Below are 66,774 nucleotides of genomic sequence, written 5' to 3' on the forward strand. Positions count from 1 at the left end.
ACAAAATATCCCTCATTGTCCGTAGCATTTGGGAAATTCCGCTGAACAAAGCAGAGAAAAACACAATGAAGCAAAGTCATATACAAGTTTGTCCTAAATTTCAGTTCATCACTCAAACTGAAATTTTCAATAGATCTACATTTGCTGGCAGATTTATCAAATTGAGGAGAAAACTCCTGAACCCATTAAAAATTAACGCAACTCCATTCAGTTTTAAGAAAGTTGACTCACCTAAAATGACGAACAATCTCAGGTTGCCGGTTCAGCTTCTTCCGTCCAAGCAAGGCAAACAATGGTTGTAATTCGAACTGATAAAGGATGGGAGTGGAGAGAGATGAGGGAAAGAGTTGGGTAAATCGATAAGGAAGACAAAGAGAGAAGAGAGTGGGTTTTGAGAGAATGGAGTCGAATCTATGTTGAAAGATAAAGAGAAGAGGGGGGAAAACAAAAAGTAAATTGTGAAAAGGGGGGGAATTCCCGTTCTCTAAAAAAATTTCCTCTTAATTTAAATAAAATAAATTTTATTTTTTTTATTAATTTTACCACAAACGAAATTCTATCGGTGCATAAAATAGTCCGCTGGTATTATCACGGGCAGATTTCATTACCAATGATTCTGCTGGTGAGTTAATAAGTCACGGACTACATTTACCACCAACGAAATTCCGTCCGTGTATAAAATAATCTGTTGATATTATCACCGGCAATGATTCTGCTGGTGAGTTAAAGAAGTTTGTGAGACACTTTGTAAAGTTCAGAAAGCCAATCTACTATTATGAACAAATTCAGGTAGCTGTTGATATATTAAGCCTAGATAAAATAATTTTGGTTTGAAGCTTTGAGCCACTTGACTATATCTGTATATGGGCTGTGTGTCATTTAATTTTTCCATAAAAATATTTGGGTTTTGTTACGTATGAAAGTATGAAAATTGTATTTAGTTATACATATTACCAAATTTAATTTTTTAACAATGATAAGATGCAAAAAATACCCCAAACATTTACCGCTAGGAACGATTTTTATTATTAACATTTAAAGTATAATCATACGTTTGTGATCTATTATTAATGAGTGATAAAATTACACAGATATGAAGTGTAAATAACATGATTCATGAACGAAAAGACAGTTTAATAAATTATTTTTCAAATTAACCCAGTTTGTCAATATTATAGGCAAAATTGCTCTTAGTTGCTAACGTTAGAGGGTAAAATTACATCATTTTAAACGTTAGAGATAAAATTGCTCTTGGCTATAAACGTTAGCGATATTTTTGCACATTATCCCTTTTTAATATATTTTTCACAAATAAAAGATAATTTTACATATTAATTTAAAAAATTAGATCCCAATAAATAAATCCTAAACTATAAGGGAAAATTACATAGAAATTAATCTTTTAAAAACCATTTACAACTATGTCAAGTTATAATTTTGGATTATGTCAAACTAGTAAAATTGGTACTTTTAATGTATTTTAAGAATTAGAATTTATAAATTAAAAATCTAGAATAAATTTTCTAAGGTTTATAATTTATAAATTGGAGTCTAGAATTTTTAAATCATGGTATAAAATCATAATATATAGAAAATAATGACATATTAAGAATTATGTTTGGTCTATAAATTTATAAACCCTAAACCTTAAGTATACGAATATCATTCACACTAGTTGCACTAACAACTAATATCTATGCACAACTATACAGGAAACAATGTCATCTGTAATCTATGAGTTTGTCTTCTCCAACCACAAGAAATAGGTACTATTCTTAAAGCTTGACTGTGGCATTTTTCTTTAATCTTTTAAACTCATGTGGAGTATTATACGAATTTTATTTTTTGTCTTCCATATTCTTTATTCCATGTGGGTAAAGCTTGGCCAAAGTTCGGCTCAAAGGACTCGGCTCAAAACATTAACGAGCCAATACCAAGCTTGTCTAGGTTCGATAATAGTTCGGCTCGTTAATACCAAAATGTGAACCTACTGAAATACAGACACCACAATTGTAATTTACCCAATATTCTAATATCACAACATGTTTGAAAATGTTTACAAATAGAATTTCCAAAAAAATATTATTTCATATCTTCAATTTAAAAATAATAATCTCCATTAAGGAATTGAATTCTAAAATAAAATAGAAAGAAATATATTTTACTCTCATATATATCTCCATTAACTGAACTAACGTACACCTATGTATCTGACTCTCAAGAAGGCTGATAGATAATAAGGACCTTTATGTAATTTTTCAAGGATTCCCAAATCACTTGCAAAACTCTAAAATTTATCTAGTTATTGTTTGAAGCAGCCTTTTCGGTACAACTACAATGACGTTAGTAGAAAATTTTAGGATACTCCAGGATTACCAAATCACTTGCAAAACTTTAAAATCTATCTAGTGGTATACAACACGATTTTCATTTGTCGGATGTATTACTCCTGGAATATTGTAAAATTTCTCGAGAGTACTACATTATGATTAATTATTATAAGCGGGAACTTCATACATGTGTCTTGTTTCACTAACAACTAATTATCATACAGAGAAATGAAAAAGTCTTGGCAAAAAGCGGGATCATGATGATGGTACAGCAGCTAATAATTCTTGAGATGCAACGCTAACTCCAACTCCAATCCGGTGCTGTCGAACACACTGTCGTATCTCTTCAAATGCACCCAGAGTTTCTGAATCAAGACCTCCCCCGAACAGCACACAGAAATGTTACATTACATTTCATTCGATTCGAGGCTTATTATAACATGCACATGTAATTTGTATGTGTATATAATATACATAATCTCACCTGGTGAGCCCTATATGCAAATTGCACACCTTGAAGAACCAATGCTTCTTGATTGCATTCCCTATCTGAATTCCGTCCCACTTCAAGCTCGTTTACGTACATCTTTACCAACTTCATTGAACCCTCCTTTATCTTCACCGTTACTTACGGTCATCACGTGCATTTTATTTCACTTATCCACCTTATTATAGAGAAAAACATACCTTGCTCACAATTCTGGAATCAAGCATCCAATTGGTTGGAATTTTCCAATCCTGATAAGTACGTAAAACCGAGCTTCGAAGTTTAATCAACCTTCCAATTCCTCTCTCCGACCTTGTATAATCAGAAGACAGACCAGCTGGTGAACAATATGGAAATACACATCGGATGCACAAAATGCAAAAACCTCGTAATGCTTACTTGTCAAGTAAGAGAGCCATCTTTTTCAGGGCCGCTCCACACGGAATGCTAGTATCGTCCTCGAAGGAATTTATCTCCCTTTCTAATTGTTCAAGGCCACGATACTCAATAGCACCTTCTCTAAGGGCATCAGCTTTCTTCTCTGGCTAATTAAAATGCTTCAACACAGCTCGCTCGTCTGCCTGTCAAACACAACTTATAAACTAATTACAACATTTACAGCACAAATTTAGGACTCTGAGCTTCCATTAAAATGTTAAGAGAAACCTTAATTTATTTTTCCCAATCATACCTTAATCATATGAACCAAGTTCAAAACCTAAGCAAAGAAGATAGTACGAAAGAGGAACAAGAATTTAGTTTTACGCGTATAACTCTTAACGGTCCAAGGTCATTGAATCCTTTTGCAAGCTATGAAGTTATCTCTCAATAGCTCTAAAGTCTAATCTAGTCATAAAAAGGGTCATGGTGTCTAAACTTTTAGCATATGAATAGTTCGGATGGTAATGAAGCTTCGCTTTCAGTAACAAGAGGATATCAAATTCATATATACTAGGCATGCAATGATTTGTCATTAAGGTGTGTGTTGGACTGACCTAAACCTATCTATCATATAATATGTTAACTATGTATCAGAAGATTCCTAGCAGAATGAATAAATGACTTGAGAAGTAAAGATGTTTGTTGAACTAAAAAATCTTCAAAAGACGGAGTTAAGTGATTTTACGATCCTAGACAGAGTTGAGTTTGACTTTCGCAAAACAGAGTTTTAATGTGCGCTATCAGATCACACTGCAAGAATTTGATAAACAACAATGTCTATGCCCAAGTGTCGGAAAAATGTATGCATCAATAATAAATACAAGGATGAACAAATGTTTCATGTTCCAAAAGACTCTAGCTTGAAAGGATTAATAAACTGGTTGCAACTTTAACTTCAAATAATAACAGCAAACCAGCCAACTATATATACATGTGATATCAGTAAGACAGTTACAAAAATCAATCTTATAAAGCTAATATCTATTCTTTTTAGATGAAAAATATCAATTCATCAACTCAAAATCATAGTAAATAATTAACCAGCAAGAACTGTCCAGAAAAAAGATCTTTACAAAGAAGCCATGGATGTCCGAGGGAGAAAGGACATTCAACCACCAAAGATGCCGATTGAGCTGCCATCAGAGGGCAAGGTGGAGCTCAAGCCAACGAAGATTTGCAAGGTGTTGCCGTCAGAGGGCAAGGCGGAACACCAACCTATCAAGCATTCACCCAAGGGAGGGGTGAAGAAGATGAAGTCCAAGGCCAAGAGGATAACCAAGGACGCTATCAACAAGGTGTTGCCGTCAGAGGGCAAGGCGGAGCACCAACCAGCGAAGACTTCACCCAAGGGAGCAGTGGAGCAGAAGAAATCCAAGGCCAAATGGGTGGCCAAGGATGCGTGCAACAAGGGTGAGCAAGGTGCCTTCACCCAACCGAAGATTACTACGGCAGCGAGCACCAATGGGGAAAAGGTTCGGGGTCCGAGAGCCGACGGGAGAAGGTTGGCCAAGCAAGGGAAGACTTGCCAATCAAGGCTTATGGAAGGACAGTTGCCTATGGGAGATAAGCATGACCAGAAGCCAAGGAGGCGGAGGTCGAAGAAGATTATGGCTATGGAGGGCCAAATCTCCAAAGTTGTAGGCCAAGGGGTTGGCCAACGTGTGGACAAGTCGTCGAAGGAACGACATGTTGCGAGGGAGCAACAACCAATGAAGGAAGCTGCTCATACCGATGGGGCAGCGACCAAACCGAAGGGCCGAGCAAGGAGGAGACGTCCAAGCAAGGCCGCGAAGCGACATGGTGGGTAAGGAGGCGTGGCACACCCAAGGAAGGCAACGAGGACGTTGCCAAATGGAGTGGGGGAGGATGTCACAGCCCGCCTAAATTCATCCAAGGGAAGGCCCGAGCCAAATGCCCAAAGGGCTAAGAGAAAGGAACCAGGGGCAAAACGGTCATTTTCCTGTTCATCGGGACGTTGCAGGACATGCCGGTGGACACCAAGGACATCGGGCCAATTGTATGTGCAGGAGTGCACAAGGCAGCCGGACAGCAGGCCCGTGCCTGCCTGGGGAGGATTTGGCCAAAAGATGGTTCCCCCCTATAGTGTGTCTTATACAACTTGTGACACACTGTCGGAGAACATTGCCAAGCCCCACACACCACAAGTTTTCCTAAGGTATGTCTACACGATTCCAAATGCGTCCATATTTGGTATGTGGTTCCTTGGGATCTATATGGATCTATGTGCTCAAGGATGTGCGGGGGAAATATTAAGTATGGCAAAAATTGCCATGGTGGAAAGTTGCGGGCCCGAGCTGAAGCCGTCGGGTCCGTGTGCGTGCCAGCAGGCACAATTAGCCTCTGTTCGTGCGGGGCAAGCAGGCAGCAGGCCTAGGGACGGGCCCAGAAAATTCCAGACGGGCCCGGAGCGTGCCAGAACGGGCCAGAAACTTCCGGAACGTGCCAGATTGGTCCAGGGCGTGCCGAAATATGCCGGAACGTGTCGGAATAGTTCGGAAGGTACAGGAAATATTCCGAAAAGTGCGGGAATGGCCCAAGAAGCTTCTAGGGACAATGTAGAAATGTCCCAACCTTTCTTTATGTTTCTTATTTGTTCTTTATCTAGATTATTCTAGGATTTTTAAGTGTAATTATTCTAGAATCTTCTTAGGGAGGCTATAAATAGGAGTGATGCCTCATTTGTAACATATACAGAGATAGAAGAGTTGACACAAGACATAAAAGTGTGAGCAAGTGTGATTGCTACTTTGTGTTCTATCCTTTGTAAAGCATTCTTTCTTAATAGAAGAGTGTTTTCCTCACTCAGCATTTGTGCAAGATCCTGATTTTCCGCTGCATTACGTTGTCTAGCGTGCAAGCTAGCAAACGAGATTAAGGCTGAACTAGTAACAGGGGTGAAATTACTAGTGTCGCACGGTCGACAGATAGTCAAGAGGCTGTGTCCGTGACACATGGCATTGAATCTGAGGAAGCAACAACCATTGACAACCCTCTCCTTGAGAACCCAAAAGCTTTTCTTTTCCATCCATTTGGGGAATTTCTGGATCATTATCGAACGTAGTTCTTCATTCTGATTTCTTCAACAACGATAAGAAAAGGTATCTTTCAATATCTGCTTCGATCAATTCAATGTTAGGTTTTGTTTTTTTATTTATGCATACAACTATAAATAACTGATATAGACTGTTCTTTTTCACATGGTTTCAGATTATCGGATCACAACATATGCTACTGTTGCTAATCTATCCGTTGTGTAATGTTTCTGGATATGAGGCACTTAGGTCCGTTGGTAGATGGGCCTTTGAAAGCCATTGAACCATTTATGTTTCGGCATGTAATGCATTGGGTTCGAAACATAAGTTAATCTATTGCCTGCTTTGCGTTTCTGGAGACTTTTGAAGGAATGCAAACCAACTCCTGAACGCTTGCTCATGTGAGTTTTCAGTACTTTTTATGCTTTCAGTACCTGAAGTGTTATTGCCAATGATATTCAAGTTCTAATTTATATGTTTCCGATTATACTGACACATGGTGGATTTAATTAAAGAAGCTAATTACTCGATACTGCAACCAGATCCCTCATATTAGAGTAGGTTTTTCGAATTACTCTTAATTGCTTGCTTATATACTAATCAATAATAATTCTTCAAAATTATATTTTATGTTCTCATCGTTTAGATTTAAGAATTAGAAATTTAGATCAAGTGATGCTGTTGTTTATAGCAATTATAGCTTTTAACTTGATAGTGTGTTGTTCCACAGAAACTTATCGGCGAGATTCTTCCGAGATGAAACTCGTTGTCTGCATCTGTAAGACCTCATTTTCATTGTCATATTAAACAAAATACAGTAAGAATGTTTTTAAATTGCTCCTAGTCTACTGCATGCAAAGCATCATTCAAATTTCATCCCTCTTAGTGCGAAAGGGAAATGTTTGTAATCATTGTAGATTTTGATTAACTAAAGGGCTTCAACTTTATGTGTGACATTTTGTTCCATTAATGTAGGAGAAAGCTGTCTATAAGGAGAAGGCCTCAAAGATGGAAGCAGAGCGTGCAGAAGCTGGATATGTATGGTGAATGGAATTAACTAATTTGTGAATTTAAAAATTCCAATTCAATTAATTTTCGATATAACCAATACAATTAAAAAAAACAGCCAATTCAAAAATCCCCAATTTTCGAAAACCCTAATCCTTTTATTGTAATGAAATTAGCTAACCTCTCAACCAATAATGAAGTATCAATGATGAATAGAATTCCTAGCTGTGAATCAAAATTAGGAGTGACAACGACTGCGTGCTGGAAGGAGGGCTTCGACAGAGTTTGGTGGCTGCCCTTGCTGGCTGCTGGAAGGGGGACTAGAGGAGAAAGGCCGATACCGATACAAGGTGCTGTGGTCAAGTCTGGTGTGAGCTGAGGAAAATATAGAATCAGTCGAACCCTGTACAACCTCGAGGATTTTCTACGTATCCCAGCACGCAGTCGTTGTCACTCCCAATTTCGATTCACAGCTGGATATCAAATATAGAATCAATCTCAATCTCATTGTGAGACAAATAGATGGTATCAAATTGGACCTACTGACAAGCCAATATACAATGTTAGAAAATTACCATCACTGCCATTGAAATTGAAATTATACACACACCATTGCAGAGAGAGAGAAGCACCGTCGAGCACCTATGTTTTCTATTACAGGGTTTTTTTGACCTGCCACCAAAAGCGAAAAGAGTGAAACCGTAGAAATCAATTATTTTAAGGATATAGAAAGTTGAAATTGAAATCTTATATCTGTATTTGTTTGTAACGAAAATTTAAAAGACAAAAATAGAGAAAAATAAGACAAAAAAGTAGAGAAGAATAAATACTTATTATCATAATTAGGAAGTGGGGGTGTATCTCATGCTAATTAGAAATAAATCTAATCACAATGGATCCTCCTACACCACCACGATCTGCTACTCTAAATGCACCAGTCTCTCCTCCAACTCGTCCACCACCTCCTCCTCATCCACCTCTACAAGCTACAAACAATGCGTGACGATGCGGTTAAAAGCACCGGACAATTAACCGAGCATCAAATTCAAGAGCTCTTCCAAATTCTCAGTAAAGTAGAATCTGGTGATATGCTACCTTTCATCGCTGCCAAACGAATATCAGAACTTAATGGTTGGAAGAATGATACGTGAGCTCTTATATCTGATTTTATCCACTCCGAAGACCGGGATAGGTGTGTCTTTCTACTCTTTGGTATCTCAGATTTGGAATTGGAGGATGACGAAGACGGTGACAGTGATCTTTCTATTTTTTTACAAGAGCAATTTAAATCCAACTGATCTACAGATAGTGATGCTGAGATCGACAGACGATTGTTAATTATTGAGACGGTCCTCAATTTTTTCAGCATTGAGCGTCTACTACGCAACAGACTCGATTCTTTGTATGTCATAGGAGAAGACTGGAAGAAGTCCTCTGTGTCTAGATGATTGCGGTATGATTTCTTGTGTGGCAAATCTGCTCTGGTACAACTGATTGAGTAGGAAGCCAAGAATCTTCGAGCCTTGGAAATATCAGATTTCGTTAAACCTCATTCGTATCAGTCGGAATAGATGTATAGTAAAACCCCAAATTAGTTAATTTCATTCATTCGCATCATAATTTTTCCAACCATTAAGTTCTGCTATTTGTTTGACAGCAATGAAAGGTAGCATATCACAATATTCTACTTTGCTGAAAATTTGGTAGAGCTCCTGAATTTGATGTTCGGTTAATTGTCCGGTGCTTTTAACCGCATCGTCACGCATTGTCTGTAGCTTGTGATTTGCTATTGGAGGAGGAGGTGGTGGTGGTGGTGATGGTGGAGGTGTTGGAGGAGAGACCGGTGCATTGAGAGGAGTAGATCGTGGTGGTGTAGGAGGATCTAATGTGATTAGATGTATTTCTAATTAGTATGAGATACATCCCACTTTCCAATTCTGATAATAGGTATTTATTCTTCTCGACTTTTGTCTTATTCTTCTCTATTTTTGTTTTTTAAATTTTCGCTACAAACAAATACAAATATAAGATTTCAACTTTCTATATCCTTAAAATAATTGATTTCTCCGGTTTCACTCTTTTCCTCTTTGCTGGCAGGTCAAAAAACCCCTAAAAATTCAAACATAGAAAATTCAAAAGGAAACTAATAGGTAGAAAACTGAAAACTGAAACTAATAGCAGCGCCGCCGTCCATGGCTGGTGGAAAACTAAACATCTAAAATTGAAAGGAGACGAATAGGTAGCCAGTGTCATCGCTGAGTGAGTGGAATACTTCGTTTATTTACTATATATCTATTCTGGCTGATATGAAGGAGGTTTAACGAAATCCGATATTTCCAAGGCTTGGAGATTCTTGGCTTCCTTCTCAATCAGTTGTACCAGAGCAGATTTCCCAAACAAGAAATCATACAGCACTCCTCTAGCCACAGAGGACTTCTTCTAGTCTTCTCCTATGACATACAAGGAATCGAGTCTGTTGCGTAGTAGACGCTCAATGCTTAAAAAATTGAGGACCGTCTCAACAATTAACAATTGCATGTCGATCTCAGCATCACTATCTGTAGATCGGTTGGATTTAAATTGCTCTTGTAAAAAAATAGAAAGGTCACCGTCACCGTCTTCGTCATCCTCCAATTCGAAATCTCAGATATCAGAGAGTAGAAAGACACACCTATCCAGATCTTCGGAGTGGATAAAATCAGATATAGGAGCTCTCGCATCATTCTTCCAACCATTAAGTTCTGCTATTCGTTTGGCATCGATGAAAGGTAGTATATCACCAGATTCCACTTTGCTGAGAATTTGGAAGAGCTCCTGAATTTGATGCTCGGTTAATTTTCCGGTGCTTTTAACCGCATCGTCATGCATTGTCTGTAGCTTGTGACTTGCTATTGTAGTAGGAGGAGGAGGAGGTGGAGGAGGTGGTGGTGGTGGTGGTGGAGGAGTTGGAGGTGTTTGAGGAGAGACCAGTGCATTTAGAGGAGCAGATCGTGGTGGTGTAGGAGGATCCATTGTGATTAGATTTATTTCTAATTAGTATGAGATACACCCCACTTTCTAATTCTGATAATAGGTATTTATTCTTCTCTACTTTTGTGTTATTCTTCTCTATTTTTATCTTTTAAATTTCCGCTACAAACAAATACAAATATAAGATTTCATTTTCAACTTTCTATATCCTTAAAATAATTGATTTCTCTGGTTTCACTCTTTTCCTCTTTGGTGGCAGGTCAAAAAACCCCGTAATAGAAAACATAGGTGCTCGACGGTGCTTCTCTCTCTTTGCAATGGTGTGTGTATAATTTCAATTTTCAATGGCAGTGATGGTAATTTTCTAACATTGTATATTGGCTTGTCAGTAGGTCCAATTTGATACCAATCTATTTGTCTCACAATGAGATTGAGATTGATCCTCTAGCTTCTCTTCTAAAGCTGCAGTTCATTAGTCTTTTGGATAATAACATATCCAACTGTGAGTCGAAATTGGGAGTGACAATGACTGCGTGCTGGGATAAGTAGAAAATCCTCCAAGTTGTACAGGGTTCGACTGATTCCGTATTTTCCTCATCTCACACCAGACTTGACCACACCACCTCGTATCGGTATCGGCCTTCCTCCTCCAGTCCCCCTTCCAACAGTCAGCAGCCAGCAAGGGCAGCCACCAAACTCTGCCGAAGCTCTCCTCCCAGCACGCAGTCGTTGTCACTCCCAATTTTGATTCACAGCTGGGAAATCTGTTCATCATTGATACTTCATTTTTGGTTGAGAGGTTAGTTAATTTCATTACAATAAAATGATTAGGGTTTTCGCAAATTGAGAATTTTTGAATTGGCTGTTTTTTTTAATTGGATTGGTTGTATCGAAAATTAATTGAATTGGAATTTTTAAATTCACAAATTAGTTAATTTCATTCATATCGAAATTGCTGCAACCTTCATTTTTAAATTCACAAATTAGTTAGTTTCACTTTTTATTTAATTTATAATTCTCATTTGCTATATCTGGTATCCAGCTTCTGACTTCTGAGAAATTTCAAACTTTTGTTGAGGAATCTCAGAAGTCCTTCCTAGGTCCCTAAGGCCTAAAAACATCAAAACCACATATTTCAGCTTGTGCCTCTCTCCTTCCCCCTCTAATCTGTTTTCTCGATCCTCTCTCTATTCTCCAAATGCTAAAAGACTAAAACCATGTGAAACCCTAAATTGTAATCTCTCAAAACCAGATAAGATGGAACTTTGATGGGCCGAAAGTTTTTTCATCGATGGCTGATAATTTGTTTTGTTGGGTCTTCAACTTAGTTTTCTGTTCTTCTCCTTTGTCCTACAAATCTTATTTTTGCCTTTTGTTTTTTGTAAGAAAAAATGCATGCACGTTGTAAATGTAGGAAATTAGATGATTTATTTATTAGATTTTTATGCTAATTCGGTTAACTTGGTGCGGTTCAGGTTTATACCAAAGCACAGACCTACGAGCAAAACTGCACTTTAAGCACTGCACATTCTCATGTGATTTCCAAACACATTTGTTATAAGAAATCTGTCATGGAAGGACGCGGAAAGGCTGTGATCGCTGGCAAAAAGCGCAAATCTCTCACTGTTTCTTCTTAGACACATTCTATTATTATGCTTTAATTTGATTTCATGTCGTTCTTTTTTCTTTTTCTTTTATTGTATTTTGTTCTGCTTCGTGATTATGTGCTTCTACATCTACTTCATTTGTTCCTGGCATTTGGATTCTGATTCTGTCCAGTGCTTCGTTTTCTCCAACTATTTTTGTATTGAAATTATTTTGTTATTTGGAAATAATGCTCGGTTTTCTCTTTTTAAAATTACCATAAATCTGCTTCGAGGATCAGGATTTTACTTTCTAACTTCACTGACACTGTGATTTTGGATTTCCTTGATATACTCTGCTCCCCTTCTGCTTTTTGCATTTGATTTTTTAGTTATGTTTTTCGTATAAAATGATGATTCGGTTTTTCAAAAGTTTATATTATGGATCAAGTCAGTCAAGTGTAAACGTTATTAGCGATTTTCCAGATTAAGGATATCTTTCTCTTCATTAGTTAACATTGCCTTTACATCTTATTTAGCTTCTTTTGCATTTTTTAGAAACCCGAAGAAGTGCAAACATATTATTTTGTTGAATCAAAATCCTTTTAAGATTGTTCCATGCTTGGCATTTTTCAAAAACTCACTAAAACTGTCAAAGAAAAAGGCAAGCAAGAAGAAACGTGATGCTTTCACTGTCAAAATATTGCATAGATGAATCTGAGGATGTGAAGCTTTTGTTTAGGAGAAGAAGTAAATATTGCACAGATAAACCTGGTGACTTGTGCATATTATGTCTAGTTTTTTTGCTCTTTACAGAATGCAAGCGTCTGATGGTTTTTTGGGTTTAAAGTTTAATGTCTGTTGTCTGCATGAATTTATTTATTTATTTTTAATATTGCAGGAATTGTTACTGTTTATAATTACAGAAGAAGAATTGTTTTATATTCTTTTTATTTCTTAGTGGTTTCAAGCACAAGTGAATGAATTGGCACTTCTCTCAGTTCATAGTACTAAATTGTGTTGGTGACAAGTCTTATACAGTGCCACAAAGTTATACAGAAGTCTAGCAGATTTGAATGTGAATCTGCTGCCACAGAAGTTTAGATGTTTTTACCAGAAGCAAGTCGGGAGATTACCGATGCTTAAATTGTTTACGGCTTGGGTTAAAGTTTAGGGGAAGTAAGATAAATAGCTTAGTTGATAGAGGTATTTTATTTAAGGATAAGTACAAAAAAAAATGCATGTGGTTTTACTGATTTGCAAACGTGAACTTATGGTTTTTTTTACAAACAGATGTATGTGTTAAACGCCGTTAAAAAACGGATTTTTTGCTTACACCGTTACTTTGGGATGATGTGGCACTTTGACTATGTTTTTGACCAGGGGCAAAATGGTATTAAAAATAAAATCTGCATTACATTCCGATTAACATCTGCGCATACATATACAAAGACAAATGCATTTTCACATGCACAGATTTATATACACCTTGAGGATCCAGTTAATGGAGTCCTAGCGAGCGGTGGCGTTGACGAACCGGTCATGGCAGCGGTGGAAATAATCAGACAGAGGCAAGAAGAAAAGTTCAGAATCGATAGTCGATTCAGTGTATTATCATCGAACGACGAAGATTGAGACCCGTGATCGGAGATCCGAGATTCAGAAATGAATTGAACGATCTCTCCGACTTCTTCTTCGCAGTACAAGGTTGTAGCAGCGGAGGCGGAATCATCGGGCGACGACTGAGAATGACTAGAGTGAGACGATGACATAGTTGAAATGAGAGTAATAGTCGGAGTTCAAGGGCACGGGCGACCTCGGGGATATTGATTCGGCATCGATGTCGTATCTTTTTGAATCGGTTGATAAAATTTTCAACTAGTTGCCCATGCCGCTGCGTCATTAGGGACAGCTCCACAACACAAACCTCGGGCTCCGTTCGATAGAATTGGTTATGGAAAAGCCTTTCCATTTGTTCCCATCCATGAATGGACCCTGATGGCAAAGTGGTATACCAAGAGAACACTAGTCCTGTTAGTGATCCTGGGAATAAGCGTAAGCGCAACATGTCGAAGTTCATGTCCATGGTCAAACCACTGCATTGAAAGGTGAAGCGTGCCACATGCTCTATGGTGGATTGCCCTTCTTCTCCTGAAAACAAAGTGAAATCAGGGACTCTAAAATTATGAGGTAAAGGATATAGTTGATCATATACTGTCGTGGGTACGCCTTTTGGAACTCGGGTCAGTACACGTCCCTCACGGCTGGCCCATAAATTTCTTGGACGATGTTTTTTATGCGTTGGGCCTCTCCTAAGTTGTTGGTGGGCTCCACACGCGTGTGCATAGTCCGTTATGGGTGAAAGCTGGTTCCTCTCTCATTGCCCCCCATATTACGAGTATAGCTCTCCTCGTAGTATTCGACATAGTTACTAGGCCCGATATGAGACCTAAAATGTTGTTGAGGTGGTGGGACCTGAATGGGTTCTGGGCTGATCTTATCACCGCGCTCATTGAACCTGAGGTTCCCTTTCCATTGTCTGTCGGTCCTTGGGATGTTGACTTTTGTGAGAAAAGCTCGGAATATTTTTCTGGGATTTTGCCGATTTCTCCTGTTAGATCGACAATTCTTTCCTCGAGGGCTGAGACTTTGATGGAATTGGCTACCGCGTCATTGTTAGCTTTAAGCATGGCTTCGTTGCTAGCTTTGATCGAATTGCACATAGCCTCATGACTATTCTTCATGGTTTGTAGGAACCCATTTAGGAATTGGTTCATCTGTTTCTCCATGCTTGCAAGGATCACAGCCATATCGGGTAGGGGTGATGCTTGAGGTGATTGTTGGTTCACACCTTCGAAACTGCTCACCGTCTTGGCTACGAAGCCTTCGGGTACTCCGGATTCATTGTTATGCTCTCGGTTCTGATTTTGACTCTCTTCAGAGTCCGATTGAGTTGGATCTTTTTCGGTGTTCTTCTTAGGAGGCATCCTCCGCGAGTATTGATAGGTGAAAATGATGAAATTAAGTTAGTAATCGAGTTTGAACAAGAAAAAAAACAAGAATAAATGAATACTTATTAATGGAATAAAAAGCAAAGCATGAACAACAAGTTAACTGAATGTGAAGAATATATACGTTGTATGAAAAAAACGGGTCTTGAAATTTTTGGCTAAGCTAAGAGAAAAATAAAAGATAAAAGGTCCCACTGAGCGTGCCAAAAATTGTTAGCGATATTTTCGGAATATGCTAATTTCAACCTTGTCACGTGTGGTTAGGGTGCGGGCGTGCCAGAGAAATTATTTCTCAATTATGAAAGACGGTTAAGTTTGTGAAATTGTGCGCCAAAAACATGAATTCTAATTGAAGCGATTGGCGAGAGACGCAAGGATTGAAAAAGTCCCTCTTGGGTCTCTAGCGCCGTTATAAAAACTTTGCTAGATTAATTATTTTTATTTAAGCTAAGCGTATAAATTGAAGACGGATAAAATAAAGAAATTAAAAGTGCGAAGTTGACACGAGATTTGGTGAAAAAATTGGTATTTTATTGGTTTGATCAAGGTTTGAATACATATGTTAAAAAAATATGAAATTGAAAATGGATTACAATTGAAAATTTTCTATACTGAACATGTAACGCCCGAAAAAAAAGGGTCAATATTATATTCATATATTTAAATCTTTGAAATTTAGAATTTTAAATTAATTAATTAAAGTTAATTATTCTAATAACACAAATATTAATATTATATAATTATATTTGAAAATGATATTCTTATATATTAAATAATTGTATATACCTTTATGTAGAATTTTAGTTCAACTAGTGCTTAACAAAATATATATATATATATATATATATATATATATATATATATATAAAATGAGGTTTTATTTTTTGTGGGGGAGAGAGAGAGCCGCAAACCATACAATCCTGACAAGAAAAGATATGTTCTCTCAAGATATGAAACCAACGAGAAAATAGGTTGATCAAGATTGATTTTGAATTAATTTCGTATTCACGTATAAGGTAAGTGGTTAATTACATACATAGTTATGTTTATTTGTATGTTCTTTGTATTTGATCGTTAAATGGATAGTTGGTGTGGTTCGTTGATTGATGTGTTAAGTTTGTGAATATGTAATGATTGATGACGTCTATGCCTTTTTATTATCGGTGATAATATTGATGATAGCTGAAACCATGTGACTGTTGTGACTTGCTTAATGAATATGGTTATTGTCATACATATTAGTGGGATATTAAATATTATGAAATAATTGAGAAAAATGAATATTGGATGTGTTTGGTAAAGAAAGAAATCGAGAATAATTAATATCTTGTCTTGATGAAATTATATTCAATAGTTCATTCGCGTACGTAATGATGGTAAATATGATTGAGTTGATATATGATTTGCTAGGCACTTATCCATGAGGCTAGTGTCGGAGTATCTCAGGATGCAGGAGATACACTGTGCTGTTTTTTTTTGCTACGCACCGGAGTGGTGCGGGGATACCTGGCAGGGAATGATATCCTGTGTTGTTGATATATAGTATGATGAGATTGAGATTGAGATTGAGATTGTGATAATTTAAGTCGACCGGTGAACCATTGAGTATACTTTTATTTGGTAAGTGGGGCCCTTAAAATAGATATTAATATATAAATAGTAAAAGTCGTGTTTTGATGCTTGGTAACCTAATCATTATTAAATGCTTGTAAACTGAACTATATGCGTGTGTAGTTATGTTATATATAATTAGCTATTTTACTGAGCTCCCAAGCTCACCCCCTCTCCACCAGTTTTCGTTTCAGGTTAAAGGTACTAATTGAATAGCGGTTCAACTGTCAGGATGGTCAGTATGTTAAACTATACGTTGCGGTCTATAGTTAAAATATAGACTTATTGTTAAGTTTCGAGATGTAAAACTTGGTCGATTTTACATCGGTCAATTACTAAATCGGTGTGTTTATAACAACTGATTGTTTAATGACATTTTAACTATCTATCATAGTTAAGTATTAATTAAATAAAACAGAATTTGATACGGGTGTTACAAAACATATAGACAATCAATTGAATTGGAAAAAACAAATCAATACAAGGAATTGAAATGCAATTAAAATAAAATTGAAATTCAACGACAAACTCGGAGCCACAATAGCTATCTCGGCTAGACGTTGAACTTTGATGACGGCTTGAAATCCTTTAATGCACCACGTTTGGTTGGGCCTGTATGGAATATGATCTTGGCAATATCAAAACGTGTGGTAGGCAAATGGGGCAGATTTAACCTTTGACTTCGGTGGGATTGATTGAGTGCTTAAGAACCCGCAATTGGACGAGTAAATAGGCTAAATTTAACTTTGGAAGGTCAGAAACAAACTTCTATAAGGGATCAAAGGCTAAAACGGACTCTAAATGGACGAAATTGAGTTTTGAAAACAACTGGACGAATCTGGGAAATTCTAGGAACAGACTAGCTAAAAGAATTTGGACTGTAAAGATTGGCTTGTAACTCTAGTTTCTGAGCATAGAATTGGGAAAATAAATATACTAGCTTGAAATTCAAGACGTCAGGAACAACTTTGTTGAAGGGATTGAAAGCAAAAAATGACGTTAAATGGACGAAATCAGGCTTTGAAAATACTTGGACGAATCTGAAAAAATTAACTTGCAAAATAATTATAACTAAGGAATTGAGTAAACTAAAGGCGTATGAATGCTAAATTGAATTGAAAAACTTGAAAAGAGGCTTGAATTAAAGCTAAAGCACACTAAAAGAGCTAGAAAAAGAGATAGAAAAAGGAAAGAAGAACTACGAACTTGAAGAACAAAGAACAAAAACTAGGAATTAAGCATTGGAGCTTTGAGAGGGGGTTTGTGTATTGAATAAGTGTGATTTTTATGAGAGTGAAAGGTTCTATTTATAGTTTTTTAGAATGGAAATTAGTGTCATTTTTCACCCCACTTTCCTTATATTTCTCTCAGCATTTCACCACAAAATGACACCTCATCAACCAACCAAACTTCCATCAACCAATTCCTAACTTCCCTCAACCTCTTCCAACTTCCACCAACTAACATGCCACATCATTTAGCTAAGTCAAGGTTAGGGAGAGATTTAAGGGTGGTCATAGGTGTGAGGAAGGGTTAATTTTCGTGGGTCAGCTTTTGGGTGCGGTTCGGTGTGCGTCGGGGAAACCGGAAACGGGCTTCGGGCGAGGACTAGCCTCAGCTCGCCGAGCTGACTTCTAGCTCGCCGAGCTGGAGGTTAGTGTATATATATATATATATATATATATATATATATATATCCATTTTATTTCGTTTCGTATAATTTAAAAACTTACATTGAAATTAACTATATAGTCTATTTACAATTTACATTAATAAATAAATAAAATTTATTTGTTGGGCCAACAAATATCCCCTTTTATTAATTGACTAGAACTGAAAATTTGTACACGAAATGGAAACTATACATTAAAATTAAACACAAGTTTTCTATACATATAAAAATAAAATTAATTTTGTTTTGGGCCAACAAATAGTAATAGTTTTTAGTGCAAGTTTGACACTGCTTTCTCATATATCTTAAGATTAGTTTTTCCAATTTTTATAAAGCAATATTCGGCAATTCTAGAACTACTTTCCTCAAAAATCGAGAAAGTTGAGAAACCTGCTTCAAATAAAACCCGCAATTTGTAGTTTTTGGATGAAAATAACTCTCACTTTATATATTGTGATATATATAAAATATATTCTTATTCTATTTCTTGACTTTTAGAACTTTTATCATATAATTATCAGACAAAGATAAAAACAACTCAAATCAACTTAAGTCTGATGTCCGGATCATATAAAATTTCAAAATAGCAATGCATTTAAATATCAAATAACACTATTAGTTTACTTTATTAAACACATTCCTTACATATTCAAATAAGAAATGGCTTTCAAATTTTTAAAATGGGTTAAGGTGCAAAAATACCCCTAACGTTTTGGGTCAGGAGCAATTTTACCCCTAACGTCTAAAATGGTGCAATTTTACCCCTAACGTTTGTAGTCAAGAGCAATTTTACCCGTAACGTTGATGAATTGGGTCAATTTCAGAAATAATTCGTCAAACTGTCTTTTCGGTCATGAATCTTATCACCTATACTTCACGTGTGCATCGTTTTATTAGTAAAAAATCATAAACATATGGTGGGAAGTGAAAAAAAATAAAAAAAAATATACTGTCTTTTGTACGAATTAGACAAAAAAAATTCAAAAAATTCACCGAATTTATAAATATTAATCTCCAATTCTATTATTAAATTACAAAAAAACATGAAATCTTTTTTTTAGAACCAATTGATATACAATTGATGCAAAATAATGAACAAAAATATATGTGTTTTATAATAGTGTCTTAAATTGACCCAAATTACCAACGTTGGGGTAAAATTGCTCTTGGCTATAAACGTTAGGGGCAAAATTGCACCATTTTAAACGTTAGGGGTAAAATTGCTCCTGACTTAAAACGTTAGGGGTATTTTTGCACCTTAACCCTTTTAAAATTGATCTAGTTATTATTAAAGCTACCCTTTCAAGTTATTAATTAATCGCACCTTATATGATATGAACTTCCTTCAAAAGTTGTACTTATCATTTTCATCTGTACTCAAGACACTCTTTATGAATTCTTCTATCTCTATCTTTTCTTTCTCTCCAATTTACAAATAACAATGATCTCAAATAGTAAATACTAAGTTGAAAAGTGTCTTACATATATTATTTTATACTAGTTAAATTGAAAATTTATAATTTCCTTATTTTTAATAAAAATCTAAAGCTAATTAAATTTTTTTACCAAAAAAAAAAAGTAATTAACTTTCTCTACTATTTCTACAAATTAAAGTCGGTAGGCCCTTATTCCATTAATTGTAAATAGTTTTAATTGGCATTGATATTTTGATGTTTTAGGAAAGAAATTTTATAATAGTAAAAAAAAAATATTTAAGTCTTTAATTAATTTAATTTTTATTAATTAAATCTCTCATCTTTTAAATGGAGACAAAAAGCTACTGATCGTTTAACACAAACAAAACTATTATTGTATATCACTATTATTGTATATCACTATTTCAACACGCCACTTTTTGTGAGAGGGACATGGAATGGGACACCGAAATGGGGACAGCAGATTTTCTCCCGTTAGATATAGTTACCTTTGGTTAAAATGTAGTTAAAGGGACACGTGTCAAAAATTGAATGGGAGACAGGGAAGGGACAGGGAATTCGGGACAGAAGATTTTTTTCCCTCTTTTAGGCACCTCTATTGGAGATGCTCTTATTTACCTGCTCACTTTTAAAAAAAGAGTTTTAGGTGTTTGGTTAGACACATTTAGTTTGATTTTTGTAGCTGAAAAATAGTTTTTTTTATAAAAGCAGAGAATTCCTATTTTTTAGAAAAACAGCATTTTCAAACAGCAAACCGTAACCGCAAATAACAAAAAAAAAAAAAAAAAAACAGCAAACAACATATAACCTAAATAGGCCCTTAAACTCTTCTCAGCCCAAGATAGTCCATCTCAGCCCATTTCTTCATCTCAGTCACATAACTAGCTAGGGGTAGGCAAAAGGTCTTTTTACATCAGATATAAAATTACAACAAAATTATATTATGAAAATTAATTCTAAATATAGAAGTCACAGGTTATGCTTACTTTGTTTTTAATAAAGTAAGTCTTACTTTATGTGTTTTCACCATTGGATTAATTTTCTAATTCATCATCCAATGGTGAAAACATACTAAGTAATGGTACTTTGTCAAAAACAAAGTAACCATAGAAGGCACCTTCGTTTAATACTACTACAACAACAACAACAGCAACAATAAAGCTTTAGTCCCGAAATGATTCGGGATCGGCTAACATGAATCATCATATAAAACTGTGAAATCAAGTCGTGTCAGCAACACAAATTCTCTCCCTCCACTCTGTCCTATCCACTACCATATTTTTCTCAATCCCTAATAAATTTATATCACTCTTGATCACCCTTCAACTCATATCGTTTAATACTCTAATTTAAAAATTATAAACCACAATTCATAAATTTTAAATTCTAAAAAATATATTCTAAATGTATAATTTATAAACTTTATTTCTTAAAATATATTAACATTAATAATTTACTTAATTTGATATTATCAAAATTATTACTTAACATTAGGGCTGGGCACAGTTCGGTCCAAGTCGGGGATTCATGAATCTCCAGTATTGGATTGAAATTCGGAGATTAATAAAAGAAAATCTCCAGGATTGGATTGAAAGAATAAATCTCCAGAATTGAATTGCCCCAAAATTTCGGTCCAGTCCAGTTCAGGGATTCGGAGATTCGATTCCGGTCCAATCCAATATAATTTTTCGGTGATTCGGATAAATATCTAATAGTTTAAGTCCTAAAAAATAAATTAAAAATTTAATTTACAAAATTTTATTATCTTACATAGCTTGAAATAAATGATATTTTTTTAGGAAGTAAACAACATTCATTAAAAGTTACAATAGACAACAAGGCTTAAAAAAAACCCACAAAATCAAAGTATTAAAAGTTACGGTAGACAACAAGGCTAAAAAAACACACAAAATCAAAGTTACAAAATAACAAATCCATAAAAGCAAACAATCTTTAATTCAAAAAAGACAACACTTCAGTAGCAAAATCTCTCTAATCATCATCCCAATTTATAATTGAATCTTCTTAACACAACAAATTCCTTGATTTCCAAAGCAAAAGCAGTAAAAGTCAAACATCAACCTAAACATATAAAATTTACCATATTAGTGAATCAACAAATGTTAAATTAATTAGCTTTTACTTTAATAAAATTAATCAACACACTAACAAAAAGTAAAAGGAAAAAAAAATATGCTTACCAAAGTGCATTTGATTCGGTTAAAAAAACCTTAGATATCCAATTGAAATATGGATAAAAGAGATGATGCAATTTCAAGATCAGAACTAATTTCTACAAATTAAATAACATTTATATAGTTAGTATTCATAAAGATTTAATTAAAATAAAACTATGAAATATAATTGGTAAGTAAATATTACATTCTTTAATAGCATCAAGATCTTCAACTTCTTCTTCATGCTTGAAAGCTTGAGTTGAAGTTTTCAACCAATCTTGACAACAAATCAAGCTGTAGCAGGAGTTAAAGAACTCCTAAATTGATCCAAAGTTCTACCACTTGTGCTAAACGTAGATTCAGAAGCCACAGTTGAGCATTTTAGGTAAATATTTTTTATTTCATTTTATAAACGGGAATTAATCGGGATAATTTTTATGACTATATAATAATGTTATACCTTATTAATAAATTATAAATTTATGTTATTGTAATTAGTTTACCAAACCTTACAAAATATATAACTATATATTATATAATATTTCTCTTTATATAAAGTTAATGTATGAAATATAAATTTATTATTGCTAAACTTTCGGTTATTTCAGTTCGGTCCAATCCAATCCAATTCAATCCGGTTATCGGTCCGGTCCTGGATAAATTTTGGTCCAGTTCGGTCCAGTTCTTTGACAAAAAGTCAACGCTCCAATCCAGTTCGGTTCTCCAAAAAAAGTCAACGGTCCGGTCCAATTCCGGAGTTTTTTCCTCGGATATTCGGTCCGGTCCAGTATCTCCAGGATCCGCGCCCAGCCCTACTTAACATAGTGGTTGATAATTTTTAAAAAATGAATTTCTATAAATTTCCCTGGGAAAAAGAACATGGTCAACCCAATCAGAAATCTGAAAACCAATTTGAAAAAACCAGTTAATCGAATCAATTTTTAGTTTCGATTTATTTAATTAATCTCTTTTGGTTTTGGTTTCCATTAATAATCGAACCGTTTTATTATTATTATAGGTAAAGGCTATGCTTATTTTGTTTTTAACAAAGTAAGCCTTACTTTATGTGTTTTCATTATTGGATTAATTTTCTAATTCATCATCCAATGGTGAAAACACACCAAGTAATGGTACTTTGTCAAAAACAAAGTAATCATAGAATGCACCATTATTATAATATTTAATTTTTTAGTTATATAAATTATATTTGATGAGTTATTTTTTTTATTTTGTCCCGGTTCGAGACTTGTTAGATACTCTTAAGTGGATCTTTTATCAATTAACGCTTTTTGTGTACGTTAAGATTCAAATTTAAAATCTAGTTTAAATAATTTAAGACCCTTAACTATTCGACCGAAACAAATTTGTTGAAGAGTTAGATTTTTAATTTGAGTATTTGTACTGGTTGTTATTTAAATTCTTTTGGAGTCTAAATTTTTCGAGCACATCAGAATAATAATTTTTTTATAATCAATAGCTGATATGTACCACAATGTTCGGTCACTCTTTAGATTTGAATATTTGCATGTGCAAAAATGAATGTCATACCTAGGGTTGTTAATGAGCTAGAATAGTTTCTATTTGAATTTGGTTCGGTCAAACCTCGATCTGGATAGTTTTTCGGTTTGAAACATTAACACATCGAGTTTGAGTTTTCTTATGTTCGGTTCGATCAAACCTCGATCCGAATAGGTTTGGATCGGTTTGAAACATTAACGCATCGAGTCTGAGTTTTCTTACACTCGGTTCGAAAGCTCGCTTAACTATTATATATATATATATATATATTTAAATAATCTTTAATTCAAAATAAAATAATTAATGACCGTTGACAAAAACACTTAGATGTCCCGTTTGGTACGCTGTAATGCAATGTAATGTAATCAATGGTGTAATGTAATAGAATGTAATAGTGATTTCATTACCATATTTGGTTGGTAAATTTTTAAAAAATTAGTGAAATGTAATTACCATTACAATAGTTAGGTTTGCTTCGCTAAATGTAGTTAGAAACTTCCACTATTCTCAAATTTTCATATGCACGGGAACATCATCCATATATGATGGTTAAGAACTTGTTAGTTTTTGTTTGCGTTTTCACGTTTTTTCTGCCTTTTGCATTTTTCGTGTTTTTCACGTTTTATTCCATTTCTTCATTTTCACACTTTCCCCATCTTTCGTGTTTTTTCTCATTTTTTCGTGTTTCATGTTTTTTCTCGCTTTTCACATTTTTTCTGTTTTTCGTGTTTTTCCGTTTTCACATTTTCTCCGTTCTTCACATTTTTCACATTTTTCTCATTTTATGTTTTACCTTTTAATAAAAATGGTAAATAATAAAAATATATATTAGGGTTAATCGTAATGGGAATTCATGTCTAGTTTTTATATAATCCCCACTACATAAATTTATAAAGAAAAATTGAATGATGCAATTGTGATTCCATTACAACACAAATAATATGGCTAATCCAAACATAGTAATGGACATTCCATTACAACGTTCATTACGGCATACCAAACATGACCTTAACACATATTTTAAGCATTTGGCTAATCTGAAAATTAGAAAATCAAAGTTAAAAATACAAACCTTGAAAACTAATAACCTTGTTCCTCACCAAGTTTCTTCTCTCTACTATGTCATTCACACTAGTAGCATTAACAACTATTGTCTATGTGTAACCACGCAGGAAACAAGATCATATGTGATCTATGAGTTTGTCTTCCCCAATCACAAGAAATAAGTACTATTCTTGAAGCTTGGATTTCTTTTTTCTTTAATCTCATGTGGAGTATTATACGGATATTACTTTTTTTTTGTCTGCCATGTTCCTTATTCCATGTAGGTAAAGCTCGGCCAAAGTTTGACTCGAGACATTAACAAGTCAATACCGAGCCTACCTAGGTTCGATAATAGTTCGGCTCGTTAACATCCCCTAGTCATACCAAAGTGTGAACTTAAGACACCACAATTGTAATTTACTCAGTATTCTAATATCACATTTTTCGAATAGAAATTCCAAATAAATATTATTTCATATCTTCTATTTAAAAATAATAATCTCCATTAAGAATCGATTCTAAAAATAAAATAGAAGAAGCATATTTTCCTCTCATTTTTCTCTCCATTAACTGAACTAATTTACATGTGATGTATCTAATATGTTTTAATATACAGGATATGAGACTTTGAGGAAGGCTGATGAGATATAAGGACCTTTACATAATTTTCCAAGGATTACTCAAATCACTTACAAAACTCTAAAATTTATTGTTAGAGGTAGTTAACTGACAAGTCGTCCTTGAATTCCATGAGATCATGCATAATTCAACCACATTACTACATGCCAAGTTCCATCGCGGACCTTCCTCTCAATTGTTGAACCTATTTTCTTCGGATTAGTAAAGAAATAAAAATCATTATGGCCACCATAAGAAGGATTCAGACCAAACCTTTGAAACTACAATGACATTACTAGAAAATTTTAGGATACTCCAAGATTAATACACCCGACTAATTAATTAATGCCACATGTATACATTTTTCTTTTCACACCAATAATCTCTCAACTTAGTGGTATGCAAAACGCTTTTCATTGATCGAGTGTATTGTTCATGAAGTACCGTATAATTTCTCTGAAATTATTACATCATGATTAATTATTATAAGCAGGAACTTCATATATGCGTCTTGTTTCACTAACAACTAATTATCATATACAACAACAACAAAGCCTTAGTCCCGAAATGATTCGGGGTCGGCTAACATGAACCATATATTTTGGTTCATGTCATAAGATGTGGCTAAGTTTTACGCTGGCCGCCACAAACCTACCGCAACCCTCCTCCTTTGTCCGGGCTTGGGACCGGCTGTAAATGTCACAAACCTAACAACTAATTATCATATAGAGAAATGAAAAAAGTCTTGGCAAAAAGTGGGATCATGATGATGGTACAGCAGAAAATAATTCTCGAGTTGCAACACTAACTCCAACTCCAATATGGTGCTGCAGAACACGCTGTTGTATCTCTTCAAATACACACAGAGTTTCTGAATCAAGACCTCCCGCAAACTGCACACCGAAACATTATATTACATTGTATTCCTAAGCAAAGAAGATAGTACGAAAGAGGAACAAGAATTTAGTTTTACGCGTATAACTCTTAACGGTCCAAGGTCAGTGAATCCTTTTGCAAGCTATGAAGTTTTCTCTCAATAGCTCTAAAGTCTAATCTAGTTATAAAAGGGTCACGGTCTAAACTTTTAGCACATGAATAGTTCGAATGATAATGAAGCTTCGCTTTTAGTAACAAGAGGATATCAAATTCATATAGACTAGGCATGCAATGATTTATCATTAAGGTGTGCGTTGGGAAAAAAATTGTATCACGGTCAAAGTTTAGTGAAATTGTGAAAGTGGAAGCATTTTGCCACAAGAGTAAAGCTCAGAAGAGTCCCAGCAGACTAAATCAGTTACTTGAAAGTAAAGATGTTTGTTGAACTAAAAAATGTTCAAAAGACGGAGTTAAGTGATTTTACGATCCTAGACAGAGTTGAATTTGGCTTTCCCAAAACAGAGTTTTAATGTGTGCTATCAGATCAACAGTAAAATATGAGTGATCGAGATCACGCTGCAAGAATTTGATAAACAACAATGTCTCTATCCAAGCGTCGAAAAAATGTATACATCAAGATGTTGCTGCCATCCAATGCACCAATAAGATATTTAAACATGTAAAACTATTGAAGGTAAGCTAATATAAATTCAATAACACTGGGAAATGAAAATTAAGGTCCAGAGAGGGAAGAATAGAGGATTTGAGAGTTCATTTCTATAATCGCATACTGCTTGCAACTCGGCTAGCTCTGCCTTTTAAATTCAATAACATTGGGAAATGAAGTATGCCTTGGGGAGAAAGCTAATTTGAGCATATAATTAAATAATGTCACTGCTAGTGCACAGGTATGAGTTATTTCCAAGAAGATATTTGAACATATAAAGCTATTGAAGGTAAAGCTAATATAGCAACAATCTATAGACTTGGCCATCGCAAGTGTAAACTCGGAAAACTGAATCGAATAAGGTCAAGCAATAGCACAAAAATGACTTGTATTCATACCCTAATTTGATTAATTTCTTTCGTGCAATGACTGATGAACAATAGTATCTACAATCACTGATGAACAAAAGTATTTTATAGTAACAACAACTCAGCCAGCAAGGCAGGCAGCAACCCATGTTGCACAGAAACTCTTTTTCCGCATTTCATAACCGTTTCGATTTCAGTTTCTTTTCCGTTTCAGTTAGAGTTTCCTAGCTATAATTTTTAGAAATAACGTTTCCGATTCAGTTTCAATTTCAGTGCAACATAGGCAGCAACAGATAACCAACTAATAGAAAAACTTGGAAAGGATTTGAAAGTTACCAGTGTTGAGAGTTCATCATCAAGCCAATCTACAAATTTCAAGACATCTTCAACTCGGCTACCACCATTTTGATAAGTCCGTTGATGAAATCACTTTTTTGTTTCAACATCAGCTTTTATCTGCAAAATTGAAAATCAACTGATGCATAAATAAGCTATCAGATGGTAAAAAACTTGAAAAATCTCATGGACCATGGTACTTAGAGCTAAAAGATGTGCTGAACAATTTTGAATCTCTCCAACTATGCTATTGTGAGCACTCGTCACTGTTGATTTATAATGATTCCCTGGACCCTGAACATCTCTTTTATCCTATAGTAAAAGAGAATTCAACAATTGCAAGGAGTTTTTGGAGCAGAGACTGCTCTGCCTACAGGCCTTATCTGTCTCTGTGCGAGCGGCTTTAGGAAGTAGATGCATTGGCGATGGCGGTTGCGGAGGCGAACGTTGATGACATGGCGTTTTAACCCTCAGGTCATCCAATTCGATTGTGGTGTTGTTAAATTTCAGGCTCATTCGACTGCTTGAATCTAAATAACAATCAAAACCTAATAATCTAACAACTTTTTTCCTTTTCTAAAATGAAATAACATTGAAAATTGAGAAGCAATGGATGACATTGAAAATAAGCTATCATATGGTAAAAACTTGAAATATCTCATGGACCATTGTAAAAACTTGAAATAAGCTATCATATGGTAAAAACTTGAAATATCTCATGGACCATTGTGCTTTCAGCTAATAGATATGCTGAACGATTTTGAATCTCTCCAACCACTGTTGATTTATAATGATTTCCTGGACCCTGAACATCTCTTTTATCCTCTAGTAAAAGATAATTCAACAATTGCAGGAGTTTTTAGCGCAGAGACTGCTCTGGCTACAGGCCTCATCTGTCTCTGTGCGAGCTGCTTTTGGGAGTAGACGCATTGGCGATGGCGGATGCAGAGGCGGAGGTTGATGACATCGCGTTTTAACCCTCAGATCATCCAATTCCATTGTGGTGTTGTTAAATTTCAGGCTCATTCGACTGCTTGAATCAAAATAACAATCAAAACCTAATAATCTAACAACTTTTTTCCTTTTCTAAAATGAAATAACATTTCATGTCCGCTAATCAATATCAAAAAGAATATAATTTAAAGCCTTAAAAACTAGGGCTCCACAAAACTAACCGGAAAATCGGAAAACCGATTTTCGAAACCGAAACCAAACCGAAAAATAGGTTAATCGTAACCGATGGACTAGTTTACGGTTTTTATTTTAAAAACCGATGGTTAACCGAAACCGAAAAATAAACCGATTATGTATTAATGCACATAAAACTAGTATAAATATATGTAGAAATTTAATTATCAATCTATAAATATACATATTTGCATTTAATTTTTAAGTTAAAAATATCAAAATAACTTAAAACTTATTTGTTTTGGCAATTTTGTTAATTAAATTTGAAGTTACATATTTTTATTTAATATTTAAATAATTATATATTTATTTTAAAGTGAATAATTATAGATGTAAAGTGATATTTGCTACGAAAAGTCACTAATGGTTAACCGACCGAAGTTTATATTAACCGAAATATGGTTAACCGAATTAAATGGACTGGTTAATGGTTTTTGTTAATGGACTGGTTAACCGACCATGTGCACCCCTATTAAAAACATTAAAAACGTCCAACCAAAACCCTAACTCCTTCTCCTCCTTTCCCTCATCCTCTTCCAAACCAAAACTCTAACTCTTTTGTTTACGAACAACGACTCTCATTTGGACGGCGGTGACTGTTCTCATTCTCGTTTATTTGATAACAACGTTAATGGGGATTTGATTCTCCGGTAAGTTTTCGAAACTCTCAAGCTTTAATATTTCCGTTTCTCTTCTGCACTACACCACTTCTTAGGTAGTCGCCTCTCGATCATATTAGCCGCTTCTTTGCCGAGGACTGGTTAAGGAGAAAGACGGTGATAAAGGGAAAAGCTAGTTATTGAGGAAATAGAAAGTGAGGGTTTCTTGTGTAACTTTGGTATCAGTAGCGCTCACCTGGACCCTGAATGACCAAATTCACCATTAGATCTAGGCTCACTAAATCTATACCTTAGGATGTTTTGGATATCCACCGCAGGATTATAATGAGCCTAGATCTAACGACGAATGACCAAATTCATTTGGTCATTCAGGGTCCAGGTGAGCACTACTGACGTTGGTATAAAGAAAGTGAGGGCATCTTATGTTAAACATGACATATGATTCTGATATCGTTTTCTTTGGGGATTTAAATTATGTATCTCCTCATGTTTTTATGCCATATGATTCTGATATCTTTTTCTTTGGTCATTTTGATTTATGGGTTTATGTTTTTAAGTCTACTTCTTGTTTGGTCAAACTAGAGGTGAGCATGGTCCGGTTCGGTCTGAAAACCGAACCAAACCAAACAAAACCGAACCAAAATTAGCTTGTTTTTATAGACCGAACCGAACCAAATTAAATTTCGGTTCGGTTCAGACCGAACCGGTCCGGTTTGGTTTAGGTAGGAACCGAACAAAAAGTCTATCTTCAAATCTTCAATAATACTCCAACAAATCTCCAGTTCAATCTCTTTTCCTTGGCGTTTGGTTTTTTCCCTTCTTAAATCTCAATGTTAGCCAATGGATGGAATGCCTATTATGTTTCCAACATTTTCCATAAGGCTTCACCGGTCATTGCCGACCAATTAACAGTCAACATGTTAGAGATAATATTCTTATTAATCTCTGTAAATAGATTCCTATCTAGTTAGAGTTTCAATATGTCTATATTCCTAGCTAGGTAGAGTTTTATTACGATTATACTTATGTATTGTATTCCTATACAAACTACTATTGGCTCACTATAAATACAAGGCCTCTGAGCCAGAATCATTAACGTGATTCAAACCATTAATTGTGTCATTACTTATCTCTCTCTATCTCCATAATCCTCCTATATCAAATCATTCATTCAACATGGTATCAGTAGTATCCACTTCAGCATCCTCCGAATCCTCTGATCATCCTCAATCACCCACCTATTCACAGTTCAAAGCCGCTGCCGCTGCATCCGCCGCCACCGCCGGTGTCGCCGCAGTCCAACTCGAATCCGCCGGCGCCTCTCACTCCGCCGCTGCCGGAAACACAAACGACGCCTACGGTGGGTCGTTCGCGACGGAGGGATGGAGATTCACCTCGCCTTTTGTCACCGGCGATTCTGTGTTCCTAGCCGTGCCAACACCCGCGGCCGCCGCACCTCACTTGCAGACCGTCGGCGACACCTTCCCACCGGAGGTTCGCGCGGCCCTTGAAGCGTATCAGGCGGCCAGCGCAAGGGCGGCCGAAGCCCAGACGCGTCCTCCACCGACCGCCGCGGCAACCACATCGGCGCAACCTCCGAACCCTAACGCACAGCCGCCGCCCGCAACGCTAGCTGCACCATTAACCGCGGCTGTCGCTGCCCAGACGCGTCCTCCACCTGCGTTCTTTGTGCAACCCGCGCCTCCTCCAACCGCGGCAGCAGCGTTTGAAAAACAGTTAGGGCAAACCGCGACACCAACGCCTTCTGTTAACGACACTGCAATCCTAGCCGCACTCGCGGCATATCAGGCGGCTATTCCACAGACACGGAATCAACAAGTTTCGGTTCAGCAACCATCTATTCAAGTGCAACAATCTGCGACACCTCCAACTCTTTTTTCTCCATCAGTTCTTGCTGCCCTAGCAGCGTATCAGGCCGCTGAAGCCAGTAACAGAAATCAGGTTATCTCTGAATCTCATACTTCACCATTTTGTTACAATACTCAATTATCCCATGATCCCTCACTTTCTTTCTTCTCAAATTCGTTTCATAACACTGTTGATGCACCGTCAAACAATGTTAGACACAACTTTATTTCACCATCCATCCCTAATACTAGAAGCAATCCTGTCCCTCCAGAACCTATCTCCACTCATGTTGAACAACCAAGACAACCACCCACAAATATTAACATTAATATCAAATTAACTCCGAATAACTACAAAGCATGGAGAATGTCCATGGAATCCACCCTTCAAACCTATCATCTTCTTCATCACATTCTTAGTTCAACACCACCCCCACCCAAATTTATTCCTAGAACAGGTTTTGTGACATCAGCTACGGATTTAGTCATAAATCCATCTTTTTATTCAATGGGATGATGTAGAAAATGTGGTTAGGACCTTGCTCCTAAATTCTATCACCGAAGAGGTGTTTTCTGAGATTGCATATCTCAAATACTCACATGATATTTGGCTAGCATTAGAGGATGCCTACGGGCTTATTACAGGCAGCAAGCAGTTTCAGATGGGAGTCGAACTGCATGAACTTGAGCAAGGGGGAATGTCTGTTACGGCATATATGCAAAAAGTGAAATCCATCCTTGATGATCTGGCTGCCTCAGGGAATCCTTATCCTCGACATCTACTACCATCAGTTCTTTACAAAGGTTTAGCCGAAGAGTATCGCTCCACTGTCCAGAATCTTGTAACTCAGCGCGGTACAAACATCAACTATCAAGAGATTTTGCACAACTTGAAGGTAGTTGAGGGCATGATTCAATCGACCAGAAAGACAACTCTGCTTCAGCCCGAGGGTGTATCAGCACATCGGGAGGCCAATGTATCCACCATGGAAACAAATCAAGCAAATAAGCAAAATCCAAAGAAGAGAAGAAGTGGCAAGTGCTACAATTGTGGTGATCCAAGCCACTGGGCTGACAAGTGCAAAAGACCAAAGAACAATTCAAGAGCACAATACAATTCTGGACCACAAGCGCACATGGCATGGCAACAACCACCGAATCCATTCATGGGTCCTAATCAGCCATGGTACCTAGACACTGGAGCAACCAACCACATGACGGCAAATCCAACTCAACTTCAACAAATGCAGCCGTATCCAGGATATGATACAGTTCAGTTTGGCAATGGTCAAGGTTTGCAAATTTCTCACTTTGGAAATTCAAGTATCAATAATTTGAAAATTAATGATGCCCTACTTGTTCCCAAACTTACAAAATCTTTACTGTCTGTTCAAAAATTTACCCGTGACAACTCATGTTTCTTTGAATTTTGGCCTAACCATTTTCTTGTGAAGGACCAAACAACTGGGGAAATCCTGTTACGGGGCCCGAGTAAAGATGGGCTTTATGTGCTTATACCCACCCTGAAGGAGGCGCTAGTTGGAGAGAAGGTGTCTTTTGAAAGGTGGCATGCACGGCTTGGACATTGTCAGAATCAGACAGTCAGCTCAGTTATCAAAGGAAACAATCTATCCTCTTCAAAACCAGTTAGCAATTGTTCTTTTTGTCCATTAGGCAAGCTTGCTAGAAGCTCTTTACCATCTATTAGTCGCTCTAGCACATTTACTTTTGAGAACTTACATCTGGATGTTTGGGGGCCAGCTCCAGTTATTTCCTGTCTTGGCCACCGTTATTTTTTAATAATCATTGATGAATTCACTAGATTTGGATGGATTTTTTGTTTAAAGAATAAGAGTGATGTTTTTTCAACCTTCTGTGATTTTTATGCAATGATCTCTAATCAGTATAATGCAAGGGTTAAGAACATTTACTCTGATCTTGGGGGGGAGTTTCAAAAACTACAACCTTTTTTCAAACGACATGGCATTATACACAAGATTGCATGCCCTCACACTCATGCACAAAACGATATAGCTGAGAGAAAAATTAGACATGTCGTTGATACCTGCCTTACTTTGCTAGCTAATGCATCTTTACCTTTAAAATTTTGGAACTATGCCATGATACACAGCATTAGGCTAATTAACTACTTACCCACCAAAATCCTAAACAACAAGTCACCATATTTCTTGTTCTACAAGAAACAGTCTGCCTATAAGGCCTTACGCATTTTTGGCAGTGGCATTTATCCCCTTCTTCGTCCATACAATCAGCACAAATTTGACTTTCGCTCCAAGTTATGTGTCTACCTTGGTCCATCAGAAAATCATTCTGGGGATATATGTCACGTCCGTACCCAAATATTTTTTTCACATCTTACCTTTTTCTTTTCATTTCTTTCAGAAGTCGGCTGAGACTGGCTGTCTTTACCCAAATAGTTTTTGACATATTAGATTATATATTATTTTGCATTCATTATTTTAATTTTATTTCTTTAGACCCGAAATAACATCTTTGGGTTTAATCAGTTTATACTTTTACATATGATTTTAACAAGAATCGAGATTGGTTATATGCGATGACATTTTTTTATGATTGAAATAATAAATAATAAAGGTTCATATTGAACACCAATTGATTATTTGAGTTACTGATGAATTTTCAGTTTTTCGACGGATATTGAACAATTAATCGTTTAATTTTTTATTTACTCCTAAATTAAAAATAAGTACGAAACTGATGAGGGAATGAATTAAAGAATAATTACTCGAATTGGAAGATTCGAGGCTAAATTGAAGAATTGAAACTAAATTGAAATGCTGGAATAAATTAAAAGGAGAAATATAGGGACCTAATTGTATATTTTATTAAATTGAGGGAATAACTTATATACTTTTCCCTAATTCTAGAATTGTCTAGCACGATCAAACATAGGGATTTATACACAAACATAGTGGTCAGGGTAGGGACTTCATCTTCTTCCTGACCTTGCTTTCTCTCTCTAAACCGATTCAACCGCTTCTTCACTTCGCTCTCTCTCTATTCGGACATAGGAAGGCTCCGATGAGTTCAATCCGTTTCCTCCATCCATGGTAGCCGTTTCGTAGGATTCTAGTGAGTTTCATTCACTTTCACTCCCAGGAAAATAGAGTGTTTCGCTTCGATGCTTGCTTCCTAGTGGAAAACTGTCACTGTTCGACCGTACTGGGTCTCTGGTGAGCGGATCTACATATGAAACAATTGGATTCTTCTGATTTTCACTTTTGCAAATCCGAGTAAGTATGTCTCCATGGATGGTAAAATTTATAATGAATTTGCTGAAATAGTTTAGGGATATGAACTATAGATCATGTGCATAATTCAAATTGACTCCTGTTTATGTGTTGAATTCGCTTATGGGTAGATTGTTGGACTCACTAATTTGCAAAACTTGATCAAGCTTACACTAATATTTTGCCTTTCATATTTTCTGGTCAATCATGTTGGATAGTGAGTTTATTTCCTTGTGATGTTTTATTGGTGAGTTATACTTCCACCTCAACAATTAATATATTCAAAGTATGGAATGCATGCTAAGTTAAGTGCAGTTATCATTGATAAAATACTGGTTTGATTAATCTAATGATAGTGGAGCTACTTCAATCAAATGAATTCTAGTAGTGAATGGTACAGATGAACTATGAACAGTAAACGAAATAAAAAAAGGGACAATTAGGACTCGGGTTAATTCATGTGGTTAAATCGGTTTGTTTGGTAAAAACTTGTGTTAGACGTTTCAATTGGTTTCGTTTAATAAAAATTGTTGTAGATCTGAGTTATTCTGTATGATAAAACTCATTTTTAGACTTTGAGTTTGATTTGCTTAGAAAGGTAAAAAAAAGGGGTCATTTTAGGACTTGAGATGATTTTGAATATAATCGGGTATGTTCGGTAGAACTACGTGGCTTTGATTCCCGATTTAAATATTAAAAGATCATTCGGGATACGTAGGAAGCTTGATAGACTTATCAAGTCCAAGCCAAATAGATACCTTATCTTAGAGAATTTAAGGAAAATGCTTATTTCGGATTATTTGATTATTAGATTAGACCAGTAAAGATGCAAATGTTAAAATTGTTGCATTTGAGCGGTGTGTTAAAAATTTGTGATAGAAATATAGATTTTTATAACATTATAGAGGGAATTGGAGTTTGAGAATAGAATAACGACTAGAGAGAAAAATAAAATAAAATAAAGAAAATTAGTTATAGTTCGGTTTGCCTTCGATTATGGTAGTACATTTGGTATTTGTAACTTTTCCTGTCATACCTGATGCCGTTTAGGGTCGGGTTTGACAATATATGTCTTGAATATGCCACCGGACGCATATACATCTGCAAGTTTGTGCAGCACAATGAAGAAGTTTTTCCTGCATCAGCAATCACTGCATCATCACCTTCATCTAGCAACTCAGGGGGTAAGCACATCGTGTCAACTACCATCTCTACTCGGCCCGTATCCAGGTAATTTCTCTAATCCCAACCCTATAATATCTTCTTCTAACTTGGTTCCATACTCCCAACCCATCACACCTGTCCACTCCGGACCTCATCCTGGAACCCCAATTACTCCTTCTGACTCCGAAGCCACAAACAGTGCTCCTTTAGCTCCACTCAATATCTGTCGCCAGTGGTCACTGCTGCATCAACACCTATTCCTCAGAATGATCCTAGCACACCAGTTGATGTTGTGAACATCACCACACCGGAAATACAGAATGTAGTACCTCATGAGGAGAACATCATGCCACAAACTGATTCTCCTCTTCCTGAAACTGCACCAGCTGCTCCTATTCCAACTGAAAGGCCCAGGCCTCGCAATGCACCGCTGATTGGTCCACGACAACATTATATGCAACTTCGACAATCATCCCTTCAGTCAAGAGGAAGGTTTGAGGGACTTTTAGCTACACATCCAAATGGCATAGTAGATCCCACATGCTTCAGTAAAGCCAACAAACAATCAGAATGGCGTACAGCAATGTCTGAAGAGATTCAAGCTCTTCTAGACAATGGTACATGGCAACTTGTACCGAGACCACATGATCAGCATGTCATCACTTCCAGGTGGCTCTTTCGTACAAAGAAGAAGTCTGATGGAACCATTGATCGTCACAAAGCTCGCTTGGTAGCACGAGGATTCACTCAAAAAGCTGGGATTGACTACAAAGAAACATTCAGTCCAGTAATCAAAGCTATAACCATCAGGTCTGTATTTGCCATTGCAGCAGCAAACAACTGGTTCATCAATCAGCTAGATGTCTCCAATGCCTTTCTTCATGGAAACTTATCAGAGACCATATATATGGAGCAACCAGAGGTTTTCAGGACAGTGACCGACCAGATCATGTCTGTCTTCTCAAAAAAAGTCTCTATGGATTGAAGCAAGCACCGCGAGAATGGTTCACTCGCCTTCGAACATTCCTCCTCTCCCTTGGGTACAAAATGTCACAGGCTGACAACTCCTTGTTCATCAGACGCACCGATACTGAAAAGACTTACATTCTGTGCTATGTTGATGACATACTCATAACAGGGAACCACCCTGCACACATCACCAACACTATTGCAGCCATCGAACATGAGTTTCCCATTCGCAATCTTGGCAAGGCAGAATACTTTCTTGGAATTGAAATACGATATGAGAAGGATGGCATTCACATGTGTCAAGCCAAGTATGTGGCTGACATCCTTGACAGAGTGAAGATGATTGACTCCAAGCCCACACTAACACCCATGGCCACCACACCAACACTTTCAAAGGAGCTAGGCACCAGCTTAACCTCTGGAGATGAATATCGAAGCATTGTTGGGGCACTTCAATACTTAACATTCACTCGTCCTGACATTGCATTTGCAGTTAACAAATTATGCCAGTTTCTGCACTGTCCAACTGATGAGCACTGGAAAGGAGTCAAGAGGGTCTTGCGCTATATTCAGGGCATATCAGACTTTGGCATAGTCATGTCCATCAAACCAATACAGCACATCCATTGTTACTCAGATAGTGATTGGGGAGGGTGTCCTGATGATCGACGATCCACGGGTGCCTTCTGTGTTTACCTTGGATCAAGTATTGTATCGTGGTAGACCCGCAAGCAACCCACAATAGCCAGATCCTCAACAGAAAGTGAATACAAAGCAGTAGCAAATGCCACTGCAGAACTACTATGGCTAAAATCTCTTCTATCGGATCTCGGATTTCCATTACCTACCCCGGTTTAGTTATGGTGTGATAATGTTGGAGCAATTTATCTCACCTCAAATCCAGTGTTTCATGCTCGCACGAAACACATTGAGCTAGACTATCATTTTGTTCGTGAACAAGTTCACAGAGGATTTCTCAATGTCAGATTTATTCCAACCGATGATCAGGTTGCAGACATACTCACCAAGCCGCTAGCTTCGGCTCGCTTCACGATGCTACGCTCTCGCCTCTTTGTTCGTGCCCGCCATCGGCTTGATGGGGGTGTTAGAGATAATATTCTTATTAATATCTGTAAATAGATTCCTATCTAGTTAGAGTTTCAATCTGTCTATATTCCTAGCTAGGTAGAGTTTCATTACGATTATACTTATGTATTGTATTCCTATACAAACTACTATTGGCTCACTATAAATACAAGGCCTCTGAGCCAGAATCATTAACGTGATTCAAACCATTAATTGTGTCATTACTTATCTCTCTCTATCTCCATAATCCTCCTATATCAAATCATTCATTCAACACAACAAACAAGTAGAGAACGATTGACGACGGCAAGAAGGGAAGGAGGACGGCAAGAAGGGAAGGAGGAAGACCACGACGAGACGGAAAGGAGGAGGTCGGAGGTTGGTTTTTGAAAGGAAACTGTCGACATGGGTTGTTTCACAAATGAAATATCAACTTCCAAAGGGCGTGGGTTGAAGATAAAATTTAACAGAGAAGCTGAATAGAAATTTTAGAACAATTAAAAAAAAAAAGGAATTTTAGAACAACTAATGGGGTTTTAATGGGTTTTGATAAATTAATTGGTATTACCTAATGGTTTTTAATATTTACAGAGATGAGGTGATGTAGTTGTAATTGTAGGCTTCAATTTTGTTTTGGAATTTGAATTTGTCAGGATGGATCACGTGGGTGAATGAAAACTTTTATACCTTTTCAAAGTTTTATCTTTTTACAGTCATATATTACTAACTTATAGTATTTTTTTCTTTTTGAAAGGATCAGTTGTAGTATTACATTTATAAAAATTATAAAAAATATATATTTATATTCGGTTCGGTTTTGTTCGGTTTAAAACCGAACAAAACCGAACCAAACCGAAAACCAAACTCCTTATTTAATGAAAACCGAACCAAACCAAACTATAAATCGGTTCGGTTCGGTTTTTTCGGTTTTTAGGTTTCGGTTCGGTTTTGCTCACCCCTAGGTCAAACTAGTTCCATCTGGATTAAGGCTCTGTTCTTTATCGCTGAAAAAAACTGAACTGAATTGAATTGAATTGAACTGAATGCTACTGAATACTGAACTGAATTGAACTTAATAATAATAGGGATAATTACTAATCTGACCCAATCAAGGACCCCAATTTACATATCTAACCCACCTTGCCTCAAAGTTACCAAATTAGACACTTTCACCAATTTTGGACAAAACTAACCTTAGTTCTATTCGATCAATCGATCGATCTACTCCTTCTCTTCTTCTTCTTCTTCTTCCGCTTCATACGCTTCTTCTTCTTCTTCTTCTTCTCCGTTTCAACTTCTTCTTCGGTTCATCTTCTTCAATTTCTGATACCAATCGATAGCGCTTTTTGAGATTTTTGACATATTATGTTCAATTTCTCGTACAAATGGTATATTTTTAGCTTATACGCTTGCTTTTCTCGTTGGTTTTGCCTCTTTCTTCATCTGTAATGGTATCGTTTCAATTTCCTCAATTTTCCATAATTTTTTTCCATTTTCCTCCATTGTTGTCGCATTTGTGACGAAATTATCGCATTTCGTCACGAATGCGACAAGAATTGTCGCATTTCGTCGCAAATGCGACAAGAATTATCGCATTCGTCGCAAATGCGACAAGAGTTGTCGCATTTGCTACGAAATGCGACAACTCTTGTCGCATTTGTGACGAAATGCGACAATTTCGTCACAAATGCGACAATAATGGAGAAAAATGGAAAAAAATTATGGAAAATAGAGGAAATTGAAACGATACCATTACAGATGAAGAAAGAGGCAAAACCAACGAAAAAAGCAAGCGTATAAGCTAAAACTATACCATTTGTACGGGAAATTGAACATAATATGTCAAAAATCTCAAAAATCGCTAACGATTGGTATCAAAAATTGAAGAAGATGAACCGAAGAAGAAGTTGAAATGGAGAAGAAGAAGAACAAGAAGAAGAAGAATAACAAGAAGAAGAAGAAGAAGCGGAAGAAGAAGAAGATCGATCGATTGATCGAATAGAACTAAGGTTAGTTTTGTCCAAAATGGGTGAAAGTGTCTAATTTGGTAACTTTAAGGCAATGTGGGCTAGATATGTAAATTGGGGTCCTTGATTGGGTCAGATTAGTAATTATCCCATAATAATATTGGACATTAATAAACTTATAATAATAATAATGGTTCTAATAAAGCTAATAATATCAATAATAAATAAATGGGTTAATTACAAATAACTACCCTGTGGTTTGGCCGATTTGCAATGTGGTACCTGTGGTATATTTTTTTGCAAACACAATCATATGGTTGCAAAATTTTACATGTTTTTTTTTACTTTGCCAAATTTGGCCGATAACGACTTCGAAATGAAAATTTTCAAGAGCTAAATGATATTTTAAGCAACTTTAATTCTTCAACTTTTTAGGTTTGAGGTCATTTAGGTATTGTTTTTTTATGAGAGAGAAAGATAATGTTTAGAGAGAGAAAACTCCAAAAATGATGATTTTGAAAAATTAAGAATATGGTTCCATAGTAAATATGATACCAAACAAGTTTAATTCTTAAAAAATTTCATTTCGAAGTCGTTATCGGTCAAATTTGGCAAAGTAAAAAAACATGTAAAATTTTACAACCATAAGGTTGTGTTTGCAAAAAAAAAAATACCACAGGTACCACATCGCAAATCCGCCAAACCACAGGGTAGTTATTTTTAATTAACCCTAAATAAATATATTATTAAAGATAAAACTAAGTTGAATATCAAATAAAAGCCCGGGTTGATAAAATCTTAGCTTGATAAAAGCCTATGAAATTAAATAAAAATGAGTCTAATTTAAATTAAAAATACAAATTACATACAAACACAAATTTACATATAATTTAAAGCCTATGAAATTAAATACAAATATTTATATGAATATAAACTCTTAACTTTTTATTCTAATTAAGGGTTAAAGTGCAAACATAACGTTTTGGGTCAGGAGTAATTTTACACCTAACGTCTAAAATAGTGCAATTTTATTCCTAACATTGATAAATTCGGTAAATTTTAGAAATAATTCATAATATGGATGCAATTCCTAATTTTTAAATATGGATCTTTAGTTTTAATTTTTTTATTAAACGATATATATTTTAATAAACTATCATTTCTTGACTTTTATCTAATTTATAGATAATGATAAAGTATAAATAATAATAATAATAATAATAATAATAATAATAATAAATTATAGATAAATAATAATAATTATTATAATATAATAAATAATGATAAATTACTGGATACTGAAACTGAATACTGAACTGAATTGAACTGAACTGATTATTACTGAAATTAAGTGATAAAGAATATGGACTACCAGAGAAATTTTGATGTGACACAACAATCATGATGATTTGCATATTTATAAATCATGTTTAGTTTGATTCTAAATTTGATTTTACTAGTTAAAATACGAAATTAAAGACTTGTATCAATGGTGCTCTTGAACTTGTACAATTTTATCTCTTTTTAGTGGTCAACCAAATTTTGTATACAGGTATATAATATTTGATTTACTGATTAGACATTAGCTTCAAATTAGGCATTATTCATTACCATGTTTACTGATTTACTTTGAATTACTTAATCAATTCCTAAAATTTAGTTCTTTTCTTATTGGAACTAGTTTTTAGTCCATTAGGTTAACCTTTATCATGTCATTGAATCTCAGGACACAACAACCGTTGTCAACCCTCTCCTTCAGAATCCAAAAGCTTTTCTTTTCCATCTTGTAACACCTTGTCCCAATACCATGTAGATATTGTCCGCTTTGGCCCAATTCTAACACATTGGGCCTCACGGCTTTAAAACGCGTCTTCATGTATTGGATTCTCATCTTACTAATAAGCCCCAATCACTCCCTCTCCATTTCCAATGTGGGATTCAGTTCATTCCTGCCCCTAGGGGTGTTAACGAGCCGAGCCGAGACCGAACCCTGCCAGGCTCGGCTCGGCTCGATTAAATTTTTACTCGAGCTCGGCTCGAAACTCGACGAGCCTCGAAATTTCAGGCTCGGCTCGAGCTCGAGTCAAATTCGGCTCGAGCTCGAAAAGCTCGCGAGCCTGAAATTTTTAAGCTCAAATCGAGCTTCACACATAAATGGTGGGTTTTTGGTTTGGGTTGGGTATATGTATTTGGGCCCAAAAACTATTATTAGGTACTACTTAAAGAAAAGGTTATTTATTACAATTTTTCATATTTATTACTAATAAAATATATAACATATTATAAATTAAATATTAATAAAATATATTAATTAAAATATTCGAGCCGGCTCGCGAGCTTTCGAGCCGAACCTCTCTAAGCTTGGTATTGGCTCGTTAATGTTTCGAGCCGGTCGCGAGCTCGAGTCGAGCTTTGACCGAGCTTTGACCGAGCCGAGCTCGAATAGTTCGTGAGCCACCCTAGCTCATTAACACCCCTACCTGCCCCCATCGTCATTCCATGGGCCGCTCCTTGCTCAGGCCTTGTACCCCGGCGCCACCCATTTCGGACCGGGTCGTTACACATCCACTTGGGAAAAATGATTTCTAGATCCTTATCCAACGCTGGTCTTCATTCTGATTTCTTTAACAACGAATAAAAACAGTGGTCTTCATTCTGATTTCTTTAACAACGATAAAAACAGGTATTTTTTGATATCTGCTTTAGGTTTTGTTTTTTTATTTATGCATACAGTTATAAATAACTGATATATATTCTTCTTTTTTACATGGATTCAGATTATCGGATCACATCATATACTACTGTGGCTAATCTATCTGATGTGTAATGATTAAGTATATGACGCATTTAGGTCCGTTGCTGGATGTTGGGGTGCACGTGGTCGGTTAACCAGTCCATTAAAGTTAATTCGGTCGGTTAACCGTTTGATCGGTTTTTTAAAAACACTAACCGTACACCAGTCCACTAAATTCGGTTAACCACTAATCAATTAACCAATTATTTCGGTCGGTTAACCTTTTATTTCGGATTCTAACCATTGGTAAATAAAAAATAATAAAACAATTCTAATTTTTATTGTGAGTGGGATGGTAGGTTAATGGCGAGTTGAATAGATTAACAACGGAGAGGGAGATGTGCGTGCATTATATCTTTGTGGATTATGGACTATGAACACATATGGCGTTTTTTGTTTACTCCATTTTCACCTCGTATTTGCCTTTTCATATTAAAAATGAGAGTTTTTGGTGTTTGGTTAGGGAAGTTGAGTCTTAGTCACCGAAAATAATTTGTGTTTCTTATTAAATTTTTGTTATTGACCATGTATTTATTCTAAGTGGGGTAATATATAATTATATATATAAATATAAATAAATAATTTTTTATATTTTTAATATTTAATTAATTTTTTAAAATACAAGAACCGTAATCATTAAACACTATTTTTAAAATTAAAAACCGTACACTAGTCCATTGATTTCGGTTAACCTTATTTTCTGTTCGGTTTCGATTCGGTTTTTCGGATTTTTATGTGCACTCCTAGCTAGATGGGCCTTTGAAAGCCATGGAACCATTTATGTTTCGGTCTTTAATGTATTGGGTTCGAAACACAAATTAATCTATTTGTCGATATTATCAAGTACAAGAACCGAACAAAATTTCCGAACAATAAAAATAAAATTTAATTAGTAGTAGTATTAGCAGCACTAATGATATAATCATATCTTTTTAGTGCGGATTTGACATTATTTTTCCAGACTTGGAAATAGCGTTTTCAGTTTTTATAATAGATATAAGGGGAATATAAGTTAGGTCAAAGGCAATGAAAATAAACAAATATAAAAATGTGTATTAAGATAATAAATGTGGAGGCAGCATATTAGATACAACGGGAATAATAAAATACAATAGTAGGAGTATATGTTTAGGATTGAGTTTATTGGAACGTGGATATCAAATAAGAATCTCCAAGGATTTTGTAGTAAAATCTACGTCAAAAACCAAGGTATGAATAGGTTCATATTGAGCGTCTTGTGGAATGGTGAGAAACTGCGTCAATTTAAGCCTTCGAGAGGACTCAGACAGGGAGATCCCTTGTTCCCTTACCTCTTTGTTCTGTGCATCGAGCGTCTGACCCACCTTATTCAGGATGCAGTGGAGAGCTCTGCTTGGAAAGCCATCCGCATGACTCGGCAGGGACCCGTCTTGTCTCACATCTGTTTTGCAGATGATATAGTGTTAATGTCAGAAGCAAGCACGGAACAGGCAGTGATCATTAGAGATACTCTTCGGAAGTTCTGTGATGCGTCAGGCCAGAGAGTTAGTCTTCAGAAATCTCGGGTCTTCTTCTCTCCAAATGTTTCTGAGGCGATGGGTAGGGGCATCAGCGAAGTTCTTGGCTTCCCTCGCACCCATGACTTAGGGATTTATTTGGGTGTCCCCCTTTTACACAAGCGAGTGTGCAAGGACACTTATCAGAAAGTGGTGGAAAGAATTCAGAGCAAGCTAGCGGGCTGGAAGACGGGGTGCTTGAACTTCGCGGGTCGGGTTACTCTCACAAGGTCTGCTCTGTTAAGCATCCCCACATACACTATACAGACCACGTTATTGCCTAAAGGGATTTGTAACCGAATTGACAAAGCTTGTAGAAACTTCATCTGGGGCTCTAATGGAACGACTAGGAAAGTTCATCTTTTGAACTGGAATACGGTTTGTCGAAAGCGGATTGAAGGTGGTCTTGGCATTAGAACGGCAAGGAGATCGAATTTGGCAATGATCGCCAAACTTAGCTGGCGAGTTCTGGTTGAACAGGACCCACTTTGGGTTCAGGTTGTTCGTGCAAAGTATTGTGGGCTGCGCAGTGGTATGGAGAGCTTCCAAGCCAACCCTTCTCACTCGCATTCTTGGAGAAGTATTGTAGCAGGGAGCGCAGTTCTTACATTAGGGATCAGCAAGCAAATCTTCAATGGTTGTTCCACGTCTTTTTGGAATGATCCGTGGTGTGATGGTAAGAAGTTAATTGATTTTGCGCTGGGCCCTATCCCGGTGGAGCAAGCGAGTAGACGGGTTGCAGATTACTGGGATGCGTCGGCCTCGAGATGGGACTGGACGAGCCTCGGGACGCTACTGAATGCCTCTTGGATGTTAAAAATTGCAGCTCTGGCTGTCTGTCCGCAGAGTGGAAGTGATGACATTTGGTTTTGGTCTAAGAGTAATTCAGGCAACTACACGGCCAGTTCCGGGTATGATCTCCTTGAACCAAACGTGTCTGGAGCTGCTGACCCCCTTTGGCAAAATATATGGAAGATTGAGGCCCCGGAGAAGTTCAAGTTCTTTATTTGGCAGGTAGGACATAACGCCATCCTTTGTAATGAAAATAGAGTGAGAAGACACTTATCTAATGATCCCAGATGCCCGAGATGTCGGTCCCCCGAGTCCATCCTGCACCTCTTGCAGGACTGTCCGCGAATCCTAACAGCTTGGCGGCAAGTTGTTCCCGCTAATTTAAGAGTGACGTTTTTCCAGTCCGCCCTGCACCCTTGGTTGACGGCTAATATTCAGTCTTCATCTTCGTTTCGGCACATCCCGTGGCCACTCTTCTTTGCCTGCAGTATTTGGTGGATTTGGCGAGTTAGGAATGATTTGGTCTTCAACGCTAAGGAGTTACTTGGCAATCATATTGAGTATTGTGTTAAATTTTGTGATGAGTTCATTCGTGCTAAAGATAGTTTGAGTGGCGGCCCGTATAGTCTGTCAAGAACTATTTGGATAGCCTGGCAACCCCCTAGCGAGGGATGGGTCAAGTTAAACACTGATGGGTCCTGCAAGGGCAACCCTGGACCTGCGACGGCAGGGGGGATTAATTCGGGACGACAGGGGGCTTTGGTGCTGTGGCTTTGGGGTGAATATTGGATTCTGTACTTCGTCTATGGCTGAGCTGTGGGGCTTATTTTTTGGGCTTCAGATAGCCTGGCGGAAAGGGTTCAGAAAGGTAATTGTGGAGCTCGACTCTAAGGTCGTGCTTCGGCTGATGACTAGTGCTGTTGACATCCATCATCCGTTCTCGTGGCTTATTCATTTATGCACCTCCTATCGGGACAGAGAGTGGGATACTATTTTTATTCATTCTTATAGAGAAGGAAACCGTGCTGCTGACTGGCTGGCGAACTTCCCAGGTTCTTGTTCCTTGGGCCACCATGAGTTTGGTGTGCCTCCTGCAGGCCTCCAGGATATCCTCTACGATGATAGTAGAGGGACAGCTTTGAGTAGAATAATTCGTTCACAATCGTGAACCCCTGGTTTCCTTTCTCTTTTCTTTCTCTTTCTTTTTGCTCGGGCGTTTAGCCTTCCTATGTAAACCAAAAAAAATGGAGAAGCAAGTTCTCGATTTGGTACAAGTTGTATTGAAGACTGCTGATACAGATGCATTGGAGGACAGATGTCTGAAAGCACTCTCTAAGCTTTGCTCTTTCCCTATCACCAACACTTTTCTATGTTCCACCAATGTCGGCAACAACATTTACTCTCTCAAGTCCAATCCTAAGTGCAAGCAAGTTATTAGAGAATATGCTTCTCGTGTTTTTATTAAGTGGAAAACGCAATTATACAGTAAGCATGTGGCTGTGGACGTGTCTAATCCAACACTTGAGAGATCGACTTGTAAAAACTTGAATACCCGGAAGGTTGCTGAATCAAGAAACGAAATCTCTCTCAAAAAAATACTCTCCAAAAACAAAATTTCTCACAAAAAGGTGGTCTCAGAATCCAAAAACAAAGAAAGCAATGTTGATGGAGTATTGAGGGATAATATAAGACAACAAGTCTTCGAGGGGTTGAATATAGTGTTGCAAGAATGCGGCAAGGATGGAATTTTCAAGTCAAGTTGTGATCCTATCGGAGTTACAATTTCCGTGGAGTCATTATTGTACAACAATTGGGGACTGTGCCTTTCAAATAGCAACAAGAAAAATAAATACATATCGTTCTTGTACAACCTTAAAGACCTAACAAATCTCGATTTTAGAAGGAAGATTCTAATGGGAGAAATCAAAGCAGGGAGTATAATAGAGTTGAAACCAGAAGATATGGCAAGCAATCAAAGGAAACATCAGAATAATAATATCAGACTGGCAACTCTCAATAAGTGTATTGTGGGAAACGAGAAGCCGTAAATGCATAGGTACATTTTATTCCACTTAAAAAATTATTAATTACTAAATCTCTCGTGTTTTCATTGGATTTTGCGTTCCTTACTATAAAATAATACGACTATATATGTGATAACATCCAAATATGATTTACGGGACTGAAAAGGTAATTAACCAAAATGGCAACGTATGGAGGTGATCGAGAAAGCTAAGGCGTATCAAGCAAGTCATCAGAGTGGTGAATCACTTAGATTCTATCATACGACATCCATAGTCAAACCTACGGGAGACCTGCCATCATGGTTACGCCGATTCCCAATAAAGATCCTTAATGACCCATTAATGAACTAACGGTCATACATGAATGAGATCAGTAACTGTCATTAATGAGGCATTAATGGAGACTTTCCAGTAACCAATGAGTTACGACTTTACGACTATAAATAGCTTGCATCATAAGCTATTGAGGTACACATTCCAATTCTCCTAAACCCTACTTTGTCATTATAGTTTATTCTCCATTCCTATACTGACTTTGCCATCGGAGCTTCCCCCCGTCGAACCCAACGACGCCCCCCCGCAGGTAAGGATTCCGATCAAGAATTCTACACCAGTTATCAATTGGTGCGGTGAAGGTGGAAGTCCTAATAAAAAAAAGACTTAGTTCACGATTACAAAAATGGCAAGTGGAGGGTCTAACCCCACAACTGGAATTACAACGCCATCAGTACCTCTTTCAGCCAATCCCTCTACAAGCACTGGTCTTCCAGACCCCGATGCGCCAACTATGCATGGTGAAGGGAGCATGTCTCCAGAATCCTTTTGGGAGATTTGCGCAAGTACTGTAGGGAAAGAACATGGACCCGTTATGGAAGGCCGGTTAAGGGCTAATATCGCTAACCTGGACGTAGGTGGAAACACGACAGGGACTATTCCTTCGTTAAATCATAATCATCCGCCTAGACCAACCATATCGCAATGGCAGAATGTCTACGCTAGACCTAGAGATTCCTCATTTTTTCTCTCTCAACTCGTAGATTCAATGATCATCAATCCAGGGCTCGCTAGCAGCCTGCCATTAAATTGGAATTTGTTTCCCGATTTACCCGAAGGAAGCCGCAGGAATGACCCGCCTCCCTTTGGAAACGCCACAAATCCAGTGATCACTATTAGTGAACCTCAGACGCAGGGAGGGACATCGACGGATCCAGGGCGACATAACACAGGGATTGGTCATCCGGAAGGCAGACGCAGTGGTCATCCAGAAGGCGGACGTAGTGGTCACAGACGTAAAGGACGATCCAAATCCCGTTCTCATCACAGACGTCGAACTAGATCCCCCCGTCGTGGAAGATCGCCCCCGCCTCCCAGGCAAGGGGAGAATGAGAACCGGGCAGAACCGCCACACTATAACATGCAGCATCTGCCACCGAATCCAGGAGGAGGCGGACGGACTCCCCCAAGGGGACGTGGCAGTGGCGGGAGACGGTCACCCTCGGATCCATCTTCAGGGTCCAGCTCCTCTTCTTCCCAACGAACTAGATCTCCTAGCAGAGGACGCCTAAGGAGAAATCGAGGTTCTCTAGCGGATCAGATTAGAGCAGAAATACAAAGGCAGAATGAAGAGAATGCAAGGCATAATGCATACGCCAATCGAGATTCGCCCTTCACAGCATGGATTGAAGCCGAGGAAATTAATAGGCATTTTAAGATTCCCAACATACCAGTCTACTCCGATGAGGATAATCCTGAAGCCCATGCAAGGAAGTATCGTATGTTGCTAGGGCTTAACCGTGCAAGTGAAGCAGTATTGTGCAGGATGTTTATCACCACACTGAAGGGTCCAGCCTATGATTGGTTTCAATCTCTCCCTTCAGGATCGATAGATGGTTGGGATCAATTGAGTAGGGAGTTTTGTGCCAAATTTGCAGGATGCATTCCACCGGTGGTAAAATCTCGGAAGCACTTTAAGTTAAAGCAGAAGCCAAACGAGTCCCTTCGAGAATATGTTGACAAAATCAACAAGTTATGCATTCGCGTTGTCGATGTGGATCTCTCCATGGCTGTAGAAGCGGTAGTAAAAAACACAACTTGCAAGAGTTTGCAGGTGGATCTGATCAGAAACAAACCGAAGACAATAGCGGAGCTGATGGAAAGATGTAAAGAGTTTATGGAAGTTGATGACATCCAGAGGGAGTCAGCGTCTCCCCCAAAAAAAGAGAAAGGCGAATCCCGAAAGAAGGATAAAGAAAAAGAGAAGATCCCTGATTCATCCTCTCGAAATAGACGAAGAAGCTCCAGAAACAAATCAACATATACGCCATCGTTCACACCGTTAAACGCCTCCAAAAGTGAAGTGCTAATGTGGATCGAGAACAGCCAACACAAACGGAGCATTTCATACCCCGGGCCAAAAGGGGGGAGTACACCAATACGGGGAAAAATCCCAAGAATTATTGCAAGTACCACAGGAGGAATGGTCACAAAACGGACGCATGCTGGGAGCTGGCTAGGGAGATAGAAAGGCTTATCGAGAGAGGAAAACTGAACAGGTTTGTTCAGAGTGATAAAAAAGGAGATAGCGATAAACTAAGAGATGATCCGGAAAAAAGACAAAAGGAGTCATCAATGTCATCGCGGGCAGACCAGGATACCAGCCCACGGTAAAGAAGGCAAAAACCACTGCTCTGGATAGAGCATCACTTAACCGCCCCTTTGCAGATGTTGGTCCGGCGATTCCCCCACACGCAGATGCTCTCGTCATCACTATGGTAGTAGAAGGATGGGAAATGAAGAGGGTGATGATAGACACTGGCAGTTCATGTAACGTCATCACTAGGGGGCATTCGCCAAGCTCAAAGTTGATCCTATTTAGATCGAAACCGTCATCGTAGATATCCTGGGAGTAACAGGACATATGATCCAGACAAAGGGACAAGTAACGCTAGAGTGCGAATTGGCAGATGAGGATCAGGTATGGAGGGGAGACCTAGAGTTCTCCATCATAGATGGTCAATTGGCGTACAACATCATCTTGGGGCTGTTGGTCCCTAGTAATTAGTTCCAAGGGGGGGTTAGGAACTAATGTAACTTTTTCGCTTTTAATTATGCTGACTTAATGTTATTTTAAGAGTTTGATAACTCAGCGTGTTGGTCAGCACGGGCGTTTGATTAGTCAGACAGTTTTAGTTCTATGCTGACTAAGACTGCTTGACTTGAGAGTTAGGAATTGACACTTGAAAGGTCAGCTTCCAACTTAGCACTCAGATTTACTCAGTTTCACTTTTAACAATTCATAAGCTGAGTAAATACAACAAACAACACATGCACACATATATATATATATTGAGAGAGAGAGTTTAGAAGTTACTCAGCACGACTTATCCTGGTTCGGCCTCTCTGCCTACGTCCAGTCCCCAGTTCCTCCTGGGATTTTCAATCCAATACTGAGCTCTTTCAAGGTAGAGCACAAACCCGTTACAAGGCAGTGAGTATGCAAGAGTACGTCCTCTATTCGTCTACTTAGCTCCTACTAAGTACTACAACCCAGCACTTAGATTTTTCTACCACCGAATACTTACAACCAAGTACTCAGCTCAATACTCTCAATATTCCTATTGATCACACACTTGTTCTTTTTCAACTAAAGAACACCTTAGATGATTACAAAACAATCAATCTAGCATTTACACAGAGAATAAAAAAGTTGGTGTAAGATCTTTTTGTATTTGAGTGCTTTTCAGAATTTTCTCTCTTGTATTTTTCTTTTTGTGCTTGAGCAAATGATCCAAGAACTATCATTGTCCTTTTATAGATGAATTTCTGAAGATTGGATCATTTTGAATTGGTTTAGCCGTTGTGTCCAAAACGGCTCTTTTAGGAGACAGCTTCTGGTCAGCTTCAGACTGTTCCGCCATTCTCTTCTTCTGTTTTCTTCAGGCGTCAGGTTTTGTCTTCTTGCATCAGACTTGTCTTTTTGTGCCAGTTGTCTTTTACCAATAATCCATAGACCCATGATTCTTGGAATGAGTCTTCTGTGTGTTTTCGAGGCTTCAATTATTGGTGCAGAAGATTGGCAGACTTTGTCCTTTAGTGAACGGGTCTTTCATGCTGTCCTGACTGTTACTCAGCTTCATTCGTTATCTTCGAATGTTCGACTTCCATGCTGAGTTCCTTCTTAGTCAGTTCCGTTCTTGTTTATTCAATTCTGAAGAAGTCTTCTAATTTAGTCAGCTTCGTTCAGGCAACTCTGAGAGAAGCTTCTGATGCTGAGTTCTACTTCATTCAGCTTCTATCCTTTCATGCTGAGTTTCGTTCCACTCAGCTTTTGGCTTATGCTGACTTTTGACATATCTTACTTTATATATTTTTGCACTCAATATTGAACAAACACATTAGTATAATTAAATCAAAGCATTTAAATTTAATTGCCTTTTAATCATGGATGATTTTGTCAAATCAAAATCTTGTGGAAAGGTGTTTCAACAGGGGCGACCTTTCATCTCAGAGGTGGCGGCTCTCATATCAATACGCCATTTGACGATGTACATCCCTACTGCCAAAGGAGGTATGATGATCAAAGGTAACCAGAAAGTCGCTCAAGAGACATACTCTGCTTCCTTATCAATTCGCCCTCAGACCAAGGATGATGAAGAGGACGAACTTGTTACAACAGCCTTTGGAGATACAGAAATGTTCGTCATTGCAGATGGTAAACAAGTACGAATCGCTAAAGGGCTGAGAGTTGAGATTAAGGAAGATGTCACGAAGGTTCTCCTTGAATCAAAAGACGTGTTTGCATGGAAGGATGAGATCCTTACAGGAGTAAGTCCAGACGTGATCACTCACAAACTCAATATTGCTAAGGATGCTGTCCCAGTAGCCTAGAAGAGAAGGAATCATGGTCCGGAAAGGCAGAAGGTGATCGAAGAAGAGATGTCCAAACTGAAGAAGGCAGACGCCATTAAGGAGGTTATTTACACACAATGGTTGGCGAATGTGGTCCTAGTCAAGAAGGCAGGCGGATCGTACCGCATGTGCATCGATTTTACGGACCTGAATAAAGCTTGTCCCAAAGACAACTACCCACTGCCTTGCATTGATATCCTAGTTGACGGTACCGCAGGACATGCAGTATACTCCTTCACAGATGTGAAGTCAAGCTATCACCAGATCCTCATGGAACCGTCGGATAGAATCAAAACTTCCTTTGTAACTCACCAGACGACCTATTGCTTCAAGGTCATGCCTTTTGGGCTTAAGAACGCTGGAGCTACCTACCAGCGAATGATGAACAAGATATTTGAAGGAAAGAAGGGTGACAATTTCTCAGTTTATGTGGATGATATGATCATCAAGAGTACCACCATGGAAAAGCATGTAGAGGATATTAGAGAAATTCTGGGAGTCCTTCGCCATTACAACATTAAGCTAAATCCGGAGAAGTGCACTTTCGGAGCAACTTATGGAAAATTCCTGGAGTATATGATCAGTAAAAAAGGGGTGGGTCCCAATCTAGATAAAATCAAAGTTGTGCTAGATATGAAAGCGCCACAAAATGTTAGAAAGGTTCAACGTCTCAATGGGCGGATCATAGCGCTTGGCCGATTCATCTCATGCTCTGCTCGTAGATGCCAACCTTTTTATGAAGTGATAAAAAAAACAGAAAGCATTCGAGTGGAACGAAGATTGTAAGCAAGCTTTTAAAGGGATCAAGCACTTCCTTTCAGAACCACCTCTAATGAGCAGACCTTTGGAAGGTGAGAATTTATACATGTACGTATCTGTTACTGATAGGGAAGTTTGCACAGTTATGATAGGAGAAGAAGACGGCCAACAATACCCGATCTACTATGTAAGCAAAGTCTTAAAGGATGCCGAAACTCGGTATTCGAGATTGGATAAAATGGCATTGGCCGTGGTCACCACTTCGGTTCGCCTGAGGCCTTACTTTCAAGCACACACAGTCATTGTTCGCACAAATATACCTATGAGGAAGGTATTACAAAAACCAGAAACTTCGGGGAGATTGATGGAGTGGGCGATCCGCCTGGGTGAGTTCGACGTTCGTTACGAAGGCAGATCCGCCTTGAAAAGCCAAGTCTTGGCAGACTTTGTGAACGAGTTCAACGAAGAAGGGATGAACCTTCCTAAACCGAAAGTGGAAGAGTGGACAATGTATACGGATGGTGCTTCTTCAGCAGAGGGAGCAGATGTAGGTGTAGTAATCAAGGGACCTCACTACATTAAGTTGCATTACGCTACAAAGTTGGGGTTTCCCGCGACAAATAATGCCGCAGAATACGAAGCTTTGATACTGGGGCTACGCCTGCTGAAAGAGATCACGCCAGAGCGAGTTGTGATCTATAGTGACTCTAAGCTAATGGTCAATCAGGTGGTCAAAAACTTTGATGTAAAAGATGAGATTCTGGTCAAATATGTCGAGGAGGTTAAAAATCTGTTGAGCCAGCTGGAAGTCAAAGAAACCAAATGGGAGCTGGTTCACGTGTTGCGAGGATCAAACACTGAAGCAGACCACCTGGCTAAACTAGCTTCAAGCAAAGATCAGTGGGCGGACCTGCAATGCCCATTCGAAGTGAAAACTAGACCGGCATTCGCCTCAGAAGTAATTGCTCTTCTTACATCCGCTGAAGAAGATTGGAGATCTCCGATCCAACAGTATCTCGCAAACGGGACTTTGCCTCAAGACAAAGAAGAAGTCAGGCGGACGGTAAGAAAAGCTGCATACTTCTCCATAATAAATGATCAACTGTACAGGAAATCTTTCGGCCACCCCTGGCTAAAGTGCGTTACGACGGATGAAGGACAAGAGATCCTTAAAGAGCTACACAAAGGTGCTTGCGGGGCCCACGAAGCATCTGCCTCCATTTTGAAAAAGTCCAGATTATCTGGCTTTTATTGGCCCACGGCGGAATTCGATGCTCAGAAGTTGGTGGAAACTTGTCATAATTGTCAGGTTCATGCAAACGAGTCTCACACGGCTAAGCACCTTCAAAAACCCATCATTGAGGGACGACCTTTCGCCACTTGGGGTATCGACATTGTCGGTCCTTTTCCCCCTACCAAGCGACAATGGAAATATGTTGTAGTAGCTGTGGATCACTTTACAAAGTGGGTAGAGGCCGAACCTGTCTCCTCTATAAATGCAGAAAGAATGGTTGAGTTTATCAGGAACAACATTGTCGGAAGATTTGGAGTCCCCCACACGATTATCACTGACAATGGGATGCAGTTTAATTATGGAGAGTTCAGAGCATTCTGCGAAAATCAAGGCATTCAGAACAGATTCGCCTCTGTTTACTATCCCCAATCCAAAGGGATGACTGAAGTGACAAATCGAACGATCGTCAAAGGCATAAAAAAGAGACTGGGGGAGTATAACAAAAAATGGGCGGATCAGCTAATGAATGTCCTATGGGCATACAGAACCACTCCTCGAACCGCAACAGGTGAATCACCATTTGCCCTCTCTTATGGTATCGAAGCCGTGATCCCCGTAGAGATTCAGGTTCCTAGTGACAGAGTTTTGTTCTATTGTGAAGACAAGAACGACCAAAGATTAAGGGAAAATCTCGATCAGTTGGAGGCGAAAAGAGAGAAAGCATATGCCCGAATGGCCGCCTACAAACAGAGGATCGCAGCCTATCATGACAAACACGCCAAACTCGTGGATCTAAACTTAGGAGACTTAGTACTCCGAAAGGCGGACAAGATTCAATCCACAGAGGGCAAAGGAAAGTTGGGAATCATCTGGACAGGGCCATACAAGATAGTCACTAAAATTGGACCCACCACTTTCAAGATCCAAGACATGGAGGGAAACATATTACCACAGACGTGGAATATTCAGAACCTCCACAAGTATTTCGCCAGAGAGTAAAATGTAACCCAAGTCCTGAGCACTCTTTTTCCTTTAATAAGGTTTTATCCCATGTGGTTTTTCTTATTAAAGGTTTTAATGAGGCTCATCTATAGGACCAATTTGCTGTAATAAGGCGAATCGCCATTCAATAAAGTGATATTCTCGACTTACAATTTCTTTTTTAAGTATTTTTGCAGCAATATAAATATTCCAAGTTCAAAAAAAGGGGGAGGCAACAAAAGGCATTCCCATAGTAGAATAATGCCATCATGAGCATGACTACTTTCTCCTCAAAATAGGAGAACAATAAATCTCAGCAGCGGATCAATTTTTTATCACCGCCAGAGATAGGATTAAAACATTTCTTAGACGTGAGATCTTTACATCCTCAAACACTCTTTCCAAAGAAGAGTTCCAAAGACCTAAGGGCGGATCGATTCACCTCAAAGATGGGAAGCAAATCGATCGCCTACGGCAGCTTAACTTCCTCAAAAGGAATAAAAAGCTTCAAAAAGCCTCCAAAAAGGCTCACACTCCAAGGTATGGCTGGCCACCTACCTTGAACAAAATAAAAACCTAGAAACTTACTTGCTGAAAGATATAAAGCGTAAAGTACAGTTAATGGTTAGAAAAGGGAATACTCAAAGAGTGATAATTGTACTTAGTTACATTCACAAACAAATTAAACATTTATAGAGGCATCCGCCCCAGTAGCCTTTTCTAAAGATGCACCCTCTAGAGGAGCCTCATTCTCCATAGCTACGATTCCCGTGGAAGGAGCCGTGCAATCAATCACTACATCATTGGCTTTGTCACCCGCCTCCTTAGACACTTTATTGAGATCCTCCGATTCAAGGTCAATAGCTGGCTTACTCTCCTCACCAGATCCAGTCATCTCCTTTTGAATTTGATCCCGGAGGAAATCTTTGACGTTCGGTATCCTGTCATACTTAATACAATCCTCAACCTCGGGGACCATATATTCAAGATCCACAAAACGGATCTCAGGGTAGACAAGCCTAACATAAGCCATGATCCGCTCGCCGTAATAATAAGCACGGCTACCCGCCATAATCTCAGAATTCAACAAAGCAGCTTTATGGTCCCTAGCATCCTCCTCCATCTTCTCCTTCAGCTTGCGGATCTCAGCATCCTTGCTTTCGTTCAGCGTGATGGCAGCAGTAACATTCGCACTGACAACAACAAGTTCCTTCTCTAGCCTTTTTATGGTGGCTTTATCCGCCACCCCTTGAAGTAGATCCGCCTCCATAGCACACATATGCATGTACGCCTGGCAATGCAAGAGACAATTAGGAACAAAATCTCCATCATAGAGGATCACTATTTCATCCAAAATGTAAGATAAAGAAAACTTACAGAAAGGAGATCCCTTTTTCCCATCTTGGCATGAGCAGATCCGGAAAATTTGTCTTGACTCTCTTGCACTTCCCCAAGCTGACCGAGAGCTTCATCAAAGTCATTAATGATCGACTCATTCCTTAAGGATCCCTTATCACCATACTTGGTGAACCAATATCTTCCCAAATCAGGCTTAATCACCTATGCAATAAGGGAAAGACTTAGACCAAAATCTATAGTGGAAGAAAAAGCAATGGAAATAGACATACCGGCCCCTGATCCGTCTAAGGCTTTCCGGTCCTCGGGGCATCCGCCAATAGTTTTGATTAGGGGTGCACATGGTCGGTTAACCAGTCCATTAACAAAAACCATTAACCAGTCCATTTAATTCGGTTAACCATATTTCGATTAATATAAATTTCGATCGATTAACCTATATTTCGGTCGGTTAACCATTAATGACTTTTCGTAGCAAATATCACTTTACTACTTTAATTATTCATTTTAAAATAAATATATAATTTTTTAAATATTAAATAAAAATATGTAACTTCAAATTTAATTAACAAAATTGCCAAAACAAATAAGTTTTAAGTTATTTTGATATTTTTAACTTAAAAATTAAATATAAATGTGTATACTTATAGATTGATAATTAAATTTCTACATATATTTGTCGCACCCTGGCTTCCGGTTTTTTACGCAGGTCGGGGTGCGTGGCCGGCTCGATCTACCTTTCTAATTGCTTTAAGGTTTCGAGTCGCCACCAATCATCACTTGGAAATACGTGTATGCGGGCGTGATTAGTCGCCCTATCTGTTGGGATTGACTCTGTATGTTTTGGTTTGGATAAAGATGGTCTTCGCAGAGGTTTAAGGTTCGTTTTTCCGGTTACGTGTAGGGAAGAGATATGATCTCACCCTACCCCGCCCGACGTATCGGTACTATTATGATATTACGTGTTTGCTATTTGCTTTGCTTTGAATTGTCAATATAAACTAGGCATTTGCGCGTGTTTTTGGTTATTTTAGCATTTAATTCTAATGACGTTTTCACATCGATTAGAATTAGTTTGGTTATGAATTCGGACAACATTTTTACATCGATCCGAATTAATTTAGTTATGATTTCGGATGACGTTTTCACATCAATCCGAATTGATTTGGTTTATGAATTCGAGTGCCGTTTTCACATCAATCCGAATTGATTTAGTTATGAATTCGAATGACGTTTTCACATCGATTCGAATTAATTTAGTTATGAATTCGGATGATGTTTTCACATCAATCCGAATTAGTTTAGCTATGAATTCGAATGACGTTTTCACATCGATTCGAATTAATTTGGTTATGAATTCGAATGACGTTTTCACATCGATCCGAATTAATTTGGTTTATCGATTCGGATGACGTTTTCACATCAATTCGAAGTAATTTCGGTTTATTATATTTCAAGATGACATTTGAAATAAATTTTATTTTGGTTTGAAATCGTGTACATCACGCACATACGGGGCTTTTACATTTATTTCACGAATCGGAAAAATTAAACAAATGGGGATGTAATTAATTTGTAATGAAACGAAACGGATGAATAAGTGATTTTCATTAGGCTAAATCGGTCCCAAAAATTTGATTATTCATCAACAATGATAAGAACGAGCTAAGCATATAATTTATAATCGCTTAATGAACTAGTCTCGTCCCGAATTAACCCGTGTCTTATACTCGGAGGAAATAATCTTAATTATCTATATTGTTATTTTTTTTAGCTCAATTTATTTACGACGTCAATAAGAGTTAATTATCACGGATTACCGATACACAAAACCGTGCAATTAGACTAAACTAGTGTTATTAAACCAAGCTTAATCTAATGTAATTAGATCTTATTTAATAAATCATAGTGGGCTTCCATTTACAATTTCGGCCCATCAAAAACAAGAAAAAAAAAATCAAAAGACCCGATTACTAATTAATCTAGGGAAAATTACACAGAAATTCATCTTTTAAAAACTATTTACAACTATATCAAATCATAATTTTAGATTATGTCAAACTAGTAAAATCAGTCCTTTTAATATATTTTAAGGATTATAATTTATAAATTAGAAGTCTAGAATATATTTTTTAGGGTTTATGATTTATGAATTGGAGTGTAGAATTTTAAAATTATAGTATAAAATCATAATATATAGAGAATAATGACATATTAAGAATTAAGTTTGGTAATATGACTTAGTTGTAATTTTGTACTTAATTATGATATTCATGTATTTGACCCATTAATCTACTTCTAATCCCTAAACCCCCCAAATTACTAATCTATTTCCCAACTCTTCTCACTTCTCTCATTTTCGTGATTCTTCTTCTCTCTACCCACTCTCCTATTCCGATCACTCACCTCCCTTCCCTTTTATCGTGATCGGTTTCCTTCGCCGGTCGGCTGGATTCCGGCCAGATTTCTTACCGTTCTCACTCTCCTCAACTTTCTCTCGGGTTCTCCTAGACGGATTCCATGGCATTGTTTGGTTCTAATCAGACCTCCATGAGTTCGGTCGGACGATTTCGGGCTTCCGGCGACGGCCGGTTTACTCTGAGGATGTCCTTGGTTGCCTGAGGGGTTCTAATCGGCCTCTGTTCCTACATACAAGGTAAGATTACGGTTTGCGCGCTCTCTCTCCGATCTCGGCTTCTATTCTAGTTTATTGCGATTTCTATTCTATTGCCCCTGATTTGAGATACTTGTTGTGTTGGCTTGGATAGAGATGGGTATTTGACTATATTCGCTGGGTTTGGGATGGTTGTCGTGATGTTTATGGGATACTTGGCTGTGTTGGTTCAGTTTCATGATTTCCTCCCCCATTCTAGCCCCTATTTTACTTGTCTAGGTTTGATTTCTATGTTGAAGATGGCCCTTTGAGACTCTCAAATGGATTTCTTAAATGCAACCAGGGCCCTTATAGGCCCTGGAGGGTGTTTGATGTTTATTTTTTTTTGCGTTGAAATGGAGTCTCAAAGTTGCATAATGAAAGTTTATGATGTCTGATGCTTTATTCTATGCTCAAAAATGAAAATGAAAATATGTGATAGATTGATGTTGCAGAAGAAAGAAAAAGAGATGCTTGAATAACCTTGATTTAATTTCTGGATTGTTACAATTGTTTGGGAGAAAAACCCTTCTCCTTTGAGGAAGCTTTGAGAAAGCTTCGTCCCTTTTCTTCTGAATTAGAGTAACATACCCTCTCTTACAGTGAGCAAACTCTCTCTTACAGTGTAAATAACTCTCCCTTACAGTGTTTTTTTTCTTCTCTTCTACATTGAGATTACAGAAATTTTCTCCCCTTTTTGTATTACAGTGATGAAGCTCTTTTCAGAATTCCCCCCTCTTTACAGTGATAGACTCTCTCTATTTATAGTAAGAAATTTGCCTGTGAATTATTGCTCATCATTTTTCTTTATTTCCTTCTGTACCCTTGAGGGTTGTTTCGTCAATCTGTTTGCCCCTTTTCCCTGTATTTTGAAATTTCTGGATGCCTGCTGGATGAGATCATCTCTGTTGAATTATTGATTTTTGGTAAAAATACCAATTGGTCCCTATAGTTGTGATTTTTGCGGACGGACGCTGTATTTGATCCGAGTTGGTGGGTTTGTTGGGAGTTGACGGGATTAGTCCCGAATTGAATCGTCTATTTGAACTCCGAGTCCTTGTTCGACTGTTGCCGCTTCGGTTTAATTTTTGTTTGATTTACCGCGGTTTAATTTGGTAGCCGCGGGTTAAATCCGATGATTCTGGACTGTCCCGTATGAATTTGGTTGTCTCGGATATTTTGGTTGCCTCGGATATTCTGGTTGCCTCGGATATTTGGCCTCGGATGAATTTTGGTTGCCTCGGATGAAGATACCCTAAAAGAGATTAGGCGTCCTCAGATCGAATGTGGGCTTTGATTCTGCCTTTCGAGGGCGCCAAGTTGCCTCGGTATTCAAAGTGGGGTACAGAAAGCCCCGACATTGTAAGGCGGGCCTTCGGGTCCGCTACATTTGTTCCGCTTTATTCTTATTTTTTATTTTTCCTACAAAAGACGTAATCGGAATTTAGACATTTGTATCATAATGTAATTGTACTTATGCACTATTATTTTTATTAATAAAATTTGATCGGTTTTTTTATACTACTATCTCCGATTTTATTTTGACGCAATTAGCCAAACAGCATATGACGGGTTAAAATACTTAATAAATACGACTCGAGTTACAATAACCTGTGACCATGAAATGTTACAACAAAATAATTTGAACTCGACTAATCTAAAAAAGGGAGAATATAACAATCACCGGCTCATTTAATAAAGAGACGCTTTGAACCAAGATGACGACTGACGTTTTAAGGCAACGTTCAACACGAAATTAATTCTTGAAAATTTAAGGACAACAACGTTAACACGCACAAACTCAAGATAAACACACACATTAGGTATATAGTATAAAACTCAATCTGACCATTTCCAACATGATATCGTGTTGCAGTTCACAATTTCACGAGTCCTGTCGAATTAGCGTAGACTGACGACTCAACCCGATTACTTGACACTTGGACTTAAACCACTGACTCATAACTCAAATTTAAGCAAATTCAATTTTATTTAAAATGTGAGGAATATATCTCGAATAAAATTTATAATAGGTTAAATTGTACTTTAATTCTATTAAGTCACATTTTGAATATAATTCGATATTCTTACCGATTTATACCAAAATGTGGCAAATTAGCCTTAATAGCGCAATTATTCCCTAATAAAGTATTTTCGAGATAATATCATCTATTCTGGATAATTCATGAATTGTTCAAATTTTGAGTGAAATTTATTAAAAACTCAAAAATCGGTCCGGACAAAAATGGGCATCTACAATATTTATACTAGTTTTATGTGTATTAATACATAATCGGTTTATTTTTCGGTTTCGGTTAACCATCGGTTTTTAAAATAAAAACCGTAAACTAGTCCATCGGTTACGGTTAACCTATTTTTCGGTTTGGTTTCGGTTTCGGAAATCGGTTTTTCGGTTTTCCGGTTAGTTTTGTGCAGCCCTAGTTTTGATCCACCAGCAGTGACAGTCTTCTTCTTCTTGTTAGGCGGATCCACAACAATCTCCAAAGGGCATTTACCATCCCCCTTACTAGGATCCGCCACTTGCACATTCCCTTGGGCCTCCTGCTCCTTCTGTTTCTTACGATTCTCTACAAGGGCGCGACTTGCTTCAGATAAACCCCTGGAAAGGGAACAACAAAATAATCAAAGTTCAAAGAAGAAACAAAAGTACCTTCATCAAGTTGAGAAAACTTCATGTAAGTGATCTCGACCCCCAATCGGTGGACCAAGGGAATATCGTTCATCATGAACTCCAAGGCATCAGCGTATGTCCAGGAATCTGACCTGATACTCTTCATGAGATTCACCACCTTCTCGTCACTATCCGTCAATATACGCAAGTCCCCAGCCATATGTTGAGGTTTAAAATTCCAGTTCAAAGGGAATCCCAGAGATTCACCCTCTTTCACCTTAACGAAGAAAAACTTTTCGTCCCAGAGATGGACATTCGACATTTTACCACAAAAGGGCGAATAGCCTTGAAATTTGACGAAAGTGATGAAAGATTCGGTTTGGCATTTTGAAGGCTTGTGAAGAGATCTAAAGACACGGGGAGTACAGGTTACCCCCAAATTCGAAGCCAAAAAGCAATCTAAAGCTATGTCTAGCCAGCCGTTTTGGTGTAACTGGCTAACAGTGATCCCAAAGAAGTCCAGAATATTCCCCAGGGTCCGAGGCAGAGGAAGGCGAAATCCTCTCTCCACATGACTCATATATACAGAAAGGTGCCCCTTAGGGGGACAGGCGGGTCGATGATGGACATCCGCCAACACGACCTCATAGTTCCTAATCCACGGATATCGATCCGCTAGAGCAGCAAGATCCGCGGCACTCATACGAGACGAAATAATCTTTGCACGAGGTTTCTTTTTCCTAATAGGAGTTGAAGGGGAGGCCTCCATTCCAGAAAGAGTCATAGGATTTAACACCGGAGCAGTATGAAAGTCTTGGGTTACTAAATCAGAACAACGATTCCTACGACGTAATTCGTACAAATTACAACTAGGAGTACTCTCGGATGAACTAGAACTCTCTGAAGAAGACCAGCTAAAAGAAGGCTCGGAAGGAGAAGTTAAATTAAAAAGGTCGAGAGTATAATCAGAGGAAGAACTCATAAAAACCCAGCAAAAACAGAACAAAGAGGACCACTTACATAGAAAAATGGAGGCTTCGAGAGTTTCTCAACACAGGAAAAGCTCTGAAAAACGCAAACAAACTCAAAAAAATCTTAGCAAGAGTGAGAAAGAAAGAGAAAGAGAGAGCTTTTATTAAACGTCGCAATTTACCTCGAATAGAGCGTCGCCGACACCTGTCAACCGATGAATGGCCTGGGACAGAGCAACTATCAGTACGCCGCCTATCGACAGCACGCCTGGGAGATTAAAAGCCCTAAAGGACTTTTTTGGCATTTTTAGGGGGCTTTTGATAACATCCAAATATGATTTACGGGACTAAAAAGGTAATTAACCAAAACGGCAACGTATGGAGGTGATCAAGAAAGCTAAGGCGTATCGAGCAAGTCATCAGAGTGGCGAATCACTTAGATTCTATCATACGACATCCATAGTCAAACCTACGGGAGACCCGCCATCACAGTTACACTGATTCCCAATAAAGATCCTTAATAACCCATTAATGAACTAACGGTCATACATGAATGAGATCAGTAACGCCATTAATGAGGCATTAATGGAGACTTTCCAGTAACCAAGGAGTTACGACTTTACGACTATAAATATCTTGCATCACAAGCTATTGAGGTACACATTCCAATTCTCCTAAACCCTACTTTGTCATTATAGTTTATTCTCCATTCCTATACTGACTTTGGCATCGGAGCTTCCCCCCGTCGAACCCAACGACGCCCCCCGCAAGGAAGGATTCCGATCAAGAATTCTACACCAGTTATCAATATGTTGTCTTTGAATTTGTAGTCGTTGGAAATGGAGTTAAAGGATGATGAAGTCTCTCATGTCTACCCTGAAGGAAGCAAAAATGGTTGCAGAATATTGTCTCCGTTAGTAGACCGATGTGGAGGAACTCTTTTAAGAGTTTCTGCTTTAGTTTCGTTTTTAGTGACGTTAACTGTATAGAATACATATGTGTTGTTTAGGCTTTTAGCTTCCATTCTTTCTTTTCTTCATCTTGTAACTTTTTCATTCTTTTTAATAAATTTGGTGTCGTAGGCAAGGGGGTTTCACTGGTGCCAACCTAGTTGGGATTAGTCGTCTCTCCTTTGTTAAGCGTATTATGAAATCGATCTTTCTAGCTATCTGATTTCTTTTTACTTAAACGTTTCTGTAGTTATTCATATATGGTTGTTTAGCTATTGCAAATTCTCCTTATTCTAACCTTAAATATATAATAAAGCCTTTGAATTTTTTACGGTTTAAAGATAATTTATTTTTGCTTGTAAGAGAATTGAACAAAAATTCCATGAATTTGAAATTTGCAATTCTTTTTAATTATTTTTAAGGTTCTTTATTACAATCATATTGTTCCTCACTTGCCCTATAATCATAAACAATGTTTATAAGTATTTTGATGTCTACATTTACTACAACAATTTCTATATTAAACTTGTATGTATCTATTTTTAATTTGACTTAAGTATCAGTTGAGCACTTGAGTCTTTTGTCAAGTTACCAATTGATGAAAATAGCATACCTTAAGAACTTGATTGATGATTTTGAGAGTCGAGGATGTAACTGATTTCTAATATAAAAGTGATAACATCCAGATATTATTTACGGGACTGAAAGAGAAATTAACTAAAACGACCACGTATCCAGATGATCGGGAAAGCCCTGGCATATCAAGCAAGTCAATTTTTTCGGTGGCGAAACCCGTGATTACGGTCAATTTTTTCAAAATAAAACTTACTGGAACCTGCATGACGCCTTTTCCAATGTCGTATTTTGGTGCTATGTCGTTGTAGCTCGGGTTTTTTGAAAAGCTAAAAAAGTTGAGAGGATTTGAAAGTTTTTGGTTTTTAGTTTGAAATTATGACAAGGGCATAAATGTCAAAAGGGTGCGGTGAAAAGAAAATTAGGTGTGATATATAGCAGTTCACATTCGGAAATCCTGCGTCCGCCACTGCATGTTACATGTTAAAAATTGTGTCATGTGAAAATTTTTAAAAATCGGATAATTTTTCATTTAAAATGGTCATAGGCCAAATGTTACCAAATAATGTCACAAAGCCAAATGACAAAATTTTAGATACCATATGAACTAAATTGGTTTTAATCCATTTTATTTTATTCAACAGTTTAGTCCCTTATAGAAGACCAAACCATTTAAAAATTCAAATATTTAAGGAACAAAACGGTTGAATATAAACAAAAGTTAAAACTAAACATTATTAAATTAATACTAGAATAAAAAAAAAATATGTTATATAAAAATGTAAAGACTACAAACTGAATGTTAACATCCAGAACATGGAGCATTGCTGCTAGGACCGCATTTCGCCGGTGGAGCTCCTTGGTTGGGTAGTCCGGTGTTTCCTTGCAGTTTGGTGCTTTTCGTAGATACTACTGCTTGCTGGCATTCCATCAGCGTGAGGAAATTTATAATTTAATTAATAACAATACTATAAAGTAAATAAATAAATTCATCTTCTATTTTGAAAAACAAATAATATTAGTGAATTCAATTTCACTTTCCATCAAATGCATTATTCCGAACAACTCAAACTGGAGATATTAATTTATTGATTTGAAGGAATTCTAAACCATAAAAGGATTTTAATAAAATTTCTTTTTCAAAACAATGCGTTAAAGTTGTTTGACCTATCAGTTCAAAACGAAAGCCGTTTCGAACGTTTAGGTCTAGACGTTCGAAATCGAGAATCCGCCCCGATTTTCTCCAATTAGTCACCCTAAGCGTTTTTTTGGTTTCTAGGCATTTTTTAGCCGCTTGGGTTCCACTTAGGCCGCCTCGACGCCGCCTAATCGATGATGAAGAAAATCATTTTATATTGTGAATTTATTTTTTTCTTTATTATAATTCACTTTCGAGTTGTTTCAATGATATTATTGTTAAAATGTTGATATTTGCACATTTTTCAAGATATATATATTACAAATATACGTGTTTTTCTATATTAAATAATTTTATACTATTTTTTTCAATAGTATAATACATATTTTAATTGAATTTATATAATTATTTGTTGATTAATAAATAAAAAATATAAAAATACAAATCCGATTAATCCCGATTAATCATCAAGGGACTGTCCGGCCGACTAGCGCCTAACGTTTTTTACAACCTTGCCTATCATTATCATTAAAGAATTCAATGTGTGGCTACACTTTATTTTTATTTTTGAAGAAAAGATTGATATTAATATCGAATTATGCAGTTTAAATGCTTGTTTCTTTCTATTTTTCGGAATTTCTTTTCCGCTTTTAAATCCAAATAGGAGACAAAAAAATGTTTGGTTAAAAATTTAAAACAATTGCTTTTAAAAAAAAAAAAGAAATTAATTAATATTTGTTATCTATATCACTAACAAATAAATGTAAATTTTAATAGTAACAACAAACAAGCAGTAAACAGCAAAATATTACTGATAAGTAATTGTTGAGCAAGTATTGAAAAGGGTGAAGCCAACAAAAGGCAGAAGAATAGCAGAGATATCCTGAGAAACGGTTTCATTTTTAAATTATGTGTTTGCCTCTCTTTCTTCTAACTATTTATACAAACATATTATTAAAAATTGATTAATTTTGATAATAATGTGAATGGTTTCATTTCCAGGAAATTGATATTAAGGAATTCATAGCATTACTTGGAAAAAGTCAAATTAGAGTTATTTATTGCTTTGTTTTTAAAGAATTGCACATAAAATTCTTGACCTATCCTTATCATTATTATTATTTCCCAGGTTTTTAATTTTATTTTAGGCCTACTCACTAATACACCTAATCACTTTGAATTAGTGTGACTAATTCTAAATTTCTGCAATATAATAATTTGAAATAATATTCAAGGGTAATTTAAAAAATAATAATGTTGGTACAACTATTTTAAAAAACTAGGGATGCCATCAGATTCTACTGTTTTCTTCAATCTCACCTTATTTAATATTATTTTGACTTCATCCTTTTGAATTCTCCGCATACAGTCATGATTTATCATATCGTGAGGGATACTTATATCCCCAACATTTTGTCCGCGATCTTCATTAAATAAGTCATCAAAATAGGACCTCCATCGTTCCTTGATATCATTATTTCAAACTAGGACTCTTTGGTCCACATCGATCTTTTACACATTTAACTTTTGCGAAATCTTGCGTCTTCCTATCTCTTATCCGAGCAATTCTATATGTCTCTTTCCCCTTCCATCGTATCCAATCTTGTATACAGATCCCGATTCACCTTTGCCCTAACATCTCGTATGACGTTGACCTTCTTTACTTCCATTTTAGCCTCTTTGTACTTTTCGTAGTTCTTATCACTCCTGTATTTCCCTAATATTTTATAGGATTCTCGCTTACTCTTTGCTGTTTGTCGTACTTCTTCTGTCCATCAAGATGTGTCCTTACCCGGTGGTATGCTACATTTAGATTCCCCTAGAATTTCCTTCGTTTTTTCCCTTATACTATGCTCCATCTTAGTCCATATTGAATTTATATCTAAATCCATATTACAAGCCCAAATATACTAAGAGATCAGTGTTTACACTATAAGAAAATGAAGTTTTGGGTACAAATAGTCAGAGACAATTAAATTATATTGTCCTTAAATTATATTGTTAAATTTGTAGAGAAGACAAATGATGATATTGTCCCCAATTCTTTTTAATCGTGAGAATATGGGACATTTAAATTGATGAGTGTTTATATAAAAATATATCTCCATTAATTGTCCCAAAATAATCAGCGGGA

At 37.2% G+C, this 66,774-nt stretch overlaps 1 protein-coding gene, 1 long non-coding RNA gene and 1 pseudogene across 3 annotated transcripts; 1 reads left to right on the forward strand and 2 right to left on the reverse strand.

Moving 5' to 3' along the window:
* Positions 1–2,585: 2,585 nt before the first annotated feature.
* On the reverse strand, positions 2,586–28,205 carry LOC136217543 (protein CHUP1, chloroplastic-like; annotated as a pseudogene).
* Positions 10,259–12,139, forward strand: LOC136220184 (uncharacterized). The gene is made up of 3 exons (XR_010684414.1): positions 10,259–10,392; positions 10,549–10,645; positions 11,765–12,139. It is a non-coding gene; the product is annotated as an uncharacterized lncRNA (long non-coding RNA).
* A 26,380-nt stretch (positions 28,206–54,585) lies between the features above and the next one.
* On the reverse strand, positions 54,586–59,096 carry LOC136220185 (uncharacterized). 2 transcript variants are annotated; one of them, XM_066007938.1, is made up of 3 exons: positions 58,860–59,096; positions 55,745–55,927; positions 54,586–55,658 (listed from the first exon to the last, which is right to left on the reverse strand). In XM_066007938.1, exons 2-3 carry the CDS (start codon positions 55,766–55,768, stop codon positions 55,050–55,052), a joined length of 633 nt encoding a protein of 210 aa, XP_065864010.1. In that variant the 5' UTR covers positions 55,769–55,927; positions 58,860–59,096; the 3' UTR covers positions 54,586–55,049. The 2 variants fall into 2 exon arrangements, with proteins under 2 accessions (XP_065864010.1, XP_065864011.1); XM_066007939.1 differs by lacking the exon at positions 58,860–59,096 and adding an exon at positions 55,996–56,345.
* Between the last annotated feature and the right edge of the window lie 7,678 nt (positions 59,097–66,774).

This window comes from Euphorbia lathyris, chromosome 2 (genome assembly GCF_963576675.1).
Source record: "Euphorbia lathyris chromosome 2, ddEupLath1.1, whole genome shotgun sequence".
Lineage (NCBI taxonomy): Eukaryota > Viridiplantae > Streptophyta > Magnoliopsida > Malpighiales > Euphorbiaceae > Euphorbia > Euphorbia lathyris.

Coding starts and splice junctions, on each gene's coding strand:
- LOC136220185 (XM_066007938.1), bottom strand. CDS start 55,768: ATGGGAAAAAGGGATCTCCTTTCT. Junction 55,659..55,744: donor GAAAAAGGGATCTCCTTTCT/GTAAGTTTTCTT, acceptor TTGCATTGCCAG/GCGTACATGCATATGTGTGC.